The sequence below is a fragment of the Ranitomeya imitator genome, chromosome 5, assembly GCF_032444005.1.
Source record: "Ranitomeya imitator isolate aRanImi1 chromosome 5, aRanImi1.pri, whole genome shotgun sequence".
NCBI classification, from domain to species: Eukaryota; Metazoa; Chordata; class Amphibia; order Anura; family Dendrobatidae; genus Ranitomeya; species Ranitomeya imitator.
In genome coordinates, this window is record NC_091286.1 from 537,608,471 (window position 1) to 537,680,559 (window position 72,089).

The following is a 72,089-nucleotide window of genomic DNA, read 5'->3' on the forward strand; positions in this document are numbered from 1 at the left end:
GAGCTGGGCCTACTGGCACTACAGAACCAGCCTTGACTATCAGTTCACGCAGCCCACATAGGAAGCTCCTAAACTGGAGGCACCCTGGAGTTGGCTAACGCGACCGCACCACGACGGGGCAAGCATAGGCGTCTCAGCGAGTTTGACACAACCCGGAAACAGCTGACGGTGCTGAAACCAGGTTTGGCACGAGGGAGTACCTGTGACAAAAACACTGCCGAGAACCAGTTGGCGGTGCTGGAACCCAGATGCGTTGCCCCAGTGTGCAAGAGCCAATGGCACGACCGAGGACCAGCTGGCGGTGCTGGAACCCGGTTACTAAGCTGTAGGTGCCCGCGCTTAAAAGCACTACCAAGGACCGCCTGATGTTGGCGGAACTCGGATACCCAGGAGGAGGCACCTAAGCCAAAGGCTCGGCCTGGAACCAGCTGACGGTGCTGGAACCAGGTGGTGGACCCCAAGGCCCACAGGAGAGGAGAGAACAGCTAGGCCGCGAGGCAGCCGCAGTTACCGAACCCCAACAGTCCTACAGGGGGAGCTGGGCCTACTGGCACTACACAACCAGCCTTGACTACCAGTTCACGCAGCCCACATAGGAAGCTCCTAAATTGGAGGCACCCTGGAGTTGGCTAACCCGACCGCACCACGACGGGGCAAGCATAGGCGTCTCAGCGAGTTTGACACAACCCGGAAACAGCTGACGGTGCTGAAACCAGGTTTGGCACGAGGGAGTACCTGTGACAAAAACACTGCCGAGAACCAGCTGGCGATGCTGGAACCCAGATGCGTTGCCCCAGTGTGCAAGAGCCAATGGCACGACCGAGGACAAGCTGGCGGTGCTGGAACCCGGTTACTAAGCTGTAGGTGCCCGCGCTTAAAAGCACTACCAAGGACCGCCTGACGTTGGCGGAACTCGGTTATCCAGGAGGAGGCACCTAAGCCAAAGGCTCGGCCTGGAACCAGCTGACGGTGCTGGAACCAGGTGGTGGACCCCAAGGCCCACAGGAGAGGAGAGAACAGCTAGGCCGCGAGGCAGCCGCAGTTACCGAACCCCAACAGTCCTACAGGGGGAGCTGGGCCTACTGGCACTACAGAACCAGCCTTGACTACCAGTTCACGCAGCCCACATAGGAAGCTCCTAAACTGGAGGCACCCTGGAGTTGGCTAACCCGACAGCACCACGACGGGGCAAGCATAGGCGTCTCAGTGAGCTTGACACTACCCGGAAACAGCTGACGGTGCTGGAACCAGGTTTGGCACGAGGGAGTACCAGTGACAAAAACACTGCCGAGAACCAGCTGGCGGTGCTGGAAACCAGATGCGTTGCCTATTAAAGATTGTCTTCCTAGAGCCCCAACTAGCGTTGCTGGAGCAAAGGGTAAGCAGGGGGAGCAGAGTGTAGGCCGAAGTCTGCACTGGAGGCAGCTTTGTGTCAGCGTTGCGTTTGCAGGACACTTTGCCGGCTACACAGTGTGGGAACAGCTGGCGTTGCTGAACCCCACTAACACAATGGCGGGTGTTTTTCTCTGTGCAGCTAGCACTTGCGGGCAAAAACTTGCGATGTTAGAGCCCGTGGTGAAGCAGGAGGAGGAGGAGAGGAGCAGAGTGTAGGCCGAAGCCTAGTTGAACCAATTTCAAAGGAAACCTTTAACCCCCCCTCAGGTGTTACAAACTACAAGAGACACACCTTGTGCAGTATTAATGTTGCACAAGTGAAAGGTTGCTCTATTAATTTGTCTACTTGCACACGCTGAATGAAAGACGTACACAATTTAGCCCATTCTACAGTCAAACTGTAGTGGATGCGTGACTTGGCTTTTTAAGGAGACGCAGCACAGGTGTCCCAAATAACGCCTTGGTGCTTGGCGCAGCTTCCTGAGCGTTGTTATTTGCTGTACAGGAGTCTGCGCTCTTGTGTTATCCCTTGGCAATGCCCTGTTAGAGCTGCCCGTCTTATGACCTCATTTCATGTTGGCCGGTGCCGTTAACGATGGCCATAAATCCCAGACTCACAGTGCCTTTTCATAAAGTCACACTGCGGTGCTGGGATTCGTGGCCTTGAGCAGTAAATATTTTGGCCGCTCACACACGTCCTTACACCTGCTTCAGACTGGGCGGCCTCTGCTGATCCCTTCTTGCATGCCGCGGCCATGAGGCTGCACAGTCTGAAGAAGGCGGAAGGAGATGAGTTAAGACAGGCGAAGATATGCACTGCTCGTGCCCATCAATCACACCCTCGCAGTCAAAATATATGAGACAACGAGGGGCGTTGTGTCGGGCAGGGCGGACGCACAGGCACAGCCAGCCAACCAATGATGTCAGAAGACGGGCAGCGCTAACAATGGGGGTGCTGCGTGTCATTAGAAAGGAAAGTCACACCTCAGGGACAGTGGAATGGTCTCTAATGAGACACATTTTGTACGTGTTGAGTTCCACGTGGGCAAGGAGAAAAAGTCAGCCACCTTGTACAAATGCAGCAGTACTGCTGTACAAGGTGGCTGTTATACATAGAAACACCTGGGGGGGTGGGGCCAGGTTCCCTTTAATTTCAGTTCATGTGCCTGCGTGGCGTTTGCAGGTCACGTTGCCAGCTACACAGCAGGGGAACAGCTGGCGGTGCTGAACCCCACTGACACATTGGCTGGTGTTTTTCTCTGTGCAGCTAGCACTTCCGGGCAGAAACTTTAGGTGTTTGAGCCCAGGGTCAGCAGGAGGAGGAGAGGAGCAGAGTGTAGGCCGAAGCCTGCACTGGTGGCAGCTTTTGGTCAGTTGTGCCAGCGTGGCTTGTGCTGGACACGATGCCGGCTACACAGCGGGGGAACAGCTGGCGGTGCTGAACCCCACTGACACAATGGCTGGTGTTTTTCTCTGTGCAGCTAGCAGTTCCGGGCAAAAACTAGTGGTGTTTGAGCCCAGGATCAGCAGGAGAGGAGCAGAGTGTAGGCCGAAGCCTGCACTGGTGGCAGCTTTTGGTCGGTTGTGCCAGCGTGGCTTGTGCTGGACACGATGTCGGCTACACAGCAGGGGAACAGCTGGCGTTGCTGAACCCCACTGACACATTGACTGGTGTTTTTCTCTGTGCAGATCGCATGTCCGCGCAAAAACTGGCGGTGTTAGAGCCCAGGGTCAGCAGGAGGAGGAGAGGAGCAGAGTGTAGGCCGAAGCCTAGTTGAACCAATTTCAAAGGTTACCTTTAACCCCCCCTCAGGTGTTGCAAGGTACAAGAGCCACACCTTGTGCAGCATTAATGCTGCACAAGTAAAAGGTTGCTCTATTTAGTTTGCTCCTTGCACACGCTGAATAAAACACGTACACTATTTAGCCCATTATACTGTCAAACAGTTGTGGAGGCGTGACTTGTCTTTTTAAGGAGACGCAGCACAGGTGTCAAAATTTGCACCTAGGTACTGGGCGCAGATTCCTGAGCGTTGTTATTTGCTGTACAGGAGTCTGCGCTATTGTGATCCCTTGGCCATGCGCTGTGAGCGCTTCCTGTCCTCTGACCTCATTTCATGTCGGCCGTTGCGGTTAGCGATGGACATGAATCCCAGACCCACAGTGTGTTTTCAAAAAATCACACTGCGTGGCTGGGATTCGTGGCCTTGTGCAGTAAATATGTTTGACACTCAAACATGTCCTTACACCAGCTTCAGACTGGGCGACCTCATCTGATCCCTTATCGCCTGCCGCGGCCATGAGGACACCCAGTCTGAAGAAGGCGGAAGGAGATGAGTGAACACAGGCAAACATATGCACTGCACATGCCCATCAATCACACCCTCGCTGTCCAAAAAAATAAGACACCGAGGGGCGTTGTTTCGAGCAGGGCAGACGCACAGGCGCAGCCAGCTAACCAATGATGTCAAAAGACGGGCAGCGCTAACAAGGGTGGTGCTGCGTATCATTAGAAAGGAAAGTCACACCTCAGGGACAGTGGAATGGTCTCAATGAGACACATTTTGTACGTGTTGAGTTCCACGTGGGCAAGGAGAAAAAGTCAGCCACCTTGTACAAATGCAGCAGTACTGCTGTACAAGGTGGCTGTTATACATAGAAACACCTGGGGGTGGGGGGCAGGCTCCCTTCAATTTCAGTTCATGTGCCTGCGTGGCGTTTGCAGGTCACGTTGCAAGCTACACAGCAGGGGAACAGCTGGCGTTGCTGAACCCCACTGACACATTGACTGGTGTTTTTCTCTGTGCAGCTCGCATGTCCGGGCAAAAACTGGCGGTGTTAGAGCCCAGGGTCAGCAGGAGGCGGAGAGGAGCAATGTGTAGGCCGAAGCCTGCACTGGTGGCAGCTTTTGGTCGGTTGTGCCAGCGTGGCTTGTGCTGGACACGATGCAAGCTACACAGCAGGGGAACAGCTGGCGTTGCTGAACCCCACTGACACATTGACTGGTGTTTTTCTCTGTGCAGCTCGCATGTCCGGGCAAAAACTGGCGGTGTTAGAGCCCAGGGTCAGCAGGAGGAGGAGAGGAGCAGAGTGTAGGCCGAAGCCTAGTTGAACCAATTTCAAAGGTTACCTTTAACCCCCCCTCAGGTGTTGCAAGGTACAAGAGCCACACCTTGTGCAGCATTAATGCTGCACAAGTAAAAGGTTGCTCTATTTAGTTTGCTCCTTGCACACGCTGAATAAAACACGTACACTATTTAGGCCATTATACTGTCAAACAGTTGTGGAGGCGTGACTTGTCTTTTTAAGGAGACGCAGCACAGGTGTCAAAATTTGCACCTAGGTACTGGGCGCAGATTCCTGAGCGTTGTTATTTGCTGTACAGGAGTCTGCGCTATTGTGATCCCTTGGCCATGCGCTGTGAGCGCTTCCTGTCTTCTGACCTCATTTCATGTCGGCCGTTGCGGTTAGCGATGGACATGAATCCCAGATCCACAGTGTGTTTTCAAAAATTCACACTGCGTGGCTGGGATTCGTGGCCTTGTGCAGTAAATAGGTTTGCCGCTCACACATGTCCTTACACCTGCTTCAGACTGGGCGGCCTCAGCTGATCCCTTATCGCCTACCACGGCCAGGAGGCCGCACTGTCTGAAGAAGGCGGAAGGAGATGAGTTAAGACAGGCGAACATATGCACTGCTCGTGCCCATAAACCACACCCTCGCTGACAAAATAAATATGACAACGAGGGGCGTTGTTTCTAGCAGGGCGGATGCACAGGCGCAGCCAGCTAACCATGATGACAAAAGAGAGGAAACGCTACCAAGGGGGGTGCTGCGTATCATTAGAAAGGAAAGTCACACCTCAGGGACAGTGGAATGGTCTCAATGAGACACATTTTGTACGTGTTGAGTTCCACGTGGGCAAGGAGAAAAAGTCAGCCACCTTGTACAAATGCAGCAGTACTGCTGTACTAGGTGGCTGTTATACATAGAAACACCTGGGGGGGTGGGGCCAGGTTCCCTTTAATTTCAGTTCATGTGCCTGCGTGGCGTTTGCAGGTCACGTTGCTGGCTACACAGCAGGGGAACAGCTGGCGGTGCTGAACCCCACTAACACATTGGCTGGTGTTTTTCTCTGTGCAGCTAGCACTTCCGGGCAAAAACTAGCGGTGTTTGAGCCCAGGGTCAGCAGGAGGAGGAGAGGAGCAGAGTGTAGGCCGAAGCCTGCACTGGTGGCAGCTTTTGTTCTGTTGTGCCAGCGTGGCTTGTGCTGGACACGTTGCCGACTACACAGCAGGGGAACAGCTGGCGGTGCTGAACCCCACTGACACATCACCTAGTGTTTTTTCTGTGTAGACAACACTTCCAGGTGGCAACTGACAGTGTTGAAACCCAGGGAATCAAAGAGGAGCAGAGTGTAGGCCGAAGCCTGCAGTGGAGCAAGTTGAAAGGGAACCTTTAACCCACCCCCCAGGCATTTGTTGCTGAAAGAGCCATCTTGTACAGCAGTAATACTGCACATGGACAATGGTGGCTCCGAAAATTATGCTCCTTGCAAACGCTGAAGTACACACTCATATAATGTGTCCCCTCACACCGTCAAACCATCCCGGAAGTGGGACTTTCCTTTGTAATGTGACACAGCACAGCCGTCATTCCAACCCCCTTGGTGCCGGGCGCCACCTCCTCAACGTTGTTTGGTTCTGTCACGGAGTCCGCGCTGTAATGTTATCCCTTGGCCATGCACAGTTAGCGGTGCCCGTCTTCTGACATCATGTAGGTGTCAGGCTGGCAGTGCCTGTGCGTCCAAGCTGCCCTAGATCCAACCTTGCAGTGTCATCTAATGTAGTCCCACTACGGGCCAGGGATCCATGGGCATGCGCAGTGCATATCATCGCCTCTCACTCACCTCCTTCCTGCTTCTTCAGACTGTGCGGCGTCACGGCCGTGGCATGCTATTAGGGATCAGCTGACGCCGCCTAGTCTGAAGAAGCGTGAAGAAGGGGATTGAGAGGCTAGTATATGCACTGCGCATGGCCATGGATACCAGGCCCACTGTGGGATCACATTAGACGACACTGCGAGGTGTGATTTCGGGCAGCGTGGACGCACAGGCGCAGCCAGGACGACAACAAATGATGTCAGAGGACGGGCAGCGCAAACTGTGCATGGCCAAGGGATAACATAACAGCGCAGGGTCCATGACGGAATCAAACAACGCTAAGGAGGCAGCGCACGGTGCCAAGGGGGTAGCAATGACGGCTGTGCTGCGTCACATTACAAAGGAAAGTCCCACCTCCGGGACGGTTGGACGGTGTGAGGGGACACATTACATGAGTGTGTAGTTCAGCGTTTGCAAGGAGCATAATTTCAAGAGCGACCTTTCCCTTGTGCAGTATTAGTGCTGCACATGGTGGCTCTTTCAGTAACAAACGCCTAGGGGGGGGGGGGACAGGTCCCCTTACATTTTAGTTGTGCCAGCGTGGCGGTCGCATGACACGTTGCCGGATACACAGCTAGGGATCAGCTGACGTTACTGAACCCCAATAACAGAGGAGCGACTGTTGACTGTGCACACAGCACTTCCAGGCACCAACTGGCGGTGTTAGAGCCCAGGGACAGCAGGAGGAGCAGATTGGAGGTATTGCCGCACACACAGCTGGGGATCAGCTGACGTTACTGAACCCAAATAACAGAGGAGCGACTGTTGACTGTGCACACAGCACTTCCAGGCACCAACTGGCGGTGTTAGAGCCCAGGGACAGCAGGAGGAGCAGAGGAACAGAGTGTAGGCCGAAGCCTGATTGGAGCAAGTTGAAAGGGAACCTTTAACCCCCCCCCCAAGACGTTTGTAGCTGAAAGAGCCATCTTGTGCAGCACTAACGATGCAAAAGGAAAAGGTGGTTCTTTTAATTATGCTCCTTGCAAACACCGAAGTAAACACTAAAAATGTGTCCCCTTATACCGTTAAACCGTCCCGGAGGTGCGAATTTCCTTCGTAATGGGACACAGCACAGCTGACATTCCTATCCCCTTGGTGCCGTGCGCTGCCTCCTCAGCGTTGTTTTAAGCTGTCACGGAGCCTGCGCTGTTCTGTTAGCCCTTGGCCATGCCCAATTAGCGCTGCCTGTCTTCTGACATAATTTGGTGTCAGGCTGTTACTGCCTGTGCGTCCACGCTGCTCCAGATCCCACCTCGCAGTCTCGTCCAACGTAATCCCACTGCGGGCCTTGGAACCATGGACATGCACAGTGCATATCCTCGACTCTCACTCCCCTCCTTCCCTCTTCTTCAGACTGTGCGGTGTCACGGCCGTGGCATGCTATTAGGGATCAGCTGACGGCGCACAGTCTAAAGAAGGCAGAGGGAAATGAGCGAGAGCCCGAGGGGAAGATATGCACTGCGCATGGCCATGGATCCCAGGCCCGCAGTGTGACTCAATCAGAAGACACAGCGAGGCGGGATCTCGGGCAGCGCGGCCGCACAGGCGCAGCCAGCCTGACACCAAATTATGTCAGAAGACAGGCAGCGCAAATAGGGCATGCCCAAGGGATAACAGAACAGCGCAGGCTCCGTGACAGCTTAAAACAACGCTGAGGAGGCAGCACATGGCACCGAGGGGGTAGGAATGAAGGCTGTGCTGCGTCACATTGCGAAGGAAAGTCCCAGCTCCGGGACAGTATAACGGTATCAGTGAACACATTTTATAAGTGTTAAGTTCTGCGTGTGCAAGGAGCTAAAAAAAAAGAGCTACCTTTTCCTTGTGCAGCATTACTGCTGCACAAGATGGCTCTTTCAGTGACAAACGACGGGGGGGGGGGTTCAGGTTCCCTTACATTTAGGTTGTTGTGCCAGCGTGGCGGTCGCAGGACACATTGCCGGCTACACAGCTGGGGATCAGCTGACGTTACTGAAACCCAATAACACTGGGTCGTATGTTTTTACTGTGCAGCCTGCACTTCTGAGCCGCAACTGGCGGTGTTGGAGCCCAGGAATAGCAGTTCAGGTGGTAGAAAGATGAACACAGCAGGAGACCTGGATGACACCCAATTACTTAATCAGGCAGAGGAGTGGCAAATTCCTGCGAGATCCAGGCCTGGTTCATTTTCAGGAAAGTAAGCCGGTCAACGTTATCGGAGGATAGTCGCATGCGACGGTCTGTTAGTACACCACCTGCGGCACTAAAGACACGTTCCGATAAGACACTAGCCGCAGGGCAAGCCAGCACCTCCAATGCATACTGGCTTAGCTCTGGCCATGTATCCAGCTTAGAGACCCAAAACTTGAACAGGGAAGAGCCGTCTGGGAGTACAGTAAGAAGGCAAGCCATGTAGTCTGTCACCATCTGACGGAACCGTTGCCTCCTGCTGACTGGAGCCGCCGGTGATGGTGTAGACATTTGGGGCGGGCACACAAAAGTGTGCCAGAGTTGTGCCATACTGGGCTAGCCTTGGGCAAAGGCACTGCTTCTGCTCCTTCTTTGGGCAGAGCCTCCCCCACTGCCTCGACGCACTGAGCTGCTTTGTAAAGCACTAGCAGCACTCCTCTCAGTTGGACAGGAGAAGATGATGGAATTCACCAGTGTGTCGTGGTACTCCCGCAATTTACGCTCCCGGGTCAACGCAGGGATGAGGTTTTGGACGTTGTCCCGGTAGCGAGGATCGAGGAGGGTGAACACCCAATAATCAGGCATGTTGAGAATGTGGTCGATGCGGCGGTCGTTTCTCAGGCACTGCAGCATGAAATCCACCATGTGCTGCAGAGTGCCAACTGGCCCAGAAACGCTGTCCCCTGCTTGAGACATGATCTCTGCCCGCTCGTCATCACCCCACCCTCGCTGTACACACTGACCACTGGACAATTGTGTCGCTCCCTCCTCTGGATGGAGCTCTTCCTCCTCCATTGACTCCTCCTCATCCTCCTCACAAATTGGCCCCTGCGTACCCCTTTGTGAGGAACCACATGGCGCTGACTCTCCAGAAGCTGATGGAAAAGGTGACTCCTCATCCTCCACCTCTTCCACAACATCATCCCTTAACCCTTGCAAAGTTTGCTGAAGCAGGCAGATAAGGGGGACAGTCATGCTGACTAGTGCATCATCTGCACTTGCCATCCGCGTGGAATAATCAAAAGGACGCAAAACCTGGCAGACGTCCTTCATAGTGGCCCACTCTGTGGTTGTGAAGTCTGATCGGCGCTGACTGCGACTTCTTTGCGCCTGATGCAGCTGGTACTCCATAACTGCTTGCTGCTGCTCACACAACCGCTCCAACATATGTAACGTGGAATTCCACCGGGTAGGTAGGTCACATATGATACAGTGTTCCGGAAGGCGGAATCGGCGCTGCAGAGCAGCAATGCGGGATCTGGCCAAGCTGGAACGCCGCAAGTGAGCACACTCTAGGCGGACCTTGTGCAGCAGGGCATCAAGATCCGGATAGTCCCTCGGAAAACTCTGCACAACCAAATTGAGCACATGTGCCAGACATGGGATGTGAGTGAGGTTGCCAAGGGCCAAAGCTGCCACCAGATTTCGGCCATTGTCACACACTACCATGCCTGGCTGGAGATTCGCTGGCAGTAACCACACATCGCTCTCCTGCTTGATGGCATTCCAGAGCTCCTGCGCTGTGTGGCTTCGATGCCCCAATGAAACTAGTTTCAAGACGGCCTGCTGACGTTTGGCCACGGCTGTGCTCATGTCGGTCATAGGTAAACGTTCACGGGTCCATGTGGAGGTGGACTGTCACGGATCCTGCAGAGAGGAATCTGAGGAACTGGTGTAAGAGGAGGAGTCGATGCGTACAGACTGGATTCCTGCAATCCTTGGAGTGGGCAGGACACGTCCTGCGCCACTCGCACGATCTGTACCTGGCTCAACAACATTAACCCAATGGGCAGTGAGGGAAACATATCGCCCCTGTCCATGCTGACTGGTCCACGCATTGGTGGTGAGGTGGACCTTGCTACTGACGGCGTTCAGTAGCGCATGTTTAATGTTTGCCTCAACATGCCTGTGCAGGGCAGGGACAGCCTGCCTGCTGAAGTAAAAGCGGCTGGGCACCTTGTACTGTGGGACTGCCAATGCCATCAAGTCACGGAAGCTGTCAGTCTCCACCAGCCTGAACGAGAGCATTTCCAGGGACAACAGTTTGGCAATGCCTGCATTCAGAGCCTGTGCTCGGGGGTGGTTGGCCGAGAATTCCCGCCTTTTCTCCCATGCCTGTACTACCGATGGCTGTAGAGTATTCTGGGAGTGTGAGGATGACTGGGAAGGTGGTGCTGTGGGTGGAATTACACTAGGTCTCTGGACAACAGTGGAGGAAGAGGCAACACGAGATGAAGAGGTGGTAGCTGCCGCTGTTGGTTGGCCTACGTCTTCACTGTGTTTCTGTAACTCCACCGCGTGCCTGGTCCGCACATGTTTCCACATATTTGTGGTATTGAGGTTGCTGACACTTTTACCTCTTTTTACTTTCTGATGACACAGCTTGCATTTGACAAAACAAATGTCATCTGCAACTGTGTCAAAAAAGGACCAGGCACTGCAAGTCTTGGGAGCGCCCTTTTTGGCTTTGGAAAGAGACAGGCTCCTAACGGGTGCCAAAGTGGAGGCTACAGGCTCCGCAGTCTTCCCCCTCCCTCTCCCTCTTTGGCCCGTAAGGGGAAGCTCTTCCTCAGAGCTGCTCCCACCACCTTCCTGTTCCTCACACCACGATGGGTCAAGGACCTCATCATCTCCACTACCCTCTGCCACCAACTGCTCCTCCTGGGTAGTCTCGGCAGCACAGTACGCATCAGAAAGCGGCACCTGAGTTTCATCATCAGATGCGTACTGCGCTGTGGTCACCGGAGGCACTGGCCCACCTGCCTCTTCAGAGTCAGAGAGAAAAAGCTGTTGGGCATCACTGCACACTGCCTCTTCTTCCATTTCTCCAATGCTGCTTGGCTGGCCCCCTGTTTCCAAGCCAAGAGATTCAGAGAACAGAAGTAGAGACGGCTCCTGTCCTGGGCTCTCTGACTGCCTGGCCAATTTGGCAGGTGGTGAAGAGACAGATGGCTGCTCTCCAGTGCTCTGTGCCTGAGAGGATGTGGCACTAACTGAAGTCGATGCCGAGGCGTTAGCTGCCATCCACCCGACAATGGCTTCAATTTGGTCTTCACGCAGCAGCGGTGCACGGCGCTCTCCGACAAAGCTGCGCATGAAGGACTGTTCCCTGCTGAAACTGAGTGACGACGAGTCACCGGCGCCCACAGCAGGCACAGAATCACCACGTCCTCTCCCTGCTCCTCTCCCTGCTCCGCGCCCACGCCCACGTGCCTTACTCCCTGCCCTCTTCATCTTGGTTGACAGATAAAGATAAGCAGAAAAGTACTAAGGCCTTAGCGTGCTTATTCCTGAAATGCTCCTTCTAACAGGTGTAAGAAACACTAATGTTGTAAAGTGTGGACTAAACTTTATTATTTTTCAAATGTGGCCTACACAAGTGTTAAGTTGTGTTTGGTGAACTTTACTTTTTTTTTTGTGCAGATCGGGCTACAGAGCTAGTTTAAATCACACGGAGACCGTGCAGACAGCCGTAAACGGCGCTGCAAGGCCAAAAAACCCTCCTCTAGGTTATCCTATGTAGTGTTTTTCCACTATTTAGCTGGAGACGGGTGGAAAGTCACTAATAGGAATTTTTTTTTTTAAATTTTAAACAGGCTGCACTATTTGAAAAAAAGGAAATTGTTTTTCAAGGTATGAGGCAGTAACGCACCCTGAGCTGAATCCAACCGGCTATGGCTGCACACAGACTACAGGGCGAGCTGGGCTCACACGGAGACCGTGCAGACAGCCGTAAACGGCGCTGCAAGGCCCAAAAACCCCCCTCTAGGTTATCCTATGTAGTGTTTTTCCACTATTTAGCTGGAGACGGGTGGAAAAACACTAATAGGGATTTTTTTTTTTACATTTTAAACAGGCTGCACTATTTGAAAAAAAGGAAATTGTTTTTCAAGGTATGAGGCAGTAACGCACCCTGAGCTGAATCCAACCGGCTATGGCTGCACACAGACTACAGGGCGAGCTGCGCTCACACAGAGACCGTGCAGACAGCCGTAAACGGCGCTGCAAGGCCAAAAAAACCTCCTCTAGGTTATCCTATGTAGTGTTTTTCCACTATTTAGCTGGAGACGGGTGGAAAGACACTAATAGGAATTTTTTTTTTTAAATTTTAAACAGGCTGCACTATTTGAAAAAAAGGAAATTGTTTTTCAAGGTATGAGGCAGTAACGCACCCTGAGCGGAATCCAACCGGCTATGGCTGCACACAGACTACAGGGCGAGCTGGGCTCACACGGAGACCGTGCAGACAGCCGTAAACGGCGCTGCAAGGCCCAAAAACCCCCCTCTAGGTTATCCTATGTAGTGTTTTTCCACTATTTAGCTGGAGACGGGTGGAAAAACACTAATAGGGATTTTTTTTTTTACATTTTAAACAGGCTGCACTATTTGAAAAAAAGGAAATTGTTTTTCAAGGTATGAGGCAGTAACGCACCCTGAGCTGAATCCAACCGGCTATGGCTGCACACAGACTACAGGGCGAGCTGCGCTCACACAGAGACCGTGCAGACAGCCGTAAACGGCGCTGCAAGGCCAAAAAAACCTCCTCTAGGTTATCCTATGTAGTGTTTTTCCACTATTTAGCTGGAGACGGGTGGAAAGACACTAATAGGAATTTTTTTTTTTAAATTTTAAACAGGCTGCACTATTTGAAAAAAAGGAAATTGTTTTTCAAGGTATGAGGCAGTAACGCACCCTGAGCGGAATCCAACCGGCTATGGCTGCACACAGACTACAGGGCGAGCTGGGCTCGCACGGAGACCGTGCAGACAGCCGTAAACGGCGCTGCAAGGCCCAAAAAAAACCCTCTAGGTTATCCTATGTAGTGATTTTCCACAATTTAGCTGGAGACGGGTGGAAAAACACTAATAGGAAATTTGGGAAAAAATGTGCAGCAGGCTGCACTATGAGCAAAAAAGGACAACTGTGTGAGGCAGTGTGAACCCCCCCTGAGCTGAATACAACCGGGTATATGGCTGCACACAGACTACAGAGTGAGCTGCACACACACACACACACACACAGAGACCTTGCAGAACGCTGTTAAAACAGCGCTGCAAGGCAAGAGCAAGGTGAACAGTGAAGAACACACAGCGTTTTGCTAAGTTAGCCTTTGGAAAGGAAAATAAAGCAATTAGCTAGCTCAACTGGCCCTCAGTTAGAACACAGCGTCCTGTCCCTAACTGAAATCACAGCAGAGTGAGCGCAAAATGGCGGCAGCGTTTTTCATAGTGCAGAGTGACATCATTTCAGCAGCCAATCACAGCCTTGCCAGTACTTACATGCCCACCATGCTAAACAGGATGTGCCCACACTTCCAATCATTCCTCATTGGCTGCTGCGTTCTGTTTGAATTCTGGGAACTTCCGATTCCGGTATCCGATACGCGGGAAGTATCGGAATTCGGTATCGGAATTCCGATACCGCAAATATCGGCCGATACCCGATACTTGCGGTATCGGAATGCTCAACACTATTCATCAGTGATCTTGCCACAAGAACCATTTATCATACAGTCCGTGTGTACACACTCTCTCCCTATTGCACTCAAGTTTTTCTGTTATCACTTTGCAATGGTACAAACTGGAAAAATAGTGATATTATTTAACTTATTGGATCCACAGTATGTAGTAAGTGTAGTCTTGTTAACGTACATATTCCCTTAGTTTGAGAAAGTATGTCTCTGCAGTAAGCTCACTTATAAAATGTTATATTTGCTATATGACCATATTTTCACATTTTACCCTATGTATTCAAGGAGAGCAACTAAAGTTCATTCAATAAGATCCTATAACCTTAAAATGATTGTCTGGAGAGATTTTTTTCCAAAAACCCTGAAAATGGGTTGAGACAAGTAAAACAAAACTCAACATATTGATCCCAATAGCTCCCTTTCAGACACTGTCCCTTGTTCTCCATTTCTGGCTGCTAAGGCTACTTTCACACATCACGTTTTTTCCATCAGGCTGGATCCGGCGTAAATTGTGAAAAACTGATGAAATAGATCCGTTTTTACGCCGGATCCGACTAGCAGTTTTCCATCCGTTTCATCCAGTTTTTTATACATTTTATGATGGATCTGGGTTTTAAAATCACCCATGGTAGGCTCCCAAACGAAATTAGCTACTGAAAATCTATATACAGTTGTGGCCAAAAGTATTGACACCCCTGCAATTCTGTCACATAATACCCAGTTTCTTCCTGAAAATGAGTGCAAGCACAAATTTTTTGTTATTATTATCTTCATTCAATTTGTCTTAAATGAAAAAAAAACAAAAAGAATTGTCCTAAAGCCAAATTGGATATAATTCCACCCTAAACATAAAAAAGGGGGTGGACAAAAGTATTGGCACTGTTCGAAAAATCATGTGATGCTTCTCTAATTTGTGTAACTAACAGCACCTGTAACTTACCTGTGGCACCTAACATGTGTCGGCAATAACTAAATCACACTTGCAGCCAGTTGACATGGATTAAAGTTGACTCAACCTCTGTCCTGTGCCCTTGTGTGTACCACATTGAGCATGGAGAAAAAAAAGAAGACCAAAGAACTGTCTGAGGACTTGAGAAACCAAATTGTGAGGAAGCATGAGCAATCTCAAAACTACAAGTCCATCTCCAAAGACCTGAATGTTCCTGTGTCTACCATGCACAGTGTCATCAAGAAGTTTAAAGCCCATGGCACTGTGGCTAACCTCCCTAGATGTGGACGGAAAAGAAAAATTGACAAGAGATTTCAACGCAAGATTGTGCGGATGTTGGATAAAGAACCTCGACTAACATCCAAAAAAGTTCAAGCTGCCCTGCAGTCCGAGGGTACAACAGTGTCAACTCGTACTATCCGTCGGCGTCTGAATGAAAAGGGACTGTATGGTAGGAGACCCAGAAAGACCCCACTTCTTACCCCGAGACATAAAAAAGCCAGGCTGGAGTTTGCCAAAACTTACCTGAAAAAGCCTAAAACGTTTTGGAAGAATGTTCCCTGGTCAGATGAGACAAAAGTAGAGCTTTTTGGGCAAATGCATCAACATAGAGTTTACAGGAGAAAAAAAGAGGCATTCAAAGAAAAGAACACGGTCCTTACAGTCAAACATGGCGGAGGTTCCCTGATGTTTTGGGGTTGCTTTGCTGCCTCTGGCACTGGACTGCTTGACCGTGTGCATGGCATTATGAAGTCTGAAGACTACCAACAAATTTTGGAGCATAACGTAGGGCCCAGTGTGAGAAAGCTGGGTCTCCCTCAGAGGTCATGGGTCTTCCAGCAGGACAATGACCCAAAACACACTTCAAAAAGCACTAGAAAATGGTTTGAGAGAAAGCACTGGAGACTTCTAAGGTGGCCAGCAATGAGTCCAGACCTGAATCCCATAGAACACCTGTGGAGAGATCTAAAAATGGCAGTTTGGATAAGGCACCCTTCCAATATCAGGGACCTGGAGCAGTTTGCCAAAGAAGAATGGTCTAAAATTCCAGCAGAGCACTGTAAGAAACTCATTGATGGTTACCGGAAGTGGTTGATCGCAGTTTATTTGGCTAAAGGTTGTGCAACCAAGTATTAGGCTGAGGGTGCTAATACTTTTCTCTGGCCCATTTTTGGAGTTTTGTGTAAAATGATCAATGTTTTGCTTTTTGCTTCATTCTCTTTTGTGTTTTTTCATTTAAGACAAATTAAATGAAGATAATAATACCAAAGAATTTGTGATTGCAATCATTTTCAGGAAGAAACTGAGTATTATCTGACAGAATTGCAGGGGTGTCAATACTTTTGGCCACAACTGTATATATACTGTGTTCCTACAGCCCATCTTTGACAAGTTGTAGAGGAGCAAGTGGTTGGAGAGCAAGATGGAAGGCTTTATTGTGAATTTTCTGAAGATCAGTGTGGATTTTACTGTGGAGGTGAATTTTTTGAGAGCGATTATTCTGGAGAAGGAGTGAGAGAGACAGCAGCGCATCATGCATCAGCAGCAACAGCATTTGTGAATTCATCCCATCACAGCAAAGAGAATGATGTGGGGAGTCTTTTCAACTTTATATATGGAGCTATGAGGTGACCCAGAGAAGCTTTTCAGCTATGTGTGGATGAAAGCTGAGAACTTCGACGTGTTGGTTGAATGGATTGGACACTTCATCCAAGAAGTGATACCTATTGCCATTTCTCCATTTGACCTGCAGAGCGTCTGATGGTGACTCTACGGTAAGCCACTTTTATTGTATCTTCTACTGTGAAAACACACTTATAACTGTAATGTTGTTGCTAGTAGTTTTTAAATATTATTTTTTTTTGTATCTGCAACTGTTCTAGCTTACTCATAACTGTAATGTTATTACTGGTATTTTGTACTGATTTTTCCCTTTTTTGTCACCGATTCCTTGCAACTGGAGAATCCCTTTCATCACTCTATTTCCAGTTCTGACTTGGGATTTCCACCACATCCGGAATTGTCAAGCAGACCTGCAGTGCATTGTGGGACTCTCTACATGCAGAATTTACACCACATCCCACAAAGAAGAGTTGGCTGGAGATCGTGAACAAATTCCTACAAATTTGTCAGTTTCCAAATTGCCTGGGAGCTGTGGACGGGAAGCATATCCACATAGTCAAACCTGCTGGATCGGGATCGGAATATTTTAACTACAAAAAATATTTCTCCATCATGCTCATGGCCATCGCAGACGCAGAGTACAAATTTATTGTGGTCGATATCGGGGCCTATGATTCACAAGTGTTTGCTATGGGGCATCATCTGTATGGAAACACCTTTGACTTTTCACCTCCAAGACCGCTTCCTCAAACCTCTGGGCCGCCAATGCCATTTGTTTGTGTTGGAGATGAAGCCTTTCAACTATCTGAGCACCTGCTGAAACCATACTCCAGTAGTGGATTGATGGCAACTAAACACATTTTAATTGCCGCCTAACATGCGCACGAAGAATGGTGGAGTGCGCTTTTGGGATTTTAACTGCAAAATGGAGAGTTCTCTTGAATGCTATCAACCTCAAGGCTGACACTGGTGACAAGGTGGTAAAAGCTTTTGAGGTCCTGCACAATTTTGTTATTTGCAAGGAACAGATTTGCATTGAAGACAACTCTGAAGAAACCACCTTGCATGACTATCAGAACATTACTTTTAGAAGTTCTGTTGCAGTTTCAAGAATGAGGGACAAATATGCTGAATACTTTGTGTCACCTCAAGGAAGAGTAGACTGACAGGATGAGGAAGTTTGAAAATTGTGCTTTGGACCTTGCTACCAAAATTATTTAACCTATTTTACCCAAATTATTGTACCTGGTTGGGATTTTCCCAAAGTTTATTACCTTTTTTTACCCATTATTACCTTGTTTATTACCTTTTTTAACCAAAATATTGTATGTTTTACCCAATGTATTGTAACTGGTTGTGATTTCCCAAACGTTTATTACCTTTTTAACACAAAGTATTGCACTTATTTTACCCAAAGTATTGTACCTGATTGGGATTTTCCCAATGTTTAATACCTTTTTTTACCCAATAATACCTTGTTTATTACCTTTTTTAACCAATGTACTGTACATTATTGTGTTTTCCCTAACATTTATTACCTTTTTAAAACCCAAAGTATTGTACCTGTTTACCTATACTAAACCTTATCATGAAATAAATGAGACACTTTTTTTAAACCAAAAAAGTGCTTTATTTTATAAAACTTATAACAAAACTTTCATAAATTTAAAAATTGTGGGGTGGAGATAATACTGGAGGGGCTGTAAGATTGGGACACTTCCACAGTGGGAGTGTGGAGAGAGGATAGTGGTGGAGAAGGATCAGGAGGAAAAACAGAAGGTGAAAGTGTGGAGAAAGTAAGAGAAAGGGTGGACATGAAACCGGGAGTAGTGTTTGGAATTAGGAGGTTTGAGGGGTGGAGTGGAGGAATAGGGAGGCAGAAGAAGTGGAGGGTGGAGATGAGGTATGTGTTTGGGGCATGATGGGTGGTGTAGGAGACTGGTGGTACAGACCACGGAGTGCAGGTTGGGCAGGGAGTGGAGGAACTGGCATGGGGCAGGATGCTGGTACGGGGCAGGATGGTACTGGCCAGTTTGCTGGTATTGGAAAGGGGGTGGCGGAGGGACAGTGGCTCGAGGGGGTGTTGAAGATGAGATTTTCTCTCAATCGAACCAGCCTCAGGTATCTCTATTCATAGGCACCTAGAATTGGGAAGAGCTAAATCAGAGAGACAGACACGTGTTGTCTTTCCAAGATAATAGCGTATCCGCCTTTTAATCTCAGTGAGCCCAACTTTTATACCCCAAAAAGGGGAAAAACAAGTTACATAATAAATTGGCATAAATGAAGGTCTTGCACAATACATTGTCAAAAACATCCTGGGATACTAGATGGATGTGGTGAAAGAATGCGGGGAGTTGTTGTTCATGTCTGCGGTTTTCTGGGATGTTGGCTAGAACTACACATTTTTGGGTGTTTTCAGACAAATACAGATGTCCTTGACATATTCTGGGAAATATTGACCAGAGTTATATAGATATCCGGGAAATGGTACTAAATTCGACTCAGATGATAACATTATGCAAAACTTGTTTTTTAAGCTATTTTTCTGATATTTAACAAGATGAAGATTAACGATTTCTTTAACAGAACTGCTATAATTTCTTTAACAATTCCCCTCTTTTTATCATCTGATCTACCTTGCCCTAGCTGATTCCTTCCTATCCTTAGGCCTGCAAGATAGCCCTACTTCACAAAATACACGGCTTTTCCTATGTATATCATGGGATACCAGTCCTGCTGTGTATCCATTCAGACTATACTTGGTTCCAGGCCTACCTTTCCCTTCGCAACCCTATTCTTATAGGAACCACTATATAAGGGGATACAGATATGTATATGGAAATAACAATAATAATAAACATTGTTAATATAATAATATATATGAGTGAGTATAAAAATCTAGAATATAGAGAATAAATGAATTATCCTATTAATTGTCATAATCAGGAAAAGTCCATATACATTTCTTTTGTTCCTTTGGTCAAATAGCTCTCAAATTCTCGTGAATTCTCCTTTAGACCATGGGCTTTCCGCAGTGCATGCAATCGGCCAGGTCCACGGATGTTTGCTTGTTGCAGAATATACATTCACGTTGTAGTGCAGTTATGAAAGTAGTCATCATCACTTGGGTAGGCTTTATCTCTACGTCATTGTCAGTATCAATCTTAGTTCGATATTTACCTGGAAAACATTTGCAGTTAGAGCCAAGAATTTTCTTGATCAATATTACAAACAGCTTAATCAGTACAGCAATGATCAAGATTATAAAGACTGTCTGTATGAGGAAATGTAGCACCCATGAAACCCATCCACCTATTCCCTTGAACCAATTTAAAGGGTTCAACCAAGACAACCATTCAGGAAATGGTAAGTCCTCAAGGGAGTTAGCTTTACGCACCCCTTCCTTGATCAACTTGGCCTGCTCAATGTCATGTGTAACCCTCATAAGTCCGGCGGGATCTATGTAATGGCAACATGCAGGTCCCACCACCTGACAGAATCCCCCTTGAGATGCAGTTAGATAATCAAGCACCATTGAATGCTGATTAGTAATGACTATTAGCTGTTTCATGTATGCAGACTCAACATTGAGGGCACCAAACAGATATTCTGTTACATTTTCAAAATGTCACCTAGCTCTTCTATCATCTGAGCATTTCTTATAGTTCCAAACATAACTCCAAGAGGGCCTGTCAATACCATTCCTGGTTTAAGGTACCATGGGGTATGCATTAAATGTTTTTCTTGGACGGGAGGTGCACTATGTTTGGCTATCATATGGCTTGGGATATTCTTATAAGGGAAATCTTTTTCATCCCACACCCATGTAGTGGGCTCTAACCTAGCCAAGGTGCACGCACCCTCTGCCACTTGGGGAATCCATCTGTATGCATTACTGCCGCACACTATGTATATGCCCTTGGGCAACTCAAATTGGTATTCGCTAATTAATGCAATTGCGATTGAAACTATCAGTGTGTTATCAGAGTAAAGACACCAGGAGTCAGTTAAATCGGTAGTCACTGATCTATAATATCGTAATGGTGAACATTGAGGTTTGGTATTAATGCTTATAGACATATCAGCTGCTCCATCTCCATATTGGCCTCCCCTAGTTTCTTCATCTACATGGACTGCTTCTCTCTCTTTACACACCTCAGTGTCCCCTCCTATGAAGAAACAATTTCTAGACCAGTTAGAATCATGCAGTGTACGTTCTAGACAGACTTGTCTATAGCATTGCAATTTACCCTCCTTAGGAAAAGGGATTTTTGCTGAGAAACTGATTTTTAGTTCTTGATCGCGAACTTTCCCTATATAATTTTTGTCCATCTCTTTATTTCTCCAGGTACCATCATTATCTTTAAATTCAAACAAATTATCTGGACGTTTCTTTGAGGGATCTTGGTTTCTTGTAAGATTAATTTGAAACCATGGCTGCCTAGTCCCCCCTGTGATGGGCAAGGCAGCGGCAGTTTTGCTCTGCTGGTCTGTTAGCTCTAAGGGCTGCATTTCCCAGCACCTTCCACCAAACAAGTCTCTTTCAGAGACAGGAGTAACAAAATAAGGCATAGTTTTGGCGGCTATAGGAGCATGGGAACATATCCAGCAATTTGACAGGATTCGGGCCTGAGCAATGTAATTATGATATTGGACAAATTTATTAGTCCATTGCTTTGACACTTCACTATCCCATTGCTCGAGTATCTCATTATCCTGTTTACCATGTACAAGAAAGATAAGCATAAAGAGGGTAAAGGGATAGTACTTTCCTAGCGACATTGTCTTTAATTCTTGTGAAATCTTTTGCAGTGACATGTGTGAATCCAGGCAGGCTTTCCTTCCAACTTGACGGATGTTGGTGTAGTCAGCTGGACTTGGTAAGGCCCCTCGAATCGGGGATCAAGGCTTTTTCTCAAATGCTTTCGAGTCACCACCCAGTCTCCAGTCCTAAGGTCATGCGCGCCTGGCAAGGAAGAGGGATCTGGAATAGAACTGAAAACACGAGTATGAATTTGCTGCAATACTTGCTGCAAAGCACCAACATAAGCTGTCATATTTGAATGAGACACTTGCAATTGCTGGGGGAAATACAACCCTGTTTTCGGAGGTCCCCCAAACAGTATCTCATACGGGCTCAGACTTGTCTTTTTGTTGGGTGTGACCCTAACAGTATACAGCGCAATGGGGAGACACTCAGTCCATGGTTTACCCATCTCAGCCATTGCTTTCTGTATTTTCATTTTCAAAGTACCATTCAACCTCTCCACCTTACCGCTGTATTGCGGATGGTATGGAGTGTGGAATGATTGCTCTATTCATAGAGTTCGGGTAATCTCCTGACACACTTGTGAAGTAAAATGACTACCTCTGTCACTTTCAATGACCTCTGGTACCCCATATCTGCAAACAATTTCTGATAGTAATTTCTTTGCAACAGTACGTGCATTGACACAAGAGCAAGGCCATGCCTCTGGCCAGTTGGAAAATAAATCAATGCACACCAGCACATACTCATAGATGCCCACCCTTGGAAGCTGTATGAAATCTAACTGTATTCACTGAAAGGGGTACAATGGTCTGGCGGTGCACTTTGGTGGCACCTTCACCGTTTTTCCTACATTGTGGCATGCACAGATTACACATCCCTGTATGAATTTTGCAGCAGCATAGTGGAAACCTGGGGCAACCCAACTTGCTTTTACTTGACTTACCATTGCATCCTTGGACTGATGTGTTAGTCCATGAGCGAGAGCGCACATCATGGGGAACAGTGCCTTAGGAAGGCAGTACTTACTATCCGCTTTCCACAGACCATCTTCCTTCACACAAGAGTGCCTTTGCCAATCTTCTTTCTCTGGTGCAGAGGCCTGGTCTTGCAGGCTCTGGAGTAGTTGTAGGTCCATCTCCCCAGACACCTGTACAGTGTATATTTTCATGGGGAGAGGTAATAGCGCAGCGGCTTTTGCTGCAAGGTCAGCTCTGCTGTTGCCTTTGTCTTCCCTGGTGCGCTCTCTGGTGTGGGCCTGTACCTTGATTATTGCAACTTTCTTTGGGAGCTCTAGCGCCCTGAGGAGCTGAGCAACCAACTCTGCATTTTTAATGGGTTTGCCAGAGGAACCAACAAACTACCTGCTCTTCCATATGGGAAAGTAATCATGGCAGATGCCAAAAGCATAGCGACTATCTGTGTAGAAACATGTAGAGGAGCTGCGGAGACACCATCACGTGTTTCTCAACGCAGGCAGTGAATAGCCAGGTCTTTCCCCGGGAAGGATCAACCAAGGGAAGGGCAGCATCCAATAAAGGAAAACATCCAATAAAGGAAAACCACCTATGCCAAGCATGGTATCCATCCACAGACAGCTGTTTCGGGGTTTTTGCCCCTCATCAGTGTGGAGTAGGAAACTAGCAATCAGGAGCAGTGCCTAGTAGAAAGTCTATAAAGGCACGGATGATTGACCTCGTGGAGACCAAAACATCCAACACTGCAGAGACACCATCACGTGTTTCTCAATGCAGTGATCCAGAACACTGCCCCCAAATATGCAAATGCATGTAGAGGAGCTGCAGAGACATCGTCACGTGTTTCTCAACGCAGGCAGTGAATAGCCAGGCCTTTCCCGGGAAGGAACAACCAAGGGAAGGGCAGCATCCAATAAAGGAAAACATCCAATAAATGAAAACCACCTATGCCAAGCATGGTATCCACTCACAGACAGCTGTTTCAGGGTTTTTGCCCCTCATCCGTGTGGAGTAGGAAACTGGCTATCAGGAGCAGTGCCTAATAGAAAGTCTATAAAGGCACGGATGATTGACCTCATGGAGACCAAAACATCCAACACCACGGAGACACCATGACGTGTTTCTCAACGCAGTGATCCAGAACACTGCCCCCAAATATGCAAATGCATGTAGAGGAGCTGCGGAGACACCATCACGTGTTTCTCAACGCAGGCAGTGAATATCCAGGCCTTTCCCCAGGAAGGAGCAATTAAGGGAAGGGCAGCATCCAATAAAGGAAAACATCCAATAAAGGAAAACCACCTATGCCAAGCATGGCATCCATCCACAGACAGCTGTTTCAGGGGTTTTGCCCCTCATCAGTGTGGAGTAGGAAACTGGCTATCAGGAGCAGTGCCTAGTAGAAAGTCTATAAAGGCACGGATGATTGACCTCGTGGAGACCAAAACATCCAACAACGCGGAGACACCATCACGTGTTTCTCAACGTAGTGATCCAGAACACTGCCCCCAAATATGCAAATGCATGTATAGGAGCTGCGGAGACACCATCACGTGTTTCTCAACGCAGGCAGTGAATAGCCAGGTCTTTCCCTGGGAAGGAACAACCAAGGGAAGGGCAGCATCCAATAAAGGAAAACATCCAATAAAGGAAAACCACCTATGCCAAGCATGGTATCCATCCACAGACAGCTGTTTTGGGGTGTCTTTATCTGTGCCTTTATAGACTTTCCACTAGGCACTGCTCCTGATTGCTAGTTTCCTACTCCACACTCATGAGGGGCAAAAACCCCGAAACAGCTGTCTGTGGATGAATACCATGCTTGGCATAGGTATTATTTTATTGTCACATTTGGCGGTGTCAACAATGCCACTTCATACTTTGTCAGTCTGTTCATGGACAAGTGTTTTTTTCTGGCTTAGAGCAGCAGCTTTTGGACAGAGTGTGGTACTAGAATTTCCAGAGAATTATCCAGCACCAAATCTGCAACTTTTTCTTTTAATATTGCACATGCAGCGACTGCTCTGATACATGTAGGTGCCCCCTTGGCGACAACATCCAGCTGAGCTGAATAGTATCCCAAAGGGCGATGTTTTCCCCCATGTTTCTGTCTCAATACACCTTTAGCATGTCCCCCCGATTCATGACAGTATAAACGGAAAGGAATGTCATAGTTCGGAATTCCGAGTGCCGGTGCCGAGAGAATGACTCCTTTTAGATCCTTAAACCCCTGTTTTGCATCAGTGGTTAGCTGATATGGCTGTCCTTTGTTGCATGCTGACAGCACATCATAGAGGGGTTGCATCAACTGGGATGCAGAAGAAACCCATTCTCTACAGTAGCCTACCAGCCCTAGGAATGTTCTCAATGCAGGGATTGAAGCGGGCTCCACCGCTTGGCTGTTTGCTTTTTTCCTTTCTGGTGTTATGTGTTTGAGTTGAGGTGAAATGCAATGACCCAAGAATGTAACTTTTTCCTTTGCTATCTGCAATTTATCCTTGGATACCTTGCACCCTTCATGGTACAAAAAGATCAACAATGAGACTGTTTCATTTAAACACACCGGCCTACTTGGGGCACATAGTAGCAGGTCATCAATGTATTGAAGTAATTGAACTTCTCCATTTTCAGGGTGCCAAGAGAGTAAAATTCCTGCCATTGCCTCAGAAAAAACAGAGGGAGATGTAGCACCCCCTTGAGGCAACCGCGTCCAACAATACTGTTTGCCTGCATGGGTAAAAGCAATTACAGTAAAACATTTTGCATTAGGAGGAATTTGATTCAACAGAGTATGCGGGTTTGGCATTATGGGTGTGTCAATGATCATTAGTTTGTTAATTTCCCTTAAATCATGCACCATACGGTAGACCGCTGGCTGTCCCTCAATTTTCTTCTTCTTTATCGGAAAAAGAGATGTATTATATACGGATCATGTCGCTCAGATGTTCTGATCCATGCAACCACTTGCTCCTCATAGCCATGCTTCTCAATCCATACAGCATGCTCCTTGCTAAACCGCTTCCATCTTTCAGCATCCAGACATCCATTCTTTGGCATCCCTGCCCTGTCCAAACTCTTTGCTGCATTCTTAACAGCCTTTTTGCCATGTTCTAGACTCACCAGGTCCTTCATCTTTTATCTTGGATCCATATTCTGTCCTGACCTGGTCAAAATTGCACCCATAACAGCTGTCAAAGGTAGCGACCCCTATCTTCAGCCCTGTTATGTATTAGCTGGACACTACTGGTCTATTTGAATAGCCAGCAATTCCTGCATCCAAGGCAATTAGCTGTACCGCAGCTCTCTGTTCTCTCCTGATGCTGATACAAATTCTCCTGAACAAGTAGACGTATATCACTATAAACAGCACAGTTCCAAAGGCAAGTGCTATATATTCCTCATACATCGGTATCCGAATCCTCACTAGACCCTGAATATGCCAAATCAATTCCTGAATCTATTCCTGAGATTCCAAAGTAATAATCATGCGTGACAATATCCTGCCACTGTGGCATATACCATCTAGTATCTACGATGTATGTCCAACTTTTTGACAGCGCATGAGGGTGTGGTACTATGTGACAAGAGAACACTCTATATAGCCTATTCCCCGTCTATATTGGTGCGGAATTACAGGCGTCAAATGTACTCTTTCTAAAAACCAGTCCACCACCCGTGCCACTCGTTTCTCAACTATAGTGACTGAACACAAACAGTTTTCACACGGCATACAGCATGAATGTGAGGAGCACTCCCAATTCTCAAAACCACAGCTTTCTGTCAATTATTCACTCTGGGCTGGGTTCTTATCACACTCCGCAATTCAACAATTTCACATACACATCCCCCTGGAACATACCTTGTTCAAAATAAAACTTAATTTCTACTTCCAATACAAACACAGATTCAGCTCAATTCTCCTACTTCTTCGAGTCAGACAATGGTTTACCTTAACAACCAATGACACACCAATAGAAAGTGACCATATAGTCAATCAACAGCAACAGGGCAAAAATAGCAATGAGGGTGAGATAAGTGGAACAGGTATAACAAAGCATATTATAACTTTACTTTTCAGCACTTCACACCTTTATCAACTAATCCAAAAATTTCCACCATCATGCCAATTAACACATCCAGTGTATGAACAGAACAGAAAAAAACAGAACCGATTAGACAGGTCAGACAAGACACAGACAGAGTATATAGCAATATAACAATAAGCCAACAACACTTATAGACAATACAACAGTTAGACACTTATAGCTTATGCAATCCGATCGACACAGACAGAGACACAGAGGACAGAGGGATAGATATCAGATTTCAACAAACAACAAATAACACAAATTTTGTTCTACCTGAGTGGATTCCCATTACAAAATCCCTACAGACTGACCCACTAACCTCCTTGTCCGGAGAGACAGAAAAACATGCGAGCAATTGCTCACTTACCCGGGTTTTTATTTTTCTCTCTCTGGGACAGGCTGCCAGTAATCCTTTGGTCAGTCCGGAATGACTATCAAAAGGGAATAGGATCCCGCTTGGGGCCTCCAAGTTGTTGAAGACGAGATTTTCTCTCAATCGAACCAACCTCAGGTATCTCTATTCATAGGCACCTAGAATTGGGAAGAACTAAATCAGAGAGACAGACACGTGTTGTCTTTCCAAGATAATAGCGTATCCGCCTTTTAATCTCAGTGAGCCCATCTTTTATACCCCAAAAAGGGGAAAAACAAGTTACATAATAAATTGGCATAAATGAAGGTCTTACACAATACATTGTCAAAAACATCCTGGGATACTAGATGGATGTGGTGAAAGAATGCGGGGAGTTGTTGCTCATGTCTGCGGTTTTCTGGGATGTTGGCTAGAACTACACTTATTCTGGGAAATATTGAATGGTACTAAATTCAACTCAGATGATAACGTTATGCAAGACTTTTTTTTTAAGCTATTTTTCTGATATTTAACAAGATGAAGATTAACCATTTCTTTAACAGAACTGCTGTAATTTCTTTAACAGGGAACAGGGGGCAGGTGCAGGAGCAATTTCCGGGGCGGGTGGAGGGTCTTGGGAGCTAACCTGCGCTAGAGTAAACTGACAGACACGGATTCTTTACTGTAAGAGCAGTGAGACTATGGAACTCTCTGCCGAATGATGTTGTAATGAGTGATTCATTGCTAAAATTTATGAGGGGACTGGATGCATTTCTTGAAAAGTATAATGTTATAGGTTATATATACTAGATTCCTTGATAGGGCGTTGATCCAGGGAACTAGTCTGATTGCCGTATGTGGAGTTGGGAAGGAATTTTTTTCCCCAATGTGGAGCTTACTCTTTGCCACATAGGTTTTTTTTGCCTTCCTCTGGATCAACATGTTAGAGCATGTAAGGTTAGGCTATGCGTTGAACTAGATGGACTTAAAGTCTTCCTTCAACCTTAATAACTATGCATTACATGCATCTGCTGGTCAGGAGATAGCTTGTCTATGTGCTTGACAACCGCCTGGAAAAACGAGTGGTTAGGCGATCGACTTGCATCTGAATGCATCCTATCCAGTCGTGTGTCCAACTCCAGAATACTGTTGCTGAGCAAATTAAAACCTGCAGTCATTTGCTCAGACAACAATTTCAGACAGTTCTGGAAAGATGCATTCAGATGCAAGAACTCAGGTGCATAGCTCTGTACCTGACCCCTCTGGCGCTGCGGCCCAGAACTTACAGGTGTTCTAGAGGTGGTAGCATCAGAGGGGTGGGGTAAAGGAAAAGCTATATTTTCACCAACAGCTTTATGTAACGCAGCCGGCCCTCATGCTCCAGCGCTGGTGGATGGGACCGAGGGATCGCATGTGAGGGAAGGCTGGGAAGGTGCAGAGGGGTCGGGTCTGTCAGAGTGTCCCTCGGTGGCGGACTCCTGAGGTATCGCTTCTGAAGGATTCAACTTGGCAGGCTCTCGAGTGCTGCAGATGGTTCAGTGGAAAAAGGAAAAAAAAATTGAAATTAATATAATGTTATTGCTTGGCCCTGGTTGAAACCACATATAAAGTTAGACATGTAAACATGTTAAAATGGGGGGTAATAGTTACCTTCCGCTCACCATCGTTGTCCTGAGGAATGACATGGCTCGGGCATATTTACATCTGTTCCTGCGTCCCCCGGATCCACTCCGGGCCTACATCTATTTGTTGAATTCCTTCTTAAAGCGATCCCTGATTGACCACCACCACTTGACAATTCTTTCGCCAGTAAAGTGAAAACACAAATTGGTTAGTATACAACACATTACATTCAGCAACATAACTGAACTGTGAATACTTACATGCTTGATTCTGGGCCTGAACATCGAGGTCCTCCCAGTAGTCCACAAGCTGATCACAGACTTCCTCTCACAGGCGTCGGGTAACACCAAGATCAGCATGGCGGTGGTCCCCCATGTTCCACAGCGGCTCCTGCTCTCGAACTAGATCGAAGAGGAGGTCAATGTTTAGACCAGCCTCCTCACTGTCCGAGTCAGGAGCCCACTGTGAAGCCTGTTAAAAAAGAAAAAAAACAAAGAAATTAGACTTAAAATAACAAAAATGGAAAAAGGAAAAAAAATAAAAATACTTACTCGGTGGTGACCGCCACGACACTCATGCCGACGACCCTGGGAGGCGCTTTGAGGACCTCTGGATCGAGCCCCAGAATCGGAAGACTAAAAGAAAAAAGAAAAAAATATATGTGCTTGGATGTTGGCTTTATGTGTTGTGTGTTCAGTGATGTTTGTAATGATCTGTTATGTGTTGTGTACACTGTGATGTCTGTGATGATGTGCTTCTGCGATGCATTTAGATACTTACTACATGCGCCGGGTATCTCTCCACCCCTTCCGTCTCCTTCTAGAAGCACTTCTGATGCTGCAGGTTCCTGTTAAGAATTAAAGCATATTTTTAGGTGATCAACACCAAAAGGAAAAACAAAATGATATATATTTACCTCACAGCGCTGGTGATGCGACGAAGGGCTCCCAGAAGAAGACATGGCTTGCTGCTGCTGCTGGCTGGCAGCCATTTACTGGACCGTCTTGCCTGTACTTTTTCTGCAGATGGTGCACTCTGAAGATAAGCTCTCAATTACCGGTATGAGATGCAAGGCCATGCAAAATCAATGGACAGAACGATGCACCGAGACTCTTGGCCATGCCAAGGGTGCACCAAGAAAAGTAATTAGCATATGTAATTTTACTTCAGTTTCTGCATCAGGAATTAAGCATGATCTCCTATAAAGGTATCAGTTTGTGCTAATAAACTCCATTTAATATAAGTGGCATGCGCATGGATGATTTTGGTGAAATATTGCCAGAACTTTTACTTGGAAAGAAAAAAATGGGAGAGAATAAAAGATACAGAAGTAAAAAAAGAAATATTTTGACATAGATGAAGAAACCAAGGAGGGAACAACAATGTAATATGAATTAGAAACTCATAGATGTTCTGTGGGGAATCATTGGAAGACTTGGCACTTTAAAATGCAGTGCTTGAAATACGACTATAAAGACAAGCAATGTTCTTAATTGAAAATATATTTTGCATTATTTATCTGCCTTGTCTGGTCCTCTAATTACTCCGTCAATATCAGAAACAATAGAAGTCAAAGCATTTCATTTTTATTGACTTTATTTGTATTAAAAGATGTAAATCACATGATTATAGCTCATTTCATGATTACACTACACAGAATGGGACCTATCATTAAATGTATAAAATGTTGAGCTTGGAGCTATCCAATAGTACAGGTTGCTTCTCTAATGCAGCTTGCAGGATTTCAAGGCAACATCAAAGTGAAAAATTCAGCCGAAATGACAGTAGCAGCTGCAGCATCTGCCTCCAAATTAGGCTGTGTTTCAAAGTCTGGACTCAGCTGCTAAGCAGTATAAAGACCCAGGAGGAAGGCTACACAAGAAAAGAGTTAGGTTTCTAACCTAGTACATCAAAGTAACACATGCTATGAAGAGCAATAAATGCATATGGCGTACAGTCACTTGCTGTCTAATTACATTGGAGTCATAAAACGAAGCAAACCTTTCAAATGATTTCATGTTTGGAAACAATCATGTATCCGTTGTCTGCTGAGGATTTAGGCAAATTAACAGCAAATTAGAAACCATAGAAGGTAAACATAGGACAAATTATCCAAGCCTGTGATTCTACAGCTACTGTAGATATATGAAGTACAACATGTCATGACCTTGAGTATAAGAGCATATAGTTGATTTAATTGCAGGTTGCCCAACCTCGACTGTTGGATTTACCGGGAATCTAAAATAACGGCCCCTTGAAAATAGAGAACTGAGGCTAAAATAATTGATGGAAATCTCGTGCAGACATGTCAGAGCACAGTAGCAGAATTTTTTTCATAGTCACACAATATATCATAGGAGTAATTGTTATTGGATTTTTAAGGATGTAAAGCCTTTATGCAGTAGGAAAAAATATAAACTGTATGTAAGAAATATTACGGCATTGTGTCTTGAATGTTCATATAGACATCAAAAATGATTATGCCACAATTCTGGAATAAATTGCTTTGAGACGTAACAATTTTTTTCCCAACGCTAAGTTGTGTGCACATTTTACAACTTTTGGCCATAACTGGAGTAAAATTAGTGGCGAGACTCATGGAAGAGCACGCCACTTGTCAGACGTTCCTGATTCATTAAAAGACATGTTCTTCTTAATGAATTTGGAGCATCTGATGTGGGGTTTCCAACCGTTCAGAAATTCCAGGACTGTCCATAAAAAGAAAGCATTGTTTTGCTATGTCCTTAAAGAAATGTAGCGCGGCTGTCATTTTTTGACTAGGAAGAAACTTATGCACATTATTTTGACTACAATTATCATCATTTTACAGTATACAGTGAATACAGCTGATGTCTTCAGATCAGAATTCTGGTTGTTGACATGTATCACTTACAATAATAATTTATTATGTTTTAGTAATGTGTCCGTAAAAAATATTGTCTGTCCATGATTTTTTGATAAGCTGTTCAAAAAAAATAAAGAGTCAAGTTGGCAACCCTCATCTGACTCCAACACTTCTCTTGATCAGGACCGGCCTTGTGCACACCGGTCTTGATGAATCGGGGCCATAGAGTGTCTAAGGATTAACGTTTCTTCTTTTGGAGAGTGCCAATCCAGCATAAGGAGATTTATAGGCCATGTAATACTCCTCTGGGGATTTAAAAGTCTAAATAAACTCTTCAGGGAGGAATAGGACTTGAACTTTCGTGCCACCTATTGGGGGTAGCAATCCTAAATGTCAGTGTTGATATCAACTTTTAGATTACTACTTCCAATAAGTCTCACTAAAAGTCCACTTCATCTTAAACATACTGAAGTCCTCTTCATCTCTGAAGAGGCTATTTGCACACACACAATTTTGGCAGCTCTGGTTGCACACATGCTCTAAAGGTGAGCACTCATGAATGAGTTTTGAATAAAATAAAAATGAAAAAAGACTATATCCCAACAGCAATGGCCATTCCAGCTGTGTTCATATGAAATTTCCTACATTTGCTAAATTTTTAGAAAAAGGAGTGCAATAAAATTATAGTTATGCATAGAAAAGTTGCCAACTCCATTAAATTTACAGTTTTGAAAATCAAGCATAGGGATTTCTACCTAAACATTAATTTGGTTCCACTGAGCCAATCAAAAACTCACAAAATTAACAGCAGGCTTTTTTACATCCTTCTCAATATGGCAAGCGATAATTTTTTCAGATAAATTATTTCTGTAATTTTTAATTCCAAACTTCTCAAGCCAGATATTTATTGCTAGTCTAGAATAAACTTTTGCAAAGTCTACATAGAGTTTTTGGAATCGGTGTCATCAGTGTCATTTTAATAGTCTTCGCTAATAGGATGCTATGCTCAAGTGACACCCCTGCAGATGTTGATTCCAACAGGTCAGCAGGTGGAGGTGCACGGCACCAGTCTGGGAGTAATGTTTTGTTTTTTCACCAACCTGGGTACATTAAAAATGATTGTACAGTAGTGACATCAAATCGACAATAAAAATGCATTAAATTTATTTTATTTACATGGATTAAAAAGGCTGTTCTCTAAACATGAGCCCCCCAAAAAATATGTATGCCATTTACTAATCGCTATGAAACATGTAGTAGCTTTAATTACCGTATATATTCGAGTATAAGCCGACCCGAGTATAAGCCGACCCCCCTAATTTTGCCACAAAAAACTGGGAAAACTTATTGACTCGAGTATAAGCCTAGGGTGGAAAATGCAGTAGCTGTTAGGGTTGGCGGAACGCACCAAATATATTGTTTATTAAAAGGAATTGGTGCGTTCGCAACCCGGGATCCACCGTGCAGGAAAGTACCTGCTGCTAAATAATGGCGGCTCTATATGGCGGTATATACTAACTTCACAGAGTAACCGCGAGAGGTGAGCTCTGTGCCCTGTTAGACTTTCACAGAGGCACAGGCCAACTACCCAGATGTGAGCAGTGAGTGGTCATGCATGCATACTCAATCTCCTCGCCGGAGGAGCCAGCATTCTAGGGGCTTATTTCAGCCGGGTCCCTGAACACACTTATACACAATCTCCTCGCCGGAGGTGCCAGCATTCTAGGGGCTTATTTCAGCCGGGTCCCTGAACACATACAAACACATGACCACATTGGCGCAAAGCATATAGCAACAGACGATACTAGCGCATGGCCGTGCGGTCATGCACAGTTTATATAGTTGCAGCACAGGAAGCTGCTACTGAAGTTTTTGCCCTTTCAGGACCTTCCAAAAGGACCAATGGAAAGTGCTGCAGTACCTGAGCATGTTTTGCCCTTTCAGGACCTTCCAGAAGGACCAATGGAATGTACTGCAGCACCTGAGCATGTGACCGAACATGTGGCCCTCGACCTCCAATGGGAGACCCTGCCCAGAAAAGGCAGTAGTGACCCTATGCACCGAATCAGCCCCAGCGAGACCCTGGGAGCGACGTCTCCGCTGAGCAGAGCCCACTGCGGCCGATACCGAATGGGAGACCGCAGCAGACACGGATCGAGATTCCCCCTGTGCAGCAGAGGAAACTCGACTCCTAACATTACCCCCCCTCCTAGGGCCCCCCCTCCTTGAGCCTCACTATGCTCAAAAGCTGCGATAAGCAGCGGAGCCCCAATGTGCTCCACAGGCTCCCAGGTTCTATCCTCTGGGCCGTGACCCTTCCAGTCCACCAGATAAAATTTCTTGCCACGTACCACCTTGCACCCCACAATAGCATTCACCTCAAACTCATCCGTGGATGAACCCGATGTCCCAGCAGATGACTCGGAAAACCGGGACAAATGAACGGGCTTTAAGAGGGAAACGTGGAAAGTATCGGTGATACCAAGGCGTGGAGGAATAGCCAAACGGTAGACCACAGGGTTGACCTGTTCCAGAACCTTAAACGGGCCAATGTAGCGAGGAGCAAACTTAGTGGACTCAACTCGCAGCCTGATGTTACGGGCGGAGAGCCACACTAAGTCGCCAGGAGCAAAGACCGGAGCGGGGCGCCGGTGTGTATCAGCCGAAACCCTCATTCTCTCCTTGGAGGCCCGGATGGCATCCTGTGTGCGGTCCCAGATGTCACGTGCCTCCACCGCCCAGTCTGCCACCCTAGAATCGGTGGATGACACGGGCATGGGCACAGGGACACGCGAATGCTGGCCGTAATTAAGGAGAAAAGGAGTTTGACCAGTGGAATCGGCTACGGCGTTGTTCAGGGCAAATTCCGCCCAAGGTAGCAAAGATGCCCAGTCATCCTGCCTAGCAGAGACGAAATGTCGCAAATATGTCACCAGAGTCTGGTTGGTTCTCTCCACCAACCCATTCGTCTCGGGATGGTATGCAGAGGAGAGGTTTAACTCTATGCTGAGTAAACGGCAGAGCTCTCTCCAAAACCGAGATGCGAACTGGGGACCCCGATCGCTGACAATCTTATCAGGCATACCATGCAAACGGAAAACGTGTTTAATGAACAACACCGCCAAGGCCCGTGCTGAGGGTAACCGAGGAAGCGGCACCAAATGCACCATCTTGGAGAAATGGTCGGTGACAACCCAAATAGTGGAGCAGCCACGCGACTTGGGTAGACCCACCACAAAGTCCATCCCGACCATCTCCCAGGGCCTGTCTGCCACCGGTAAAGGGTAAAGCAAACCAGCAGGCCGTTGCCGAGGAGACCGATTCTGGGCGCAAGAAACGCACGCCTGAATATAGTCCCTGACATCTCGGGCCATATGCGGCCACCAGTATGTTCTCGCCAAAAGCTCAGATGTCCTCTTGGTCCCAAAATGCCCACCCACTCTGGAGGAGTGAGCCCAAGAGAGAACCTCCGGTCGCAAGTTAGCTGGCACGAAAGTCTTGCCCGTGGGCACAGACTCAAGCGAAACTGGAGCTACAGTTCTCAGGCTCTCAGAAGGGACAATAAGCTGAGGCTCCTCCTCCTCCTCCTCCGATGACACTACGGAGCGGGAGAGAGCGTCGGCACGAACGTTCTTCTCCCTGGAGAGAAAATGGAGAGTAAAATGGAACCGGGAGAAGAACAGGGACCATCTAGCCTGGCGAGAATTCAGCCGCTGGGCCGTCTGTATATACACCAAGTTCTTGTGGTCAGTGAAGACTTGGAAGGGAAAGCGAGCTCCCTCCAAGAGATGTCTCCACTCCGAAAAAGCCAACTTCATGGCCAGCAACTCCCTGTCCCCGATGGAATAATTCCTCTCCGCTGGTGTGAAGGTCTTGGAGAAGAAGAAGCAAGGATGCTTCCGACCTTGAGCATCCTTTTGGAAAAGGACTGCTCCAGCACCAACGGATGAGGCATCCACCTCCAAGATAAATGGTTTATCTACATCGGGGCGATGTAGGATGGGAGCGCTAGCGAAGTGTGACTTAATCGAGAGAAAGGCCTTGGAGACCTCCTCTGACCACAACTTGGGATTTGCTCCCTTCTTGGTGATTGCAACCAAGGGAGCTACCAAAGTTGAGAAGTGTGGAATGAACTGACGATAGTAGTTAATGAACCCCATAAAGCGCTGCACCGCTTTAAGAGAATGGGGTTCCTGCCAGTCCATTACAGCCTGTAGCTTAGCAGGATCCATAGCCAAACCCTGGGCAGAGATGATATAACCAAGGAAAGGCAAGGACTCCTGCTCAAACACACACTTCTCCAACTTGGCATAGAGGGAGTTTGCCCGTAAGAGGTCGAAGACTTTGCGAACATCTCTCCGATGGGAGTCAATATCTGGAGAGTAGATGAGAATATCATCCAGATAGACTACGACCGAGGTGGTGAGCATATCTCGGAAGATGTCGTTCACAAAGTCTTGGAAAACGGCTGGGGCATTACAGAGCCCGAAGGGCATTACCAGATATTCATAGTGCCCATCCCTGGTGTTAAAAGCCGTCTTCCATTCATCCCCATCACGGATGCGAATCAGGTTGTAAGCACCCCGCAGATCTAACTTTGTAAATACCCTTGCTCCCCGTAGCCTATCAAAAAGCTCAGATATTAGGGGTAATGGGTACTTGTTCTTAACGGTGATGGCGTTAAGACCCCTGTAGTCTATGCATGGACGTAAGTCTCCAGTCTTCTTCTGTACGAAGAAGAACCCAGCCCCTGCCGGTGACACTGACTTCCTAATGAATCCTCTTGCCAGATTCTCTTGGATGTACTGGGACATTGCCTCCGTCTCCGGGAGAGATAACGGATAGACTCGACCCCGGGGAGGCTCAGCACCAGGCAAGAGGTCAATAGGACAGTCATAGGGGCGGTGAGGCGGAAGGGTCTCCGCAGCTCTTTTGGAGAACACGTCTGCATAGGGCCAATAGTGCTTGGGGAGAGAGGAAAGATCTGCGGGTACCTGTGTAGTAGCAACCTGAACGCACTCACTCTGACATCTACCCTCGCAGGATTTACTCCATCCCAAAATTCTCCCAGAGGACCACTCAATATGAGGAGAATGGTAGCGAAGCCATGGTATCCCCAACAGGACCTCATCAATTCCCTCAGGAATGACTAATAGGGAGATTATCTCCTGATGTGATGGAGACACAGATAGCGTGAAAGGAATGGTTTGGTGGGTAATCTGTGAAGGTAGTGTTGACCCGTTTACCACTCGAATGGTTACTGGCTTGGCGAGCATCACCAAGGGTATTGCGTGACGCTGGGCAAAAGCGGAAGACATAAAGTTACCCTCTGCCCCAGAATCCACGCATAGCTCGACCATAAGAGTGGATGGGCCTATGGTAATTGTCCCCTTGAAGGACAACTTTGAGGCAAACATCGCCGTGTCTAGTGTACCTCCTCCAACTGCCACTAGACGCTGACGTTTCCCCGACCGCTGAGGACCCTTGGAGGCAAGATGTCCTAACTGCTGGCAAACATGATGGACCTTATGTGCACGGGCGGACTGAGACTTGGATCCCGCTCGTGTCACCTCTAAGGCCTCATGTGACTCGGACGCCTGGACTGGAGATTCCAAAGGTTTGGCGAAGGTGGGAGCCAGCCGAAACCTCTGCCTACACTGGGCTCGCTCCAACCTTCGCTCGTGAAAACGAAGGTCTATGCGAGTAGATACGGCTATGAGCTCCTCCAGTGTGGCGGGAATCTCCCTAGTGGCCAAAGCGTCCTTCACATGGTCAGCCAGCCCCCTCCAAAATACGGGAATGAGGGTTTTATCTGGCCATTCCAACTCAGACGCTAATGTCTGGAATTGAACAGCAAAATGGCTGACCATGGTTGAACCCTGAGTCAAAGCCAGCAGTTGGAGCGCTGTATCATGGGTGACTTGAGGTCCTAAAAAGACCTGTTTCAGAGTGTCCAGAAACCTAGGAACACTCCGCACCACATGATCGTTGCGCTCCCACAGCGGCGTAGCCCACTCCAACGCTCTGTCCGACAGTAGAGAGATTATGAATCCCACCTTTGCCCGCTCAGTAGGGAAACGTGCAGCCAGAAGCTCGAGGTGTATACCACATTGGCTCACGAAACCCCTACAGGACTTACTGTCCCCAGAGTATCTCTCAGGCAAAGGAAGGTGAGATAGGGTCGGAACATAGGTGGCAGTGGGTAAAGCTGCTGCAGCCACGCTAGCAGCCTGAACAGCTATTGCGGTAACATCCACTGCCGAGGTTGCACGCTCAAGAGACGCCAACCGGCCCTCCAGCAGCTGGATGTACCCCTGCAATCGCTGTTCATCCGCCATTACTTAGCCAGATCCTGGCGCTAGTATACTGTTAGGGTTGGCGGAACACACCAAATATATTGTTTATTAAAAGGAATTGGTGCGTTCGCAACCCGGGATCCACCGTGCAGGAAAGTACCTGCTGCTAAATAATGGCGGCTCTATATGGCGGTATATACTAACTCTGTTAGCTTCACAGAGTAACCGCGAGAGGTGAGCTCTGTGCCCTGTTAGACTTTCACAGAGGCACAGGCCAACTACCCAGATGTGAGCAGTGAGTGGTCATGCATGCATACTCAATCTCCTCGCCGGAGGAGCCAGCATTCTAGGGGCTTATTTCAGCCGGGTCCCTGAACACATACAAACACATGACCACATTGGCGCAAAGCATATAGCAACAGACGATACTAGCGCATGGCCGTGCGGTCATGCGCAGTTTATATAGTTGCAGCACAGGAAGCTGCTACTGAAGTTTTTGCCCTTTCAGGACCTTCCAGAAGGACCAATGGAAAGTGCTGCAGTACCTGAGCATGTTTTGCTATTTCAGGACCTTCCAGAAGGACCAATGGAATGTACTGCAGCATCTGAGCATGTGACCGAACATGTGGCCCTCGACCTCCAATGGGAGACCCTGCCCTGGGCATGCTCAGTGTGAGTAAACAAGGACTTAGTCCCAGAGAGGCTCGCTCGCCGCAGATCAGTGCAGGGTACCATAGGAAAGCCAGAAAAGGCAGTAGTGACCCTATGCACCGAATCAGCCCCAGCGAGACGCTGGGAGCGACGTCTCCGCTGAGCAGAGCCCACTGCGGCCGATACCGAATGGGAGACCGCAGCAGACACGGATCGAGATTCCCCCTGTGCAGCAGAGGAAACTCGACTCCTAACAGCAGCTACTCGTAAATTTCAAAAATAAAAATAGATGCTCCATACCGTTCATTATTGCCCCATAGATGCTCCATATACAACTGTGCTATATAGAATGCTCTATACCGTTCTTTATGGCCCCATAGATGCTCCATATAAAGCTGTGCCACATATAATGCTCTGCACCGTTCATTATGGCCTCATAGATGCTCCTTATAAAGCTGTGCCATATATATATTGCTCTGCACCGTTGATTATGGCCCCATAGATGCTCCTTATAAAGCTGTGCCCCATATATATTAGTAACATAGTTAGTAACATAGTTAGTAAGGCCGAAAAAAGAAATTTGTCCATCCAGTTCAGCCTATATTCCATCATAATAAATCCCCAGATCTACGTCCTTCTACAGACCCCAATTGTATGATACAATATTGTTCTGCTCCAGGAAGACATCCAGGCCTCTCTTGAACCCCTCGACTGAGTTCGCCATCACCACCTCCTCAGGCAAGCAATTCCAGATTCTCACTGCCCTAACAGTAAAGAATCCTCTTCTATGTTGGTGGAAAAACCTTCTCTCCTCCAGACGCAAAGAATGCCCCTTTGTGCCCGTCATCTTCCTTGGTATAAACAGATCCTCAGCGAGATATTTGTATTGTCCCCTTATATACTTATACATGGTTATTAGATCGCCCCTCAGTCGTCTTTTTTCTAGACTAAATAATCCTAATTTCGCTAATCTATCTGGGTATTGTAGTTCTCCCATCCCCTTTATTAATTTTGTTGCCCTCCTTTGTACTCTCTCTAGTTCCATTATATCCTTCCTGATCACCGGTGCCCAAAACTGGACACAGTACTCCATGTGCGGTCTAACTAGGGATTTGTACAGAGGCAGTATAATGCTCTCGTCATGTGTATCCAGACATCTTTTAATGCACCCCATGATCCTGTTTGCCTTGTCAGCTGCTGCCTGGCACTGGCTGCTCCAGGTAAGTTTATCATTAACTAGGATCCCCAAGTCCTTCTCCCTGTCAGATTTACCCAGTGGTTTCCCATTCAGTGTGTAATGGTGATATTGATTCCTTCTTCCCATGTGTATAACCTTACATTTATCATTGTTAAACCTCATCTGCCACCTTTCAGCCCAAGTTTCCAACTTATCCAGATCCATCTGTAGCAGTATACTATCTTCTCTTGTATTAACTGCTTTACATAGTTTTGTATCATCTGCAAATATCGATATTTTACTGTGTAAACCTTCTACCAGATCATTAATGAATATGTTGAAGAGAACAGGTCCCAATACTGACCCCTGCGGTACCCCACTGGTCACAGCGACCCAGTTAGAGACTATACCATTTATAACCACCCTCTGCTTTCTATCACTAAGCCAGTTATTAACCCATTTACACACATTTTCCCCCAGACCAAGCATTCTCATTTTGTGTACCAACCTCTTGTGCGGCACGGAATCAAATGCTTTGGAAAAATCGAGATATACCACGTCCAATGACTCACCATGGTCCAGCCTATAGCTTACCTCTTCATAAAAACTGATTAGATTGGTTTGACAGGAGCGATTTCTCATAAACCCATGCTGATATGGAGTTAAACAGTTATTCTCATTGAGATAATCCAGAATAACATCCCTCAGAAACCCTTCCAATATTTTACCAACAATAGAGGTTAGACTTACTTGCCTATAATTTCCAGGTTCACTTTTAGAGCCCTTTTTGAATATTGGCACCACATTTGCTATGCGCCAGTCCTGCGGAACAGACCCTGTCGCTATAGAGTCCCTAAAAATAAGAAATAATGGTTTATCTATTACATTACTTAGTTCTCTTAGTACTCGTGGGTGTATGCCATCCGGACCCGGAGATTTATCTATTTTAATCTTATTTAGCCGGTTTCGCACCTCTTCTTGGGTTAGATTTGTGACCCTTAATATAGGGTTTTCATTGTTTCTTGGGATTTCACCTAGTATTTCTTTTTCCACCGTGAATACCGTGGAGAAGAAGGTGTTTAATATGGTAGCTTTTTCCTCGTCATCTACAACCATTCTTTCCTCACTATTTTTTAAGGGGCCTACATTTTCAGTTTTTATTCTTTTACTATTGATATAGTTGAAGAACAGTTTGGGATTAGTTTTACTCTCCTTAGCAATGTGCTTCTCTGTTTCCTTTTTGGCAGCTTTAATTAGTTTTTTAGATAAAGTATTTTTCTCCCTATAGTTTTTTAGAGCTTCAATGGTGCCATCCTGCTTTAGTAGTGCAAATGCTTTCTTTTTACTGTTAATTGCCTGTCTTACTTCTTTGTTTAGCCACATTGGGTTTTTCCTATTTCTAGTCCTTTTATTCCCACAAGGTATAAACCGCTTACACTGCCTATTTAGGATGTTCTTAAACATTTCCCATTTATTATCTGTATTCTTATTTCTGAGGATATTGTCCCAGTCTACCAGATTAAGGGCATCTCTAAGCTGGTCAAACTTTGCCTTCCTAAAGTTCAGTGTTTTTGTGACTCCCTGACAAGTCCCCCTAGTGAAAGACAGGTGAAACTGCACAATATTGTGGTCGCTATTTCCTAGATGCCCGACCACTCTGCATTGCTCTGCACCGTTGATTATGGCCCCATGGATGCTGCTTATAAAGCTGTGCCCCATATACGGTATATTGCTCTGCACCATTGATTATGGCCCCATAGATGCTCCTTATAAAGCTGTGCCCCATATACGGTATATTGCTCTGCACCGTTCATTATTTCCCCATAGATGCTCCTTATAAAGCTGTGCCATATATAATGCTCTGCACCGTTCTTTATGGCCCCATAGATGTGCCATATAAAGCTGTGCCATATATAATGCTCTGCACCGTTCTTTATGGCCCCATAGATGTGCCATATAAAGCTGTGCCATATATAATGCTCTGCACCGTACTTTTTGGCCCCATAGATGCTCCTTATATAATGCTGTGCCATATATAATGCTCTGCACCGTTCTTTATGGCCCCATAGATGCTCCTTATATAATGCTGCTGGTGCTGCCATAAAAAAAAAAAATCACATACTCACCTCTCTTGCTCAGGGTGCCGGCGCTTTCAATAATTACCTGCTCCTCATTCGGCTCCGTCTCCAGCACTGACGCTCAGCAGAGGGCGCGCACTGACTACGTCACAGCGCCCTCTAACCTGAGCGTCACTGCTAGAGGACGCTGCAGACGGAGCCGCACCGGAGCGAGGAGCAGGTAAATATCGCGCAGCGCTGCGCTCCCCTTACCTGCTCCTGGCGCGGTCCCTGCAGTCCCTGGCTTCCCCGACGCTGCAGCTTCTTCCTGTAATTGAGCGGTCACAGTTACCGATCATTTACAGCAATGAATATGCGGCTCCTCCCCTATGGGAGGTGGAGCCGCCTATTCATTTCTGTAATGAGCGGTGCCATGTGACCATTCAGTACAGGAAGAATCTGCAGCGCCGGGGAAGCCAGGGACTGCAGGGACCGTGCCGCAGCAGGTAAGTATAACTACACAGCCCCCGCTCCCCCTCACCTGCCGACCTCCTGGTATATGACTCGAGTATAAGCCGAGAGGGGGACTTTCAGCCCAAAACAGTGGGCTGAAAATCTCGGCTTATACTCGAGTATATACGGTAACAGGTTATTACAGATATATTGATTTGTTGCTTTGTAACTGCTATGTAAAAACACATTGTTAGGGTTGGCGGATTGTACTAAATAAAATATAAAATAAAGTGCAAATGCAACCCGTGGTCCACCGTGCAGATATGAACCTGCTGCTAGTGTGAACAATGGCAAACAAAAAAGCGAGCGTTACCTTAAATACACTGTGTTAATGCCATATAGAGTGATCAGAATGCTGAGTACCAAGCTCAGTTACTTCGCAGAGAGGTACTGCACAAAAAATGTGAAGTACTATACCTGTTAATGTGACAGTGATGTTAGCACTTGGATTGAGCTTGCTCTGCCACTAAACTGTGATAACCACACATAAGAATGAAGCAGATGCTGTGCCAAGAGAGGGCAATGGCACTCTTATGACGCTAGGTACAAGACGCAGTAGACTTCACTGAGAGGAAGCATAAGGGTTGAGTTTGCTCTGTAACTGAACTGTGCTAAATGCACACATGAGTGAAACAGATGCTAAGACAAGCGGAGAGTTACCCCAGTACTGACGCTACCAAACTTGTGCCTGACCGGCACCCTAAGCATGTAGCAAACTAGAGACTCAGACGTAGAGCCATGAGTACGAAACCTGTTATGATTAGGTAATTCAGAACCACAATGGACCTGGTGGTTAAGAGCAATGGACCTGATAGTTACAAATAAAATAGGACAAGCTCTGAGACGTGGGAACTCTGCTGACCGCAATCCCTAATCCTATCAAACCACACTAGAGGTAGCCGTGGATTGCGCCTAACGCTCCCTATGCAACTCGGCACAGCCTGAGAAACTAGCTAGCCCTGAAGACAGAAAAATAAGCCTACCTTGCCTCAGAGAAATTCCCCAAAGGAAAAGGCAGCCCCCCACATATAATGACTGTGAGTTAAGATGAAATAACAAACACAGAGATGAAATAGATTTTAGCAAAGTGAGGCCCGACTTACTGAACAGACCGAGGACAGGAAAGAGAGCTTTGCGGTCAACACAAAAACCTACAAACAACCACGCAGAGGGGCAAAAAGACCCTCCGCACCGACTAACGGTACGGAGGTGCTCCCTCTGCGTCTCAGAGCTTCCAGCAAGCAAGAAAAACCAAATTAGCAAGCTGGACAGAAAATATAGCAACAAAAGTAACACAAGCAGAACTTAGCTTATGCTGGGCAAACAGGCCACAGGAACGATCCAGGAGAAAGCAAGACCAATACTGGAACATTGACTGGAGGCCAGGATCAAAGCACTAGGTGGAGTTAAATAGAGCAGCACCTAACGACTTAACCTCATCACCTGAGGAAGGAAACTCAGAAGCCGCAGTACCACTCACATCCACCAACGGAAGCCCATAGACAGAATCAGCCGAAGTACCACTTGTGACCACAGGAGGGAGCTTGACCACAGAATTCACAACAGAAACCGCATAAGTGTCCAACCTGCCTGTCAATATGTGCAGTCTTTGAGCATAGACAGACACACCAAAAGTGCAGACATAGTGGTAGAGTATCCACCCACTCTCACCAAAACATATATGACACTAGTGCACACGCATGCACCACTGAGAGCCTTTAATATGCTAGTCTCCACCCCAAACACTCATGCCCAGTCGGTCGAGACATCCCCCGCAGACCAATCAGGAACTGCCACATCACCAGAGCAGCTAACGTCTGACCACCAATAAGAAGACGCTACATCAGGGACACGCTCAGCAAGGTGATCTCTTGACTGACTCCAGAGCGCAAGTCTTCACCTGCATATCACTGGTTAGCATAGACTTGGCTGAAGAGCCAGCAGTAACCAAACGTATACCACAAGCCTGAGCAAGACGCTGGACTGATGTCAGTGCTGAGCAGCAATCGCTATGGCCGGACCTCAATGGGAGACCGCAGTACCAGATAATGCTTGGGATCTATTCTGCACAGTGGGAGAAATCCGACCCCTAACACACATTGATGCAAAATAGTTTGCATATTTTTTTAATTGAATTGTTCAAAAATATTTTTTTATTCAAAGTCCAATAGTAGAAAAAACACACATCCGCACTGCTCAAAGGTCAAACTCAATGACCGTATTATATTATCGGTCTAGCACCACAGAAAGTGATACTGGCTGTATGAATCCTTTACACCTGAATCAACGGTGTGCTGCTGCCAGAAAAAATGTGTACAGAATCCAATGGCAAAATAGAAAAAGTAGGCGCGCACTTACCCTGTTGCGGTGAATATCACTTTATTAGGACATATAAACAAACGGATAGCAGGGAGGGATAGAGTCAGCCACGGACAACGATCGTTTCGTGCTCCAAGGCACTTCAACGGGTCCAAGTGCCTTGGAGCACGAAACGATCGTTGTCCGTGGCTGACTCTATCCCTCCCTGCTATCCGTTTGTTTATATGTCCTAATAAAGTGATATTCACCGCAACAGGGTAAGTGCGCGCCTACTTTTTCTATTTTGCCATTTTTTTTATTCAATAATGAGATTTTTATTGTTGATTTACACAATAATACCCTTGAATGTATCTATTCCTGCATCTACTTTAAGATTTATTTGCTGAGTAGATAAGCGGCAAAAGATTGTTCATAGAAATGATTGTTCCTGATCATTGGCGATCACCCGACAGGGAAGCAAATCTCTCATTTGTCAGGAGATAGTATCGCCCACGCTGGAAAAATAAACTATTGTGAGGTAGACTGTCATACACATAAATGGAAGAACTTGCAGAAAAATGTTGTGAAACGGACATGTACATGCATGTACCCTCTTGCAGACAAAGATACTGCCTGTTCAGATTTGCACTATTTATTATTTTGCACAGGCAGTACTTTCGTCTGATTGTAAGCAGCTTCCTGTCCTTTTATATTATATGTTTACATGTAATTTTGCAGAAGTTTAATTATTTTTGTAGCAAATAATAATTCTATTTGACATTCATACCACTTTACTTTTACTACATCTATGATCCTCTAATAGCCGTTGCCTGAGTGTATGCGTGGTCATTCTCTCTTCATGGCTTTTACTTCTTGAACCACCATTTCTATAAGTGGGTGTCTGTTTTACCCTGGAGGCCATGGACATTCTCAGCACATGACTGAGGGCGAAATTCCCCTTCATCAGGGCTTCTTCTAACTGTACATGCGCTGCAATTACAGCCGATGCATCAACGGCATATCATCTTTGAATGTCCTTTCCCTTTCTTCAGTTATTTTTTCTCCACTCTTCCTAGATTATGTCACACATCACCTGAACAAGTATGACCGAAACTTGTCATGTGTGACTATAATACAGTATACGGCTTTATAGGTTAGTAACATTTTGCACCATCTTTTTTACGTTGAGTAGTTTGGGCTTTTTTCTTAGCAATAGCAGTGTTTAGCTTTCTATTATCGTACATGTGACATAAATATTTTTTCATTTTCTTTTTAGCTAGGATATTAATTATGGCATAGCATTATCACATGTTATTATCTCTTTGCCAGGGTCTTTATTCCATGCCAAAGTAGTTATTTATTATTTACATGACACATTCACATATTTTAAGTCTCCAAATTTATGTTAGAACTTGGTTAGGGCTAGAGAGGTTAGGGAGAGTCTTTTGCAATTTGAATTTGCCAACCTTTGTCCCAAAATTTCTGTGAATTTCAAAACTGGAAAGCTTGTATTGTTTGCTGAATAAATGTGGGAGAGAGGAGAGAGAGGAACTTGTTGGTTATAAAAGCTAAAAAAAATACAGGAGACAGAAAAAGAAGACCCTGCTGACCATAAGAGCTTACACTCTACAGGAGAGAGGGACTTACACAATGACTCTGGAAATATAAATGAGGCTGCTGTACAAACTCTGCTCCACTGGAAACTACTGATTTGTGATAGCCAGGTACTAGCCATCATTGTACAAGGTATTACAATTATAGATGAGAGTACCCAAACTGTAAAGTCCGATGCTGAATTTCGAACAAGGTTTACAGTTTGGGAGGAGGGAGACATTTTTTTTTTCCCAATCTCCAAAGTTTGGCTCTCTATCTGATACCCGAACCAAACTTTGGATTAAAGTTTGTTCAGGTACCAGAACCCAAACTTCTACGGGTCTGCTCATTCCTAATTACAATCCATAAGATGTCATAGAGGCAGGTCATTATGGGGAGGCCAATATGGCAATGTAAAATTACACTTGCTTGATCTCTGATGCTTCATCAGTGTGGAAAATGGTGCCACGTAAGTTTTTTTTGTGAACTGCAAATCCAATTTCAAAATGTTCAAACTTATTTCAATTTCAGGAAGTTTGACTTGATTTCAGCTCTCTGCTTATCCACTGATCCACTAATCCACTAATATCTAATTTGGACTAGTGATCTTGGTAGGTTTCAGCATTCTCTGTTCATTTGATTATACAATGCTGTAGTTTATCCCTCATGTCATGTGATCCATGCTGCTTATATTCCCACATCTGGGTAATTTTTATCTGTACTAATATGTAGTCCTAATAAACTTTGGTATTTAATTCAGATAATTTCTCTCTTGAATAAATTTATATGGTGAATTTAATCAGTATTTGTAAGCCAAAAGCAGGAGTGGAACAATCAGCGAAAAAGTATAATAGAAACACATCAACACTTCTGCATTGTTTTTTACCAACCACTGGTTTTGGCTTACAAATGATGATTCAAAATATTAGTGTGTCAACATCAGCAGCACATTAGCTAGTGTAGAGAGGACATAAGCAGCAAATAGCATGATGCTGTGTGCGGCCAAAACAATTATATTTATGATTTTGTTCCTATCTCTCTTTAAATGACTGTCGGTAAATGAGCGCTTGTCAAATTGTATATCGTTCATCAGCACTTGCTAAATAAGATTGTGCGTTATAGTTAAATTATTAACATTATGTGAAATTGGTGGAAGAAGGTAGAACTTGATGGACCTAGGTCTTTTTTTAATCTATATAACTATGAAAGAATGTCTGAATGTATCATTGAACTTTGTACCGTGTATCTATATGTATACAGAATGTTTCCTTTTACTTAAGAATGCCCTAACAACAGACTTCATGAACAAGACAATGCCAAGAGTGTGCAAAGAAGTCATGAAAGCAAAAGGTGGCTACTTTGAAGAACCTAGAATATAAGACATATTTTCAGCTGTTTCACACTTTTTTGTCAAGTGTATAATTCCACATGTTTTAATTTATAGTTTTGATGCCTTCAGTGTGAATGTGCAATTTTTCATAGTCATGAAAAATACAGATCTTTAAATGAGAAGGTGTGTCCAAACTTTTGGTCTGTACTGTATCTCTAGGGTCCTTTAATGAGCCTTAAACTGCCTACTAGTGATGAGCAAGTATACTCGTTACTCGAGATTTCCCGAGCATGCTCAAGTGGTCTCCGAGTATTTTGGCATGCTCGGAGATTTAGTTTATGTCAACGCAGCTGCATGGCTTGCGGCTGCTAGACAGCTTGAATACATTTGGGGATTACCTAACAAACAAGCAATCCCCACATGTATTCAAGCTGTCTAGCAGCCGCAAATCATGCAGCTGTGTCGACAGAAACCAAATCTCCGAGCATGCCAAAATACTCGGAGACCACATGAGCATGCTCGGGAAATCTAGAGTAATGAGTATACTCGCTCATCACTACTGTCTACCCATGCAAGGTCTAAAAATGAAAGACCATGAAAAGATTGCTTTTCTCCTTGAATGCCACAAACAGCTTTTATTGCAGCATACAATAGTTTTAAAGGGAACCTGTCATACTATTCATGCTTTTTAAGCTGTTGGCAGCATGAACCTGAGTCTGGCTGCCTAATTGCAACGAAGTGTATCTATATCTGAAATGCTACAGCATTTCCGAGAAAATATGTTTAAAACGTCCATATGAGGCCATAGCTGGAAACTAGACTAATCTGGCACCACTACTGGTCATCTTTTCTCAGTGTACTGTAGGTGGTTGACAGGTCTCAACCATAATGAGAGACCTCTCAAACACCTAGGGAAATGTTGGGGCAGGGCTGGACTAGTCTCTTCTCTAATTCTGTCCCCAGACAGATGTTTAAATATTTTCTCTGACATGTTTCAGAGAAAGATATACTTTGCTGCAATCATGCAGCCAGGTTATGAATCATGCTGGTCTAGGCTTGGGTAGCAAAAATTGGGTCACAAGTTCCCTTTATGCATTAAGGATTGTAGAATTTTAGAATCTTTACATTTTTAGCCCAGGAGAGGCATGTTTGATAGATATTAGGTCCCATCGAAGAAATGTACACCTTGTAGCTGGTGGGCTCTCACAGAGGCGTATCTAGGGCTTCTGGCACCCGGGGCAAGAATTCATTTTGGCGCCCCCCCAGGACATATGCGATTTTCACACTTAGTCATGTACCTTCAAGCTCCTCTCCCTAATGCTCTCAATGTTCAGTGAAAAACGGAGAAGCAGAAGAGAAGCTCGTTGTCACAGGACCGTAAGTATGAAAGTCGCATATGAGAGAAGTGTCCATGTGATGACTACTGGAACCTGCAGAGCTGAATCCTGACATCGCAGCTTCTGAATTCTCACAACTAATGTGCTGCACATTTTTAGGATTCTCCCTTGCCTGTGGACAGTCATGTCAGCACAAGTATGTGATTTGTATACTTCTGGCCACATTCCGACTAGACGTGTCTGACCTCGCTCAGTTAATTTTCATTGAGTGAGGCCACACATGTCTAGTCAGCATGTGACCGCATGTATGTAAATCGCCAGCATGAGAGAATTCTGACAGTGTGCAGTGCGCACTGTGAGAACTCAGAAGTCTGCCCTCGTTCCCCAATACTGTTTCCTCATACATGCCAACCCATTCCCCTGTACTGTTTCCTCATATATGCCCCCCATCTCCCCCTTTGCTCTTCATTTTGTGTCCTTAAATCCCCCCATCTCCTCTCCAAATCTCCCCCACACAATAAATCCCCCATTCCCCACACAACTCCTCATCATTCCCCCCATTCCCCACACAGCTCCTCATCATCCCCCTATTCCCCACACAGGGTCTCATCATCTCCCCATTCCCCACACAGCATCTCATCATCTCCCCATTCCCCACACAGCATCTCATCATCTCCCCATTCCCCACACAGCGTCTCATCATCTCCCAATTCCCCACACAGCGTCTCATCATCTCCCAATTCCCCACACAGCGTCTCATCAGCCCCCATTCCCCACACAGTGTCTCATCAGCCCCCATTTCCCACACAGCGTCTCATCAGCCCCCATTTCCCACACAGTGTCTCATCAGCCCCCATTTCCCACACAGCGTCTCATCAGCCCCTATTCCAAATGCGTCCTCATTCCCTTGTACCCTGGGTCCACCATGGTGCAGCTCCTCTCCTCACATGGCTCCATGCTGCAGCCCCTTGGTCCTCTCTTCGCACGGCTCCATGCTGCAGCTCCTCATTTCCGGATTCTCTTCTCCACCAGCAGCTTCCTGCAATCGACTCCTCCCCCTCAAGAAATCAACTCCAGTTTAGACGCTGCCCTGCAGTCAGATCTTCAATTGTACTCGTGTCTAAGATACGTGTACAATTGAATACTGGGAGCCGGCGCGCTGCAGCTTCTCTGTGCCGGCTGTCAGCTTGACAGTCGGCACAGAGAACAGCTGACTCCCAGTCCGGGGGGCGGCAGAATGCAGCTGCTGGGGGAGACACTGCGGACCGCCGCGTTAGGTGGCCCGACTGCGCCCCCCTGCCAGCTGCACCCGGGGCAAATGCCCCGGCTGCCCCCCCCTAGATACGCCACTGGGCTCTCATGAATTGGCCAATTTATGTGCTAAGTACCTTCAATTTTATAAGATTATTCTATATTGCAGTTACACAGCTTAAATGTCACATATTCAATGTTTGCATACATCATAGCACATACAAAGAGTGGCTGAATTATTTTAATTATACACAGACAGATAGAATTCTGTACAATGGCACATGGAGTCTTTATAATTCTATATCTGTATATATCTTTATCTGATATATCTATATCACAGAGCAATATGCATATGCATACACTTCTATATAATGCCATAATATTTTTTTAGAACCAGGTATGCGGTCAGAAGCATATAAGGGTACATTATAATCTTATAGATATAGATTTTTATAAGTGTCTAATAAGTGCAACCCAGATCCATTATATGACTGCGTGCATGTAGCTTTAGGGCTGCGGTGCAGACTTGAAATTTAACAGATGTGCTATTTTGCTTTTTTGGTACAAATTCATTTTTGATATATATATATATATATATATATATATATATATATATATATATATATATATAGTACAGACCACTACTGTGTAGTTTGGACACACCTTCTTATTTACAGATTTTTCTGTATTTTCATGACTATGAAAATTGTAAATTCACACTGAAGGCATCAAAACTTTGAATTGACACATGTGGAATTATATACTTAACAAAAAAGTGTGAAACAACTGAAAATATGTCTTATATTCTAGGTTCTTCAAAGTAGCCACCTTTTGCTTTGATGACTGCTTTGTACACTCTTGGCATTCTCTTGATGAGCTTCAAGAGGTAGTCACCAGGAATGGTTTTCATTTCACAGGTGCCCTGTCAGGTTTAATTAGTGGGATTTCTTGCCTTATAAATGGGGTTGGGACTATCAGTTGTGTTGTGTAGACGTCTGGTGGATACACAGCTCATAGTCCTACTGAATAGGCTGTTAGAATTTGTATTATGGCAAGAAAAAAGCAGCTATATATAGAAAAACGAGGGGCCGTCATTACTTTAAGAAATGAAGGTCGGTCAGTCAGAAAAATTGGGAAAACTTTGAAAGTGTCCCCAAGTTCAGTTGCAAAAACCATCAAGTGCTACAAAGAAACTGGCTCACATGAGGACTGCCCCAAGAAAGGAAGACCAAGAGTCACCTCTGCTTCTGAAGATAAGTGTATCCGAGTCACCAGCCTCAGAAATCGCAGGTTAACAGCAGCTCAGATTAGAGACCAGGTCAATGCCACACAGAGTTCTAGCAGCAGACACATCTCTACAACAACTGTTAAGAGGAGACTTTGTGCAGCAGGCCTTCATGGTAAAATAGCTGCTAGGAAACCACTGCTAAGGACAGGCAACAAGCAGAAGAGACTTGTTTGGACTAAAGAACACAAGGAATGGACATTAGACTAGTGGAAATCTGTGCTTTGGTCTGATGAGTCCAAATTTGAGATCTTTGGTTCCAACTACCGTGTCTTTGTGTGACGCAGAAAACATGAAAGGATGGACTCTACATACCTGGTTCCCATCGTGAAGCATGGAGGAGGAGGTGTGATGATGTGGGGGTGCTTTGCTGGTGACACTGTTGGGGATTTATTCAAAATTGAAGGCATACTGAACCAGCATGGCTACCACAGCATCTTGCAGCGGCCATCCGGTTTGCGTTTAGTTGGACCATCATTTATTTTTCAACAGGACAATGTCCTCAAACACACCTCCAGGCTGTGTAAGGGCTACTTGACCAAGAAGGAGAGTGATGGGGTGCTATGCCAGATGACCTGGCCTCCACAGCCTCCAAACCTGAACCCAATCGAGATGGTTTGGGGTGAGCTGGACCGCAGAGTGAAAGCAAAAGGGCCAACAAGTGCTAAGCATCTCTGGGAACTCCTTCAAGATTGTTGGAAGACCATTTCCAATGACTACCTCTTGAAGCTCGTCAAGAGAATGCCAAGAGTGTGCACAGAAGTCATGAAAGCAAAAGGTGGCTACTTTGAAGAAACTAGAATATAAGACATATTTTCAGCTGTTTCACACTTTTTTGTTAAGTATATAATTCCACATGTGTTCATTCATAGTTTTGATGCCTTCAGTTGGAATTTACAATTTTCATAGTCATGAAAATGCAGAAAAATCTTTAAAAGAGAAGGTGTGTCCAAACTTTTGGTACTGTACTGTATATCACTATTAAATAGAAATTCAAACCCATTAGCAAATGCAATATATTTTAGTATAATTTTAGAATATAAAGTATTTGAAATTGACATGTTCTTTCCTGTCTTTCATGAATGGTAATATATGGATATCACTGTACTGATGAGGCTTGTTTGCAAAGCTAAAAGACATAAAAGACATTAGAAATCTGTTAAAGTGTGACAATCAAAGGCGTGCTTCACCTCTGATGTTTGTGTGAAGTGATTGTTGGTTTAGGTGGGGCTTTCTTTTAATTGGTGGCAGCTTTTAAACGAGCATGTCATTGCCGTTAGTGCACATGTGCAAATTGCAAGTGTGATGATGAGATTTAATTACCACAAGGTGTCATTTTGACACTTAAGTTAAACTTGTCTAGCAAGCCACTAATACATCATTTATCACATCACTGCCTTTCCATTCTTGTGTTTTACTAGCAAGGAAGATAAAAACCAGTGTCATGTAAAACCAAAGCGGCATTGTCACTACATAGCTTTGTGCTAGTCATTGTCCTGTATGGGAATGAAACACTGATGTGTGAATAACATGAAAGTGCGTACGGGGAGAAGTGTGTCTGCCAGCACCATTCTCACTGGTTGACTCTGGTACAAATGCTGAGGAGTTTTTGAAGTTGGTAATTCCAGTATGATCCTTTTCTTCTAGTACACTAGGGCTGTCTCTGTTCACCTAGCTACATCATAGAGCACATGGCATGATGAAACATTTACTCACAAATTCTTACATTGTTTCAGGTACCTCTTCTGCAAAATTCTTTATTTTTTTGCATAAAACAGAAATCTATCAGGGCTTCGCTCAGGGAAAAATTTGTTTGCTGTCCTCTTTCTGCATCTAAATCCCATTGCCAAGGCAAAATGGATTCTTGGCTCTCCCTATAGCACCCAGAACTAGGGTCATCTGTCCCAGTGAAGCTACACCTCTGACATACAGAATGACCTATTGATATTGATGCCATAGTAATCTATTGCATATTTTGGGCCATTCATGTCCTGTCTTCAGCCATCTAAGAAGATGTCTTCAAACAAGAGTCCCCTTGGAAATTACCAGATTTACGTCTTGCTTTGCTGTCCCTTAAGGATCATTAATTTTATTATTATTATTTATATAGCACCATTAATTCCATGGTGCTGTACATGAGAAGGGGTTATATCAAAATACAAATATCACTTACAGTAAAGAAAACTAACAATGACAGACTGATACAGAGGGGCGAGGACCCTGCCCTTGTGGGCTTACAATCTACAGGATTATGGGGAAGGAGACAGTAGGTCGGGGGTTGCAGTAGCTCCAATGGTGTTGAGGTGGCCGTGTGGTCTTTACAGGTTTAAGCTTCCTTGAAGAGATGGGTTTTCAGGTTTCTTTTGAAGGATACAAAAGTAGTGGATAACCGGATGTGTTGGGGCACTGAATTCCAGAGGATGGGTGATATTCGGGAGAAGTCTTGGAGGCGATTGGGTGAATAGCGAATAAGCGTAGAGGAGAGGAGGAGGTCTTGGGAGGACCGGAGATTACGTGAGGGAAGATATTGAGAGATTAGTGTGGAAATATACGGAGGAGAAAGATTATGGATGGCTTTGTAAGTCAGTGTTAGTAATTTAAACTGGATACGCTGGGAAATTGGGAGCCAGTGAAGGGATTTGTAAAGAGGGGAAGCAGGAGTGTAGTAAGGAGAGAGATTAATTAGGTTGCCAATATGTCACGATTCACACCGTGACCGTCACCCCTACATCACGGATCGGGGTGATTTTTGACCAACAGATGGCTATCACATGTGCAGGGGGCATATCTTAGTTATCCCTCCACTGCTAACAATGTGATGAAAAAACACACAAGGCTATTGACCTCTTAGTTTACAGCAGGGACTTATGTTAGTTATTCTACTGCTCTTCAATATACCAGGAACTGCAGGGATTTATGTATACCCCGCTTTACAGTTCCGCTTGAACTTGCAGCTCTCTGGTGCCCCCTTACCCTCAGGTCATATTAAGTACTGCACCTAGGGTAATTAGTCGCCAGAAAGGCTGCCTGCTATGTACTGGCTATTGGGCACGCTGCATTGAGGCGATATAACTACTCCCACTCAGGCAGGAACAATAATTATCAACACCACCGTCGCTACAACGACTCCCAAAGGCACAGAACACGGTATGCTGCCACCAGCTTCGATTAAACAGGTCCGAAGCTAACCCAAAACAGTAGCGTAATTCCCTTCAGAAAACTTAGGATACGTTTTAGAGCAGGGAGAACGAAAACTAGTAATTTAAATATTTTACTCCGAAAGATTAAGGCAGTGTTTACAAAGGTATATAAAGATGTTACAATATGAGATTAATCATTTGACAGTTATTGTTTGGATTCCCCCATATTCATGGACAGTCCGTTCAGCTAAGAGTGAATTTACAGAGAGAAAGTAAGCAGCTTTGTTAGTGACTTGTCTCCAGGGTAATGAAATGATCAGATATGAAAATTCAACATGCCGTATTCTTTTTTCCTCTCACAACATCCAGTAGGGAAGCATTCATTGGACTAATTTACATGCACATTTTATTTATTTATTTTACTTTCTTATTAATTCCACAACGCTTTACAGACATCAGCATTGCTAACAATCTAAGTTCCCCATCAGTAAGTCTTTGGCGTGTGGGAAGAAACCGGAGAACCCGGAGGAAACCCACACAAACATGGTGAGAACATAAAAACTCATTGTAGATCTTGTCCTTGGTGGGATTTGAACTCAAGACCCCAGGACTGCAAAGCAATAGTGCTAACCAGTGAACCATCATGCTGTCTTTGCTGTCATCGCTAGTAGGGTTGAGCGAAACGGATCGTTCATTTTCAAAAGTCGCCGACTTTTGGCAAAGTCGGGTTTCATGAAACCCGACCCAATCCCTGTGTGGGGTCGGCCATGTGGTACGCGACTTTCGCGCCAAAGTCGCGTTTCGTATGACGCGCTTGGCGCCATTTTTTCAGCCAATGAAGGAGCGTTGGGCAGAGTGATAACATAGGTCTTAGGGGCGTGGACGCCTATCGTCATCTTGTCGATTGTGCGCAGTAGCGGTTTGCAATGTGTAACATCAGCTTTTCTGTTCAGGGACGGAGGGGAGAGAGAGAGAGAGAGAGAGAGAGGGAGAGGGAGAGGGAGAGGGAGAGGGAAACCCGACTCGACCCTAAAAAAGTAAAAGTCGCTCAACCCTAATCGCTAGATATCTACCAGGATGTGCATAATTGACTGATATTGTGAACATATTCAGTTTTAATGTTGATGCAAAGTCATTAACATCAGTCATCTCTGGATGTAGATCATATTTACCTGGATAAAGTATTTTAGCTCACGTTTAGGCATTTTTTACATGTCATAATAAAAAAATGCATATCTTATATTTATATTATGCGTTACATATAATAGAGGAATAAAAAGTGTTTTTTAGTTCAGTTTGCCTTTGTGGACCTTAAAATATAAATGGCTCTGAACACAGACAGTTATGATATACTGTATGAGGCAGCACAGTGGTGCATTGGTTAGCACTGCAGCCTTGCAGCGCTGGAGTCCTGGGTTCAAATCCTACCAAGGACAACATCTGCAAAGAGTTTGTATGTTCTCTCCGTGTTTGCATGGGTTTCCTCTGGGCACTCCACTTTCCTCCCACATTCCAAAGACATACTGATAAGGATTCTAGATTGTGAGCCCCAACTGGGACAGCGATGATAATGTCTGTAAAGTGCTGCGGAATATGTTAGCGCTATATAAAAATTAAGATTATTATTATTATTAGCAGTATTGTGGCATTGATGGCTGACTACTGATGCTGAAAATTAAACATCTGAAAATAGTTTATATTATATAATTAGCAAGGCAAAACCCATGAAGTGATTAATGGCTTCATGATAACAGCAAAAAATTAGAAGAATCTTAAGAATTAAGAAATCTGGGTGATGTTACCAGTTGTTTTTTTAAGATCAGATCCAAATTTTGAATTAAATATCAAATACGATTGGATCAAATTTTTAATTTTTTTATTTTTCTAAGTATAACATTACAAAATAAACTAAATCAAATCAACTTAAAATTTAAAGAAATGTTTCATCTTTTTTAGGGGGAGTTTCACAAATAGTCTTTTATACAATCCTAGTAGTATGAGATTCCAGTTAACTTGCAATGGCCCATATCCTTGAATAAAAGTGGATTTATTATTTTGTCATAAGTAAAACAGTACGCCAAAAGGTAAAATAAAATAAAGATAAATCCATACAATAACCACTACTCACCTCTATGGTCCCTCTGCTACTTACCTCTCACCTATCTGGACTTTTCCACATCTTCTAATCACTACCACTTGTGCTGAAAACCTCGAGCATCGTCAGGCCCAACCTCAGCATAGTGAGAGAGGTACATGGATTCAGCCCAGGGAGGGTTTTTGTGCCTGCCTGAGTAAAGTCACAGCTCACATCATGTATCATGATGATGTGACCTTCTGCATAAGTGGCAGTGATCAGAAGATGTGTCAGGCTATGTGCACACGGTGCGGATTTGCCTGCGAATCCGCAGCTGATTGGCCCGCTGCGGATTCGCAGCAGTTTTCCATGCGGTTTACAGTACCATTTAAACCTATGGAAAACCAAATCCGCAGTGCCCATGCTGCGGAAAATACCACACTGAAACGCTGCATTGTATTTTCTGCAGCATGTCAATTCTTTGTGCGGATTCCGCAGCGTTTTACTCCTGCTCCTGAATAGGAATCCGCAGGTGTAAAACCGCAGGTGAAATCCGCAGGAAATCCACGGTAAATCCACAGGTAAAATGCAGTGCATTTTACATGCAGATTTTTCAAAAAAATCCGCACATGAATCTGCAACGTGGGCTCATAGCCTCAAAGACCGGACAGTTGATGGTGAGGAGCGAAGGTGACAGAGAGGTGAGCGGAAGAATGTAATTTTTTTACTTTTTGCAGCTTACGTTTATTATGCTTTGGGTCCTGCAGAGATGCAAAGCCATGATAAGAAACGGACAAATTTCAAATTTGGCCTGAAATCTCATCTCTAGTTCTTACATTTTCAAAACTCTCACATTGTGTAACTATAAGCAATATGTGAAGGCAAAATTAAAACCAAGAGTTTATTAATTTTCTTGCATAATTGTCATCTCCATAAATAATAAAACTAATGCCAACCTACAGCACTATAAGTAATCTTCATTGCTGTATTCGCAGCCTTAATTCTGCTGATTACTTTTATTACTTTTCTGGGACTGGAAATATCTCCTTTGCTGAAGTAAGGCTTGTAGAAATGCAGTCAGATTCATATCTGACTGAGAAGCAGGATTTTAGTGTCTGCATGACTGTGCATCTATCTACAGGAATGTTGAGAAGATAATTTTTTAAATTGCATGACAGCGATAATACATCATAATATATTTGATTGGCATATCAGTAGTCTGCTGGAGAGACTCTCGGGATCACAGAATGGGACTAGCCATGTACATTTTTTCCTGTCTGCTATTTGAAGTGCTAACCTTAATTTCTTCACATGCAGTACTTCTAATGTAAATTAATATGCAGTACCTTCAGGCATTATTGTTTGAAACATCATTTATATATAATTCTCTTCCTAAGTTTGAGTCTTTCCTGAAGTTTAATCTTTTTGTTTGCCGAGATTTACCAAAAAATTGTCAAAAACATTAAAAACAAATTTTTTAATTCTAGTGGTTGAAATGGGCACATACTGAGCTCATGAGTCCGGAGTATAGCAAAAATAGTATTTCAAGTCTGCATTATATCTAAATTTAACCCCACCCTGGTTATTTTTTATGTACCTGTTTGTTAGGGATCATGTGTGTAAGTGTAATGTCAAGTCAAACAACATAATCAACGATCGCCATGTTCTGCAGTTTTCAGTGGCTTTCTGGTGTTTTGTTACCAGATTTGTGACCTGCCGATTCACACACTGGTTGCTGTGTGGAACAGAGATCACTTTTTGAATTTACCTAATGCATGTCCATGAGACTAAGAACCATGCTAGAACAATACAATTCTAGTACCATTCTGAGTCTCAAATACTTACATTGAGAAAGTGACCTACACTCCACACATTAATTTAACAACTTACAAATGTGGCAACACGACGCTGGAAGGGAGTGGCAACAAGACTACAACCGGTGAGTATATTACTACCATCATTAAACTTAACATAGGGTCACACAACTTTTCTCTCCACATCTGATTTCTGTCAAGTTTTCTTTGAAGCGATTTACAAAAATTCTATATTTTGACAAATGCTTATTTTTTCAATTCCATTAAAACGGATTTACGCATCTATAATCTCTTCCACAAAGCCTTCATTTTTCCAAGCTGAATAACTCCAGGTCAAACCTGGCTTGATGTGGCAGTCCACTTATCTAATTAACCTTGATCTCTTTTCTTTGCACCAGCTCTTATTTAGCTACTGTATGTTCTTCTTATACACTGAAGACCGAAATTCTAATTCTAAGTGTTCGCTCACAATTGCATATAAATTGAATGAGTGCAATCCGATAAAAAATCGTATTGCTCTCAGACCACTTTTATGCAATGAGGAAGTCCATGTCTACTTATTTTTCTCAGCTGTATTTTTATGGATACATTACAATTCTGTAGCATAGGAAACTTTCAATTGTCCAGTAAAAGATTAATAGCTGCTGAGTGAAAAAATGGCTTGCATATGGACAGGACACCAACAGCACATGGATGACAAGTGAGAAAAAATCATCCCACTGTGACTTTTTTTATATGAAAGTGTGAGTGAACCCTAAATCTAAATGTGGCCACACTAGTGACTTGTATAAAGGCCAAACTATGCTTTTGTCATGAGCAGCAATGCCTCTCATCCCATTATTTTATTTGCCCCGGCAGCAGCTGCCTGGCACTGGTCACAAGTTGTTATCCACCTGTGCACCCAAGTAATTGAAAATAGATGACTAAGTTAAAGCACATTCTCAGAATATGCTTATTTTATTGCTGTATATGTCACATTTATAAAATAGATACTTATATTTCCAAGCTCGTTGCACGTGAAATGCCCACATACAGTTAGGTCCATATATATTTGGACAGAGACAACATTTTTCTAATTTTGGTTATAGACATCACCACAATGAATTTTAAACAAAACAATTCAGATGCAGTTGAAGTTCAGACTTTCAGCTTTCATTTGAGGGTATCCATATTAAAATTGAATGAAGGGTTTAGGAGTTTCAGCTCCTTAACATGTGCCACCCTGTTTTTAAAGGGACCAAAAGTAATTGGACAGATTCAATAATTTTAAATAAAATGTTCATTTCTAGTACTTGGTTGAAAACCCTTTGTTGGCAATGACTGCCTGAAATCTTGAACACAAGGACATCACCAGACGCTGTGTTTCCTCATTTTTGACGCTCTGCCAGGCCTTCACTGCGGTGGTTTACAGTTGCTGTTTGTTTGTGGGCCTTTCTGTCTGAAGTTTAGTCTTTAACAAGTGAAATGCATGCTCAATTGGGTGGAGATCAGGTGACTGACTTGGCCAATCAAGAATATTGCACTTCTTTGCTTTAATAAACTCCTGGGTTGCTTTGGCTTTATGTTTTGGGTCATTGTCCATCTGTAGTATGAAGCGACGACCAATCAGTTTGGCTGCATTTGGCTGGATCTGAGCACACAGTATGGCTCTGAATACCTCAGAATTCATTCGGCTGCTTCTGTCCTGTGTCACGCCATCAATAAACACTAGCAACCCAGTGCTACCGGCAGCCATGCATGCCCAAGCCATCACACTGCCTCCGCCGTGTTTTACAGATGATGTGGTATGCTTTGGATCATGAGCTGTACCACGCCTTCGCCATACTTTTCTCTTTCCATCATTCTGGTAGAGGTTGATCTTGGTTTCATCTGTCCAAACAATGTTCTTCCAGAACTGTGCTGGCTTTTTTAGATGTTTTTTAGCAAAGTCCAGTCTAGCCTTTTTATTCTTGATGCTTATGAGTGGCTTGCACCGTTCAGTGAACCCTCTGTATTTACTTTCATGCAGTCTTCTCTTTATGGTAGATTGGGATATTGATACGCCTACCTCCTGGAGAGTGTTGTTCACTTGGTTGGCTGTTGTGAAGGGGTTTCTCTTCACCATGGAGATTATTCTGCGATCATCCACCACTGTTGTCTTCCGTGGGCGCCCAGGTCTTTTTGCATTGATGAGTTCCCCAGTGCTTTCTTTCTTTCTCAGTATGTATCAAACTGTAGATTTTGCCATTCCTAATATTGTAGCAAATTCTCGGATGGGTTTTTTCTGTTTTCGCAGCTTAAGGATGGCTTGTTTCACCTGCATGGAGAGCTCCTTTGACCTCATGTTTACTTCACAGCAAAACCTTCCAAATGCAAGCACCACACCTCAAATCAACTCCAGGCCTTTTATCTGCTTAATTGAGAATGAAATAATGAAGGGATTGCCCACACGTGTCCATGAAATAGCCTTGGAGTCAATTGTCCAATTACTTTTGGTCCCTTTAAAAACAGGATGGCACATGTTAAGGAGCTGGTACTCCTAAACCCTTCATCCAATTTTAATGTGGATACCCTCAAATGAAAGCTGAACGTCTGAACTTCAACTGCATCTGAATTGTTTTGTTTAAAATTCATTGTGGTAATGTCTATAACCAAAATTAGAAAAATGTTGTCTCTGTCCAAATATATATGGACCTAACTGTAAATACTAGAGTGCTCATAAAATTGGCCACTTCTACTCTACACCTCCACATTTATAGGCATCGCAACCTTTTAGGGCAATGGAAAGATCAATCCCGTAGAGAACTTATTGGAATAATATAAGGTACTGTACATGTTTTTCTGGATATGTTCCTTATATTATTTAGATACGTAATTGAAGCAGATATTTTTATTGCTGTTGATAAAATTATGGATCATATATAAAGTATTTTTAAAAGATGCTAAGTCACAGCATGAATGCAGAGGTCACCGGTGGCTTCAGTGTCTGCTGACACAATGTCTCTTCATATGAGTGATGCCCCTTCACCCAAAAATGTCTATGCTCCAGAAAATCTACAGGGGGTGAAGGGGATCAACTTTTTTTTAGAGCTTACTTAATTTAGTAGCCAAGTAATAATGCTGAGCAGATGGCAGGAACAACAAAAGTGGGCAAGCTCTGAAAGAGAAATGTCAAGAGTTGAAACTTCATGATAACAGATGCGGCCAGAAAACAGGTAAAGACTTTCATCTGGGGATGAACTATTGGTAATGGTAATGACAATTTTTACAAACCTAAGTAGCTCTATTATACATTGATTCAGAATTACTATGTAAAATATACAATACAGCACAATGGGAGACTGTTATCAAAAGGAAAATATGAAAGCATTCACTAATATGCAGAAGAAAAGTGCATCTTTGTGTGATCATGTTTATCAAAGGAAACATCTGTGTAATTTCACCAAATCTGGCTGCAATTGAATAGACATTTTCCTGAAGACTATTCATCTGATTAGTTAAATTTAATAGTCTATTAATGTCTTTCATTTAAAACTCCAAGAGCACTTTGTGGCATAGTTAATCTACTATATCTTCAGCACAATGGTGTCCTCACCCATTATCTTCTTTAACCAACTTTTTTTTATTACATAGCTAAATCTTTTTTTCATTGGGCTTTAATGCTAGATCCTGACAGCTTCCAATTCCAGTTGTTTCTCCAGTAATATTGCAATTTTAGTCTCAAGTACAGTTTTGGTAAGGATAGTGTTACGCCTACGATTAAAGATGAGTGGATCCAGCAAAATTTGAATTTGTTTGTTCACTCTGTCTTTCCTGGGAAATTTGCAAAGAAGTTATTTTCTGTGAATTTAGTATCACTTATTGTGCTCTAGGGTCCCTCCAGACACCAGAGAATTTTAAAAGTAATGTATGAAAAATGAAAAAAAATCATTACACTCACCCTCCACTCAACTCTCTGATCCACCTTTCTGGGAGTAATAGCGAGAGAGCTCTGCCCGGACATGTTGGATAGTTCTGCGTAGTCGCTCATTATGATGTTAAAATTTTTGAATACTATTTTCTGTAATTGATTATAGGGATCACTGTCTTGGTTGAGCTGCTAACAACATTCAGCTATATTCTTAACAGCAGCCTAATGGACCATAGACAGCAATAATCTAGAGCTGAGTCACTGTCTTTATAGCAGAGTATTCTAGGCATGCCCTTTGACCTGTGCAGACCTTACTATACGGGGAGGGGAAAGAGTTGAGCTGTGACCATAACCTAAGGTCAATGGAGTGATCCTATTTAAACTCTAAATAGGCATTATCTTTAATTGAAATCCTGCCAGTGATTATGATGAGAGGAATATTGAAAAGTGATCTCTACAGAAAACGAAATGTCAACTTGTTATAAAGACACTGTAAGAACTTCATCATTTTAGGACTTTTTACTGATCATTGGATCAGGTCCCAATGATGTTAAGCCTTTTCTATCAAGATGCCGTGATCTCTGTAATCATACTACTTCGAAGAATAAAGCTGGTTGTCAATTTTACCACACACGGAACGGAAATAAAAATTCCTGAATTGCTAGTATTTGTTCATTCTGCCTCCCAAAATTCTGAATAGAAAGCAAACAAAAAAATGTCATGTACCCGAAAATGGTACCAATAAAAACATGAACTTGTCCCACAAAAAATAAGCCGTCACATGACTCTGTCAGCAGAAATATGAATAAACTAAAGCTCTCAAAATACGGTGATGCAAAAAGTTGTTTTTGTAAAAAAAAAAGTGTCCTTTATTAGTGTGACAGCAACCAAACATAAAACCCAATATAAATCTAGTATCGCTGTAATCGCACCAACCTGAAGAATAAACACATGGAACAGCACACAAAATGGATAAAACCAATTCTTCACCTGCTGTTGATTTGTTCATTTTGCCTCACAAATATCGCAGTAAAGCTCGGCTCACATTTATCCTGCGCACAGTGCTGAGTGCTTACACAGGGGGTTGCATGTAAATATCTGAAATACCGTATTTTTTGCTTTGTAAGATGCTCCGGATTATAAGACGCACCCCAAATTTTGAGGATAAAAATAGGAAAAAAAACTTTTTAAAAATAAAATGGTGGTGCTTCTTATAATCCATGCGTCTTATTTCTTACCAGGGGTGGCTGCTGGAGGAGGCAGGAGTGGAGCGCAGCTGCAGGCCACAGGCTGGGATGAAGGGGTGTGCAGGTGTCCTGTGCTGTGGAGAGCTCCTGTGCTGCAGGAAGCTCCTGTGCTGCAGCTGGCTCCTGTTGTTAGGAGTCGAGTTTCCTCTGCTGCACAGGGGGAATCTCGATCCATCTCCGCTGTGGTCTCCCATTCTCCTCCAGCCGCAGTGGAGCCTGCTCAGCAGGGATGTCGACCCCAGCGTCTCGCTCAGTCTGACTCTGTGAGAAGAGTTACTGCTGCTTCTCCAGCTTCTGCCTGTAAAGCCTATACTGGTCAGCAGCGAGTGGACTTCTCTGGGACTAAGTCCTTGTCTGCGCACACTGAGCATGCCCAGGGCAAGATCTCCCGTTGGAGATCGAGGGTCATGTGCTCAGACTCTGCAGCGCATTCTATTGGTCCTCTTGGCAGGTCTTGGAAGGGCAAAGTTTCTGTGGCCGCTTCCTGTCCTGCAACTATATAAACTGCGCATGACCGCACGGCCATGCGCTAGTGTACAATTTAATACGTATGTTTGTTGTGAGTGCAAGTCATTCTTTAAATACCCCTATTGTATGATTGTTCGCGTATGGAGTATGGCTGCTATCTAGCGCCCGACTTATCACTCAACGTGTCACACACGTGTCAGCGTCTACTGCTGTGACCGCCAGTGCGGTGCCACGCGCCAGTGTGCGCTTCCTGACCCACGTCTGGGTGCTTAGTGGTGCCTGCCAGCACGGCACAGTTCGCACTTCGGTGCCTTAATTATATAATTCCTTTCACACCCAGTAGCGGTGTAGTGCCAGCAAGGGTCTAATCGGACTACAATCCCTGTTGGGGTTTAGTTCGCTGACCACTTGCTCGCGCTCTATGTGCGGTATCGCGGTCCTGTGACGCAACAGGATCGCTTTCTTCACGCTGGGTGAGGTTTAACCCACGCGTGTATACTTTTGAATACCGCCATATTGTCTGTCATTTCCTAGCAGCAGGTTTCACCTGCACGGTGGACCCCGGACTGCGAACGCATCTATATCATCTCTCTTGGTGCGTTCCGCCAGTCCTAACATTACACTAGCGTCAGGGTCTGGCTAGTGATGACAGACAAACAGCAATCTCTGCGGCATATCCAGCAGCTGGAGGGTAGGTTGGCGGCTCTCGAGAGCGCGACCTCAGCTGTGGATGTTACTGCAGTAGCTGTACAGGCTGCCAGCGTGGCTGCAGCTACTATGTCCATTGCCACCCCTGTTCCGACATTATCTCGCCTCCCGCTGCCAGAAAAATATTCTGGTGATAGCAAGTTTTGTAGGGGATTTGTGAGTCAGTGTTCTATTCACCTCGAGCTCCTGGCTACACGTTTTCCCACAGAGCGGGCTAAAGTGGGATTTATTCTGTCTCTATTGTCGGACAGGGCGTTGGAATGGGCTACGCCGCTGTGGGAGCGTGGCGATCATGTGGTGCAGAGTGCTCTGCTCTTTCTGAGCGCTCTGAAACAGGTCTTTTTAGGACCTCAAGTCACCCATGATACTGCGCTCCAATTGCTGGCATTTACTCAGGGTGAGTCCTTGGTCAGTCATTTTGCCGTCCAATTCCGCACCTTAGCATCTGAGCTGGATTGGTCGGATAAAGCTCTTATCCCCATATTTTGGAGGGGCTTGGCTGACCACGTAAAGGACGCTCTGGCCACTAGGGAGATTCCTGCCACACTGGAGGAGTTAATAACTGTCTCCACTCGAATTGACCTCCGTTTTAACGAGCGGAGGTTAGAGCGAGCCCAGTGTAGGCAGAGGTTTCGGCTGGCTCCTACTTTCGCCAAACCTCTGGAATTTCCGGTCCTGGTTCCTGAGTCACATGAGGCCAGGGAAGTGTCACAAGCAGGATCTAAGTCCCGGACCGCTTGTGCACTCAGGGTCTGTCATGTTTGCCAGCAGTCAGGACATCTAGCCACCAGATGTCCTCAGCGGTCGAGGAAACGTCAGCGTCTAGTGGTAGTAGGTGGAGGTACACTAGACACGGCGAAGTTTGCCTCTAAGTTGTCCTTTAAGGGGACAATTACTATTGGCTCATTCTCCCACTCGGTAGAGCTCTGCGTTGATTCTGGGGCGGAGGGCAATTTTATGTCTTCTGCCTTTGCCCAACGTCACGCAATACCCCTGGTTATGCTTGCTCAACCAGTAACGGTGCGAGTGGTGAATGGGTCGACATTGCCCTCACAGATAACACACCAGACCATCCCTTTTACTCTGTCCATGTCGCCATCTCATCAGGAGATAATTTCTCTGCTCGTCATTCCAGAAGGAATTGATGAGGTCCTGTTGGGAATACCTTGGCTACGGTACCACTCTCCTCATATCGAGTGGTCCTCAGGCAGAATTCTGGGTTGGGGTGAATCTTGTGGGGGTAGGTGTCAGAGGGAGTGCGTTCAGGTTGCTACTACTGAGGTACCCGCAGATCTATCCTCTCTCCCCAAGCAGTATTGGTTTTATGCAGACGTGTTCTCCAAAAAGGCGGCGGAGGTCCTTCCGCCTCATCGCCCCTATGACTGTCCTATTGATCTCTTGCGTGGTGCTGAGCCTCCCCGGGGTCGAGTTTATCCGCTATCTCTCCCGGAGACGGAGGCAATGTCACAGTACATCCAGGAAAATCTGGCAAGAGGATTCATTAGGAAGTCAGTGTCACCTGCTGGAGCAGGGTTCTTCTTCGTGCAGAAGAAGAATGGGGAATTGCGCCCATGCATAGACTACAGGGGTCTTAACGCCATCACCGTTAAGAATAAGTATCCTTTGCCCTTGATATCTGAGTTATTCGATAGACTTCGGGGAGCAAGGGTATTTACTAAATTAGATTTGCGGGGTGCTTACAACCTGATTCGCATCCGTGAGGGGGACGAATGGAAGACGGCTTTTAACACCAGGGATGGGCACTATGAATATCTGGTGATGCCCTTCGGGCTCTGTAATGCCCCAGCCGTTTTCCAAGACTTTGTGAACGATATCTTCCGGGATATGCTTTCCACCTCGGTCGTAGTCTATCTACTCTCCAGATATTGACTCCCACCGGAGAGATGTTTGCAAAGTCTTCGACCTCCTACGGGCAAACTCCCTCTATGCCAAATTGGAGAAGTGTATGTTTGAGCAGGAGTGTTTACCTTTCCTGGGCTACATCATCTCGGCCCAGGGATTGGCTATGGATCCTGCCAAACTACAGGCAGTGATGGACTGGCAGGAACCCCATTCTCTGAAAGCGGTGCAGCGCTTTATGGGGTTCATAAATTACTATCGTCAGTTCATCCCCCTCTTCTCAACCCTGGTAGCTCCCATGGTATCCCTCACCAAGAAGGGAGCGAATCCTAAATCGTGGTCCGAAGAGGTCTCCAAGGCCTTCACTTCTATTAAGTCCCACTTTGCTAGCACTCCCATCTTACATCGTCCCGATGTGGATAAGCCATTCCTAATGGAGGTGGATGCCTCTTCCGTTGGTGCAGGAGCAGTCCTCTATCAAAAGGATGCTCAAGGTCGGAAGCATCCATGCTTCTTCTTCTCAAAAACCATCTCACCAGCGGAGAGAAATTACTCCATCGGGGATAGGGAGTTGCTGGCAATGAAGTTGGCCTTTTCGGAATGGAGACATCTCTTGGAGGGTGCTCGGTTCCCATTCCAAGTCTTCACGGACCACAAGAATTTGGTCTATTTACAGACAGCCCAGCGGCTCAATTCTTGTCAGGCCAGATGGTCCTTGTTTTTCTCCCAGTTCCACTTCACTCTACATTATCTCGCCGGGGAGAAGAACATTCGTGCTGACGCTCTCTCTCGCTCCCTGGTGTCTAGGGTTGAGCGAAACAGGTCGTTCATTTTCAAAAGTCGCCGACTTTTGGCAAAGTCGGGTTTCATGAAACCCGATCCGACCCCTGTGCGGGGTCGGCCATGCGGTACGCGACTTTCGCGCCAAAGTCGCGTTTCAATGACGCAAAAAGCGCCATTTCTCAGCCAATGAAGGTGAACGCAGAGTGTGGGCAGCGTGATGACATAGGTCCTGGTCCCCACCATCTTAGAGAAGGGCATTGCAGTGATTGGCTTGCTGTCTGCGGCGTCACAGGGGCTATAAAGGGGAGTTCCCGCCGACCGCCATGTTACTGCTGCTGATCTGAGCTTAGGGAGAGGTTGCTGCCGCTTCGTCAGAAGCAGGGATAGCGTTAGGCAGGGTCCATTAACCACCAAACCGCTTGTGCTGTAGCGATTTCCACTGCCCAACACCACCTTCGGTGTGCAGGGACAGTGGAAGCTACATTTTTTTTTTTCCCCCACAGCGCTGTAGCTCATTGGGCTGCCCTAGAAGGCTCCCAGATAGCTGCATTGCTGTGTGTACGCCGCTGTGCAAACCAACTGCTTTTTTCAAAGCACAAATCCTCTTGTTCCTTCCTTTCTGCACAGCTATCTTTTTGGTTTGTACACACTTTTTATTTAATTTGTGCATCAGTCCACTCCTTATTGCTGCCTGCCATACCTGGCTGAGATTACTGCAGGGAGATAGTAATTGAAGGACACTCCCTGTTTTTTTTTTTTTTTTTTGTGGGAGATTAAGATTGACATTTCAGCCTTTTTTTGTTTTATTTGTTTTCTAAATTCTCCCTGAAAAAATCATTTTATTTTATTTGGTTTCTAAATTCTTCCTGAAAAAAATCATTTTATTCTATTTTTTTTTTCCTAAAGTCTCCCTGAAAAAAAAAAAACAAAAACAAATCAGTGGGAGATTAATATTGCCCTTTCTGCTTGTGTGCCAGTCTTGACTCCTGGGTGTGCCATCTCTCTCTCTCTCTCCAATTGTGGGCCATAGAAAGCCTATTATTTTTTTAGCTTGATTTGGGTTCCTGTTATGCTGTGCTATCAGGCAACACAGTGTGCAGTAATCAGCGCACATACAGTGATATGGCAATAACCCAAAAACAATAGAACAAGCTCTGAGACGTGGAATCTCTGTAGACCGCAATACCTGAACCTATACTCACATATAATGACTGTTAGCAAGATGAAAAGACAAAACGTAGGAATGAAATAGATTCAGCAAAGTGAGGCCCGATATTCTAGACAGAGCGAGGATAGCAAAGAGAACTATGCAGTCTACAAAAAACCCTAAAGCAAAACCACGCAAAGGGAGGCAAAAAGACCCACCGTGCCGAACTAACGGCACGGCGGTGCACCCTTTGCGTCTCAGAGCTTCCAGCAAAAGAGAATAGCACAGCTGGACAGAAAAAACGGAAACAAAAACAAAGTAACACTTATCTAGCAGAGCAGCAGGCCACAGGAAAGATGCAGTAGCTCAGATCCAACACTGGAACATTGACAAGGAGCAAGGAAGACAGACTCAGGTGGAGTTAAATAGCAAGGCAGCCAACGAGCTCACCAAAACACCTGAGGGAGGAAGCCCAGAGGCTGCAATACCACTTGTGACCACAGGAGTAAATTCAGCCACAGAATTCACAACAGTACCCCCCCCTTGAGGAGGGGTCACCGAACCCTCACCAGAGCCCCCAGGCCGACCAGGATGAGCCACATGAAAGGCACGAACAAGATCTGGGGCATGGACATCAGAGGCAAAAACCCAGGAATTATCCTCCTGAGCATAACCCTTCCATTTGACCAGATACTGGAGTTTCCGTCTAGAGACACGAGAATCCAAAATTTTCTCCACAATATACTCCAATTCCCCCTCCACCAAAACAGGGGCAGGAGGCTCCACAGATGGAACCATAGGTGCCACGTATCTTCTCAACAACGACCTATGGAATACATTATGTATGGAAAAGGAGTCTGGGAGGGTCAGACGAAAAGACACCGGATTGAGAATCTCAGAAATCCTATACGGACCAATAAAACGAGGTTTAAATTTAGGAGAGGAAACCTTCATAGGAATATGACGAGAAGATAACCAAACCAGATCCCCAACACGAAGTCGGGTACCCACACGGCGTCTACGATTAGCGAAAAGCTGAGCCTTCTCCTGGGACAAGGTCAAATTGTCCACTACCTGAGTCCAGATCTGCTGCAACCTGTCCACCACAGAATCCACACCAGGACAGTCCGAAGACTCAACCTGTCCTGAAGAGAAACGAGGATGGAACCCAGAATTGCAGAAAAATGGCGAAACCAAGGTAGCCGAGCTGGCCCGATTATTAAGGGCGAACTCAGCCAACGGCAAAAATGACACCCAATCATCCTGGTCAGCAGAAACAAAACATCTCAGATATGTTTCCAAGGTCTGATTGGTTCGTTCGGTCTGGCCATTAGTCTGAGGATGGAAGGCCGAGGAAAAAGATAGGTCGATGCCCATCCTACCACAAAAGGCTCGCCAGAACCTCGAGACAAACTGGGAACCTCTGTCAGAAACAATATTCTCAGGAATGCCATGCAAACGAACCACATGCTGGAAGAACAAAGGCACCAAATCAGAGGAGGAAGGCAATTTAACCAAGGGCACCAGATGGACCATTTTAGAAAAGCGATCACAGACCACCCAAATGACCGACATCTTTTGAGAAACGGGAAGGTCAGAAATGAAATCCATCGAAATATGTGTCCAAGGCCTCTTCGGGACCGGCAAGGGCAAAAGCAACCCACTGGCACGTGAACAGCAGGGCTTAGCCCTAGCACAAATCCCACAGGACTGCACAAAAGCACGCACATCCCGTGACAGAGATGGCCACCAGAAGGATCTAGCCACTAACTCTCTGGTACCAAAGATTCCTGGATGACCAGCCAGCACCGAACAATGAAGTTCAGAGATAACTTTACTAGTCCACCTATCAGGGACGAACAGTTTCTCGGCCGGACAACGATCAGGTTTATTAGCCTGAAATTTCTGCAACACTCTCCGCAAATCAGGAGAGATGGCAGACACAATGACTCCTTCCTTGAGGATACTCGCCGGCTCAGATAACCCCGGAGAGTCGGGCACAAAACTCCTAGACAAAGCATCCGCCTTCACATTTTTAGAGCCCGGAAGGTACGAAATCACAAAATCAAAACGAGCAAAAAATAACGACCAACGGGCCTGTCTAGGATTCAAGCGCTTGGCAGACTCGAGATAAGTAAGATTCTTATGATCAGTCAATACCACCACGCGATGCTTAGCTCCCTCAAGCCAATGACGCCACTCCTCGAATGCCCACTTCATGGCCAGCAACTCTCGGTTGCCCACATCATAATTACGCTCAGCAGCAGAAAATTTCCTGGAAAAGAAAGCACATGGTTTCAACACTGAGCAACCAGAACCTCTCTGTGACAAAATCGCCCCTGCTCCAATCTCAGAAGCATCAACCTCGACCTGGAACGGAAGAGAAACATCTGGTTGACACAACACAGGGGCACAGCAAAAACGACGCTTCAACTCCTGAAAAGCTTCCACAGCAGCAGAAGACCAATTAACCAAATCAGCACCCTTCTTGGTCAAATCGGTCAATGGTCTGGCAATGCTAGAAAAATTACAGTTGAAGCGACGATAAAAATTAGCAAAGCCCAGGAATTTCTGCAGACTTTTCAGAGATGTCGGCTGAGTCCAATCCTGGATGGCCTGGACCTTAACCGGATCCATCTCGATAGTAGAAGGGGAAAAGATGAACCCCAAAAATGAAACTTTCTGCACACCGAAGAGACACTTTGATCCCTTCACGAACAAGGAATTAGCACGCAGTACCTGGAAAACCATTCTGACTTGCTTCACATGAGACTCCCAATCATCAGAGAAGATCAAAATGTCATCCAAGTAAACAATCAGGAATTTATCCAGATACTCACGGAAAATGTCATGCATAAAAGACTGAAAAACAGATGGAGCATTGGCAAGTCCGAACGGCATCACCAGATACTCAAAATGACCCTCGGGCGTATTAAATGCCGTTTTCCATTCATCTCCCTGCCTGATTCTCACCAGATTATACGCACCACGAAGATCAATCTTAGTAAACCAACTAGCCCCCTTAATCCGAGCAAACAAGTCAGATATCAATGGCAAGGGATACTGAAACTTAACAGTGATCTTATTAAGAAGGCGGTAATCAATACACGGTCTTAGCGAACCATCCTTTTTGGCTACAAAAAAAAACCCTGCTCCCAATGGTGATGACGATGGGCGAATATGTCCCTTCTCCAGGGATTCTTTCACATAACTGCGCATAGCGGTGTGTTCAGGCACGGACAAATTAAATAAACGACCCTTAGGGAATTTACTACCAGGAATCAAATTGATAGCACAATCACAATCCCTATGCGGAGGTAGGGCATCGGACTTGGGCTCTTCAAATACATCCTGAAAGTCAGACAAGAACTTAGGGATGTCAGAAGGAATGGATGACGAAATAGACAAAAATGGAACATCACCATGTACTCCCTGACAACCCCAGCTGGATACCGACATAGAGTTCCAATCTAATACTGGATTATGGGTTTGTAGCCATGGCAACCCCAACACGACCACATCATGCAGATTGTGCAGTACCAGAAAGCGAATAACTTCCTGATGTGCAGGAGCCATGCACATGGTCAGCTGGGCCCAGTACTGAGGCTTATTCTTGGCCAAAGGTGTAGCATCAATTCCTCTCAACGGAATAGGACACCGCAAAGGCTCCAAGAAAAATCCACAACGTTTAGCATAATCCAAATCCATCAGATTCAGGGCAGCGCCTGAATCCACAAACGCCATGACAGAATACGATGACAAAGAGCATATCAAGGTAATGGACAGAAGGAATTTGGACTGTACAGTACCAATGACGGCAGAGCTATCGAACCGCCTAGTGCGCTTAGGACAATTAGAAATAGCATGAGTGGAATCACCACAGTAGAAACACAGCCTGTTCAGACGTCTGTGTTCTTGCCGTTCAACTTTAGTCATAGTCCTGTCGCACTGCATAGGCTCAGGTTTACTC